This window comes from Carassius auratus, chromosome 47 (genome assembly GCF_003368295.1).
Source record: "Carassius auratus strain Wakin chromosome 47, ASM336829v1, whole genome shotgun sequence".
Lineage (NCBI taxonomy): Eukaryota > Metazoa > Chordata > Actinopteri > Cypriniformes > Cyprinidae > Carassius > Carassius auratus.
Genome location: NC_039289.1, coordinates 2298087 through 2355579, shown reverse-complemented (window position 1 = coordinate 2355579; position 57493 = coordinate 2298087). Strand labels below are relative to the sequence as shown.

Sequence of the window (57493 nt, the reverse complement as noted above, 5' to 3'; positions counted from 1 at the left end):
ATTACTGAAGACAGGCTGATAAATTTGACAACACTGGGATCTTCGTACGCCTCCTAGTGAATAGCTGAATATCTGAATTAAGTCGAAAGCCGTCCTTAATAGACTGAAGTGTTTACCCTTGGTTTCCCCAGGGCGCTCTTAATGTGTCTTGCTTCCGAGTTTAAATTGACTGAACAGCTATTTGAGGCCCTGTGGGAGCCGTGTTATTTCTTCATACTGTGATAACAGTTACATAACCTTTCTCAACAGGACTCCTGTTCAATCACACAGAAATATACATTTTTAGAAAAAAAAATCTACAAATGCAATATGCAATATGCATATATGAAAAGATGTAATAGATGTAAGCATACTTTTTGATTATTTCGCAGGCCAGAAAGAACAAATGATAACTCCAAAAAAATCTCATGGCGTTGTAATGAATGTTTCAAACTGTGCTCAGAAGTCCCAGATTTAATATGAAGTCATTTCATATTAATCTTTGCAAATGATCTAAACCAGACAAGTTGGTACTGAGATTCAGCATTTTAAATTAATTATTTATTTTTGTTTTTATTAAATGAAATATAAAAATTAGTGCTGAGATTTATCAGATTTTTTGATAATGATGTTCATGATGTTTATGTTTTTTTTTTTATTCCTGTGAAATAAAAGTTAAGTTGGTGCTGATGTGCATTTATTTGCCTTTCTGTCTTTATATATGAAAGTTTAATTTTTATCATTACATTATGGAAAATAATGAACTTTTATCACAATATGCTATTTTTTTAGAAGGACTTGTAAGCCATGCTATACATTTGAATGTTTATTTCATTATGTCTATATGAAAAATCTAAGAAACTGGCAACTTTTGTAAAACTCTCAACTGGCTTCTCATCTCAGTGTTATTTGAGATTAATACATCATTTGAAAGCTTAAAATATAAGCTTTCCATTGATGTATTGTTTGTTAGGATAGGACCCAGATACAACTATTTAATAATCTGGACTGTAAGAGTGCAAAAAATAAAAATATTGTGAAAACCGCCTTTAAAGTTGTCCAAATAAAGTTAGCAATGCATATTACCAATCAACAGTTTTTTTCTTTTTAATATATTTACAGTATGACATTTACAAAATATCTTCATGGAACATGATCTTTACTTAATATCCTAATGATTTATGCATAAATTAAAAATCTGTAATTTTGACCCATGCAAAGTATTTTTGCAGCAATTTGGTCAGCAATTGTCTCATTTTATGTGTCTTATTTCTCTTGGGAATTGTACAGGTCATACTTCATTGAAACAATTCCACTATCTTTTCTTTTGGAGATCATATGCATTTGAATTTCATTTAGATCAGTTGGTGGCAGACATTCTTGACTAAACTGCAAAAATCAAACCACATCCTACCAATTTTCCCTATTATGAAGCTGAATTGAAGTCCTCAGACTCATGGCAATATTGATTGGTCTCCTGTGAAAAGCAGCTGATGCTTTGTCCTTTTGAACATGCAAACAAATTATTTTCATAGAAAGGAAATGGAAAATTATTAACCTTAATGATGGCCATTTTGTGAGAGCAGGTGACAAAATGTTGCTTTTTCTCAAATTACGCTTGTACATTTCTGTGTCCCCTCCATCATTAATATTGCGAATTTCTGACGCCATTAGCAAATGCATCAATACAAAGTGTCCCACCTCCCCCCTCGTCTTTTAATCTTCCTTCTCCTGCACTTCCTGTGCTTATTAGCCACTGACAAGCATAGCAGGTGAAACTCATGTTAATGGGCTTTACATATATATACCAATCTTTCAACACTCTTTCTCTTTAGCAAGGACCCCTGCTTTGTCCAGTTGAAGAAAAAAAAAATCGCAATTTCAAATGTATTTTTAGAAACCTTCTGAATGCCTGTTCTTGTGTAGAAGTTCCAGCAGCAAAGTTTTTTTTAGCACAATCTGTGAAAAGAACCCTTCTCTTGCTCAATTTCAATTTCTCTCGCTCAAAAAAAAAAAAAATTCTAAAGTGCCAAAATTTATGTCAAAATTAACATCAAAATTAGTACAATATATTTGTTGGAAAAGTCTCTAACTCATATTATTTTTGTGTTGCTGTGGCTCTAGTTCCCTCCCTCCATGTAAAATAAATCAATGTGCGTCAATATCTGTTTCTGCTAAATTTTTAAATGCAACTTTACAAATGATATTAATGATGTTAAAGGGTTACTCCACCCCAAAATGAATATTCCAAAACCATAAAAGCTCAGTTCATCTTGGGAACACAATTTAAGATATTTCGGATGAAAACCGGGAGGCTTGTGACTGTCCCATTGACTGCCAAGTAAAATACACTGTCAAGGTCCAGAAAAGTATGAAAAGCATCAGTCTTTCAACCCTAACATTATGAAGCGACGAGAATACTTTTTGTAAGTGAAAAACAAACTAAAATAATGATTTTATTCAACAGTTAGTCTCCTCTATGTCTCTCTGTATTACAGTAGAGTTATTTTGGAGAACATCTGTTGAACGCAAACTACGTACGCTATTCTCCAAGACGTGACACAAGGATATGTTTTCTACATGTATTTACACTTTGACTTGAACGAATACAGTGTATCCATCCAGTACGGCTGACACAGAAGAGCGTACGCTGCTTGCGTCCGGCATGTATTCTCCAAAATGGCGCAATGTGAATCAAAAATATACAGCGCAGTCTGATTCACAACAAATCTCGGTTCTTTAAAAGGGGTCAAATGACGTTACTAAAAAATAACATTATTTTGTGTATTTTGGTGATGAAATGTGATTATGAGGTTTAAGGTTCTAAAAACACATTATTCTTCACATGCTGTACATTATTGTTTCTCTTCTATGCCCTGCCTTTTGAAATGCATTGATTTTTACAAAGCTCATAGTTATGAAAAGTGAAGTGAGCTCTGATTGGCCAGCTATGTTGTGATTGGCCAAACCTCAAGTGTATGATGGAAATGTTACGCCCCTTACCATACTATGAAGCTGTCTCTCGACGTGACCAGTGGGGAAATAATTACTTATTATAATAACATATACTGTCTTTTTACGCGTTGCGTTGCATTGCGCCACGTAAACATAAAACCATGTCTGCATTTGTGATCGGAGAAACAACAAACAACAAGTCTACACTACACTGCTCAAAACTCACATTTGAATCATCAGTGGCAAATTTTTTAAATATGAAAACATACTTACAGACTGTGAGTCAAAACAGCTGGCATTGTAGTCTTCTCTCCCAGAATCTGCGCAGATCATAATATTTGGTTTGATCTGTTCTGGAACAGTGTTAATACAAGCTAACCGCTGATTTCCCTTTTGGAAGGCTGGAAAATGGTCCTAAAATGGTTTTTTCGATTGCGTCACTGTGAAAACTCGTTTTTCCACCCTTTATTTTTAAGAGTGTGCAGGTTTGGAACAGTGTTGGGGGTAACGAGTTACAAAGTAACGGATTACAGTAACTATATTACTTTTTTGGGTAACGAAGTAAAGTAACGCATTACCATAATAATAATGGTAACTACACTACTTTACTAGACTATAGGAACGCGCTTTTCTGCGTTACACATGCCTTGTTTGCCTGTGTGTGAAGTTCTGGGCCGGGTTTCCCGATTATACTTAACATAATAATATATAATGTACTTTTAATACAGTAGAGAGAGAGAGAGAGACTTTATTTCCAGGTTTAATACATACAGCTGGTTTTCAAGCACTTCAGCAAGTCATTGACATATTTGCATGCATAAAAACTTAAACTTAATTAATTCAACTATTTCTTAAAATAGCCTTATGAAATGTTTTCCCCCCTCCAGAACTGCACTGAGAGTCATGCTGCGCTCACTTCATGAGCATTTGACCGTTTGATTTGAGTAAAACTAGGGTCACATCACATACGGAACTGTAAAGGTATTCACGTTAACACGTCAAAATAAGAGTCTGATTTAATTTAAAGACAAGTATTTGATTAATACAATTAAATTTAACCATTAAAAAGGAGTTGAGAAAAAATAAACAGAAAAAAATGGAATCCAGAAAAATTTAAACGGAAAAACAGAATATGGAAAAAAATTCAACCGAATTTGGGAATAAATAAACGGATTTCATATGGCCCTAAAAAAGTAAAGTAAAGTAATAAGTAGTGAAGTTACTTTTCAAATGCAGTAATTAGTAAAGTGACCTTGTCACTTAAGCCTGATACACTCATTAACGCCATTCAGAGTTGTTCTTCCCCCACCCACAATGCAATATAGGAGCAAGATTTGTCTCGCTATTCTCCCAAATGTCCCTCCTACTCAGTATGCTGATTAAACCATCTTTATATCATACCTATCACGTATTCAGATAGATAATACTCAATCACATCGTATTGAAGTTCTCCCATGATACTCTATTTGTTATGCTGCAATGCATTGTGGGTGATCAATGTTCTCAGTCTCATCTTTACTGGTGGAATAATTGAAATGAGAGTCATTCTGTGTTAGAAACAACACTTGGCTAAAGAGATCCTATCCAAGAAAGAGTTGAGAAACAAAGAAAGAAACAAAAGTTCCAGAACAGTGAAAGATAGAGGTGTACAAAAACTACCCATAAGCCCTCAGGTTTTCTTATAACTGGAAACAGACTGACAGCAGACGACATCATTACTAAAGAACCTTACAAAAGAAGCTCATATTCTGTTCAGTCGCAGTTCAATTCCCCCTGAAAGGTGAGTGGAAATTCAAGAGGAAATCAGTCTTACTGCACACTTTTAGTTCTCCTTGAAGGTTTATTTTTCAGAAAAAGACCAATTGAATACCCACAAGCCCTCCGTTTCTCTTTTAACTCTGACAGAGAGCATCATTATCAGAAAAAAACCTGGAAGAAGCAAAAACTATTTTATATAACAAAAACTTCTTTCATTTTCAGTGCCAAAGTCAAAGGAATGTTGTGGGTTTGTTAGACCAGTAACTTGTGTAGTTTACGTGACACTAAAAACGGACAATTTTTATGCATTTAACAGTTTGCTTATTAACATGCACTTTACTAGCATGTTGGCTGTTTATTAGTATTTATGAATTACGTATTAATGCCTTATTCTGCATGACCATATTTTAGATACCTTGAGTTGTTCAATAGCATTCTGGGGGCCTGAAAACTTTTGAAAATGCAAATTTCAAAGTGCATGTTTTTGAAAATGGTACCATTTTCATCTTCATGTAACCTACGAAAACTTCAGAAAGCTGGTCTCCTAGCCTGACTAGCTAAAGTCAAAAACCCTCTAAAACCAGCCTTATGACTAACCAGCTAAAACCAGCCAACCAGCTTAGGCTGGTTTTAACTGTTTTTCTTGAACACCTCAATTGTGCTTGACAAAAAATTAGATCGCGAAGCAACACAGCAAAATTAGCAATTATACAGTGGTTATTTACAAAAATATAGAGCAGTGTAAAATAACAAATATAATATTTGATATTATATACAATTTTGAATTTTGATTCATCCCTCAATTAAATGCTGTAGGGTTTAACTTATACTGCACCCAGAATCCTCAGATAACCTTTCCTTACATGAACTTTACAGAAGCATTTTTATATTCTCATGATGGTTCGAAGATCTGAAAAGTCAAGATATTTGCAGCCTTGTGACTTTGTGATGCATATGTGAGACTTAAGATATATATCAGAATTTTGGGGACAAATCCCTTTGGCTGTTTCAAGTATAACGGTCAATTTTGATGTGTGAAAACTGTTTCAGTTGATGGAACCCTTTGAAGATTAAATGTAAAAATCCGTCCATCAGGTAAGAAATGAATCATGCAGGGAAAAGGCAAAATATACACTGAAGTGACAGTGCAGTGAGCCGAATACAAATATCTTTTTGTTGTAGTCCTACAGGAACCTTGACTTTGAATTTCTGTTATTTCTTTTGTCACAGTAACTGTGTGACTGGCACAATAACAAGAGCTTTCCACACTCAAATCCATTCGGAAAGTGCTGCAAACCCTTGATCAAGACGAATATAATGGTTTATGATCATTTAAGAACACTTAAGCTTTCCTTCTGTTTGCTGATTGCATTTGGGCACGGTATTGTTGGGTCTGTCTGTGAATGAGGTTAATAGTATTATAATAATTATGAACATTAGTATGTTCAGGCATGAGTACGTTTCATATCCAGCGACTGATTTCCTCTCATGTAAAGTAGGTCGCATAAGAATTAGGATGCTGTGGATAATAAGGCTGTTTTTCTTAAACTTGAAGTGTTCACTTTGTGTGAGAACTCTAATAGCGCCATCTTTTGGCTGAAAAGGCATAACATAAATAATAAAATAATAAATAACTTGTGGTAAGCAGTATGCTATTTATAACAAATTTTCTCTTATTTTATTTAAGCGTAATTTATTCAGTTATAATTAAGAAATTATTAAATATAGTTTTATATTTAGCCTATGTGCAAATAATAATAAAAACAACTACAATGAGATAATTCACCTTTTGAACCGTTACATCATTATGCTGATTAAAAATAATAATACAAATAAAACAATAAGGAGTTTAAAACTGATTGATTAGATTTTTATTATGTTTATATTCCACTTTACAAATTCTTACAATATTCCTGATGTAAAAATCCCTTCTTTTTCAGAGCAGTTTTTGGCCTTAATTGGTCTTAATGATCTTTATACAAACATAATCACAGAATACATGTCATTTTTATAATAAATTACTTTAAAAAAGAAAAGTAAAAACAAAAATGTATTAACTGATCCACAAAATTTGCACCAAGTTTCAAACAAAACTGAAAATGTAAGAACATCCAGTCTTTGGAACAAAACAGATTCTGTAAAGTTAAAATAACACACACACACACACACACACACACACACACAAAAAACAAGTAAATGAGCAGTATACAATCACAAAATGCATAAACGGGCTACTAAGACGATGTTCCTTTAATATGCTAAACACTAAAGCAGGACTTGAAACATCAAAAGCAAAATTGGCGTATAGAACAACATACAATACATTCAAAACATCAATGAAAACTTTGAAACAAGCAAAAACACATTCAAAATAAAGTGACGATGCATTCAAAACAAGCAGAAAAATATAAACATGAGATCAATCCTGTGATCTTAACATAACACTAACATTTTGTGCAATTACTGATTTGACTCAGTTTAATGGCAACGTAACTGAAATCAGGCATTACATTTTCAAAACTTTCATCATGATTGTTTTGAACTACAAACCTGATTAATAAAATAACATTGTCACTGGGGTGCTGATGAAAGAACAGCAACTTTCTTTGAGTTTTTATAGATACAAGCGACACATCACACATTGGAGGCGTGGTTTAATGTCGGGATAAACAAATCCAGGTTACCACAGTTACCCATGCATTTCTAAGAGGAAAATCAAAGAATATCTACCAATTTTTTTACGCGACTGCAAAGGCGACCATTTGTAAATTGAGTTGTGGGATGTAAACTCAGAAATGTGAGACATAAACTCAGAATTGTGAGAAGTAAATTAGAATTGTAACACATAAACTTAGAATTGCGAGAAATAAACAAACTTAAACGAAAGCTCGTTATTCTGCAATATAAAAAATAGATAATCTCAGAATTGCAAGTTACAAACTCAGAATTGTGAGAAGTAAACTTGCGAGACATTAATTCAGAATTGTGACAAACTCAGAATTGCGAGACTTAAACTTGCAAGACGTAAACGTAATTGCAACATATATACTTAGAATTGCGAGTTACAAACTCAGAATTGTGAGAAGTTAACTTGCAAGACGTTAATATAGTATTGCGAGACGTAAATTCAGAATTGCGAGACTTAAACTTGAAAGACGTAAACTCAGAATTGCGACATATAAACTTAGAATTGCGAGTTACAAACTTACAATTGTGAGACTTAAACTTGCGAGACGTTTATTCAGAATTGAGACATAAACTTAGAATTGAGAGGTTTAAACTCAGAATTGTGAGATGTAAATTCAGAATTAGAACATATATACTTAGAATTGCGAGTTACAACCTCAGAATTGTTAGAAGTAAACTTGCGAGACATTAATTCAGAATTGCGAGACTTAAATTTGCAAGACGTAAACTCAGAATTGCGACATAAACTTAGAATTGAGAGGTTTAAACTCAGAATTGTGAAACTTAAACTTGTGAGACATTAATTAGGAATTGCGACATAAACTTATGATAGTGAGACTTAAACTTGTAAGTCGTAAACTCAGAATTGTGATATATAAACTTACAATTGCGAGTCACAAACTCAGAATTGTGAGACTTAAACTTGCGAGACATTAATTCATAATTGTGACATAAACTTAGAATTGAGAGGTTTAAACTCAGAATTGTGAGACGTAAATTCAGAATTAGAACATATATACTTAGAATTGCAAGTTACAAACTCAGAATTGTTAGAAGTAAAATTGCGAGACGTTAATTCAGAATTGCGACATAAACTCAGAATTGCAAAACATTGAGAGGTTTAAACTCAGAATTGTGAGACATAAATTCAGAATTAGAACATATATACTTAGAGTAGTAAAACTGTATTTATATGTAACAAGCCAAAACAAATACTTTTATAGTAAATTGTTGTTGACGTCATATAAAATTTATAAAACTTTTTAATTAAAAATTTGAACACACTTTGTGCTATTATGTGTTTTACATGATTGCATTAATTTAATGTCTTATGTGTAAACGGATGCATTTTTCTCCTTTTGTTTTGACAAAATATCTTAATTTTCTTCATAAAAACAAATGATTGACAATGGTAACCAGTATTTCCCTCGCCTTAGGAGTTTACTGTATCTATAAATGCCAGTTGTGCAACTTGAGTCCCATCTGTTCCCTTGTTGTTTTCAAAGCCGTTATGCTGTATTAACAATCAATTAACAATATAGAATTCAGCACAATAAATATAGAAACACAATACAAAACAAGGCCTCAGAAAGCTTGTCTCTGAATTTTTCTCTGAGAGATAATGTGAGAGTACAGCGCTAGAATTCTGTCAGATCATCCAGGCTTTCACCTGCTAAGAAAACCCCATGAAAATTGGCTGAAATTCCACATTTTGGGGAATTTCGTCATTAATTATGGAATATTCAAGCTGTGTCCTTTAGTTCCTGGATATTAATCATAGCTGTGTGTGTGTTTTAACAGTCCGTGTCACGGAGTCATCATCGCGGCATTGACGCGGCATTGAGATAGAGGGTGTGCGGTCACAGTACGACGCAGTGCAGCCTCTGGGAACCCGAAGGTCTGTCTGCCCGCCATTTAGCTTTCCTTTTCTTCTTCAGGCCCCGTTCAGGGATCTGCTGGCTGTAAACGGAGATGATGCTAACACATAGCTAGCTTTGTAGCATACGGAGTGGCAAAGAGGAGGGAATCTGTAAAATTCGACTCACCGTATCACTCTGACGAGCTCGTGAAACGCTTTGTCTACATTCATGGGTGGATCCTTTGCACTTGTTTCAATATAAGTGATCTGTCAGGAAGATATGAATATGCAACAATTAGTAGAAAATTATTTACTATTATTATTGTGATTAAGACTGATACTAGCAATGTATTAATATAAAATAAAAACTAAAGTCAACATGAAATCAGAATAGACTATTTATAAATACACACCGCTGGTCTTATTGTCAACCATTTATTGGTTTGCATTATTGTAAAGAATATTTGCTGAATTGAAAATATTAAATAAAAGTTTAGATTATAACATGGATCAATCGATAAAAATGTGATATCTTTTTTATTACAAAAAATTATAATAATTATTGTGAACATTGTGAACATATAAAAATATAATATAAATTAATAATGTAAAAAAAAAATCAAACAACAAATTAATTGATGAATAACAATAAATGATTATATATATATATATATATATATATATATATATATATATATATATATATATATATATATATATATATATATATATATATATATATATATATATATAATGTAGAAAAATGAATGAAAAAAATAGTATGGAATTGACAAAACTGACATTTAAAAACATATATAATATATTCACTTATGGTGAACTATTTTTTAGTTGCATTATTATATACATATTAAAAATATATTTTTTAAAAATCAAACTAAAGATTACAAAACAAATGGGCCAATCAATAAGAATAATTTTGATTATAATAACAATAAACATTCAAATAATAAAATGAATAATGTAAAGACATGATAAAAAAAATATATAAGGATAATTCAACTGTTCAATAATAATGTACTGATCAATAATAAAAATAATAATAATAATTTGACTGTTCAATAATAACAGACAGATAAATAATAATAATTAGTATTATAACAACAATAATAAACATTCAAATAATCATATAAAAATATAATTAAAATTTATAAAGATAATTGGACCATTTAATAATAATGGACAGAAAAAAATATAATAATAAACATTAAAATTATAATGTAATAATATAAAAAATAATGTAAAAAATCCGTAAATATAATATAAAAATAAGCATTTTTTTAAATGAATGAAAAATTCAAGATTAAATAAAAATGGACTTCATAAACACTGCTGGTCTTATTGCGTATTAGTATTTTGCGTTATTGTAAAATATTTGAAAATATTTAAACGAACAAATTGTAAATAAAATATTAATAAATACTACTACTAATAATATTAAATTATTATATAAAAATTATAATTTAGAAAAATGAATAAAAAAGTCAACATGATATTATAAAGTATTTGTTTGACAGATGAAATGTGTTGTGAATAGCGTTTGACTCACGCTGTGTTTGGAGGCCATCTCGTGTCCCTGCTCACTAGTGATCTTACGTAAATGCACCAGGTCGACTTTATTAGCCACAAGAACCATGGGAAATGACTCCCTGCAACACACACAATAAAATCACTCCATAAATCCCACTGAATATCAGTCTGCATCTCAGATGAGTTTGCGTGTTCGTACCTGTCCTTCACTCTCAGAATCAGCTGGTGGAAACGATCCACATGTTCAAAACTGGCTTTATCAGTGACTGAAAACACGATGAGAAAGCCGTCTCCTGTCCTCATATACTGCTCTCTCATCGCACTGAACTCCTCCTGCCCCGCCGTGTCCAGAACTACACACACACACACACACACACACACACACACCCACACACAGACAGACAGACATCGCCACTACAGTCTATACACACAATACTGGTTTGCATTATTGTAAAAAGTGTTTCTAATATTTATCAAAAAGCTTTATGGAAGAAATAAGCACAAACAAACACAAATATACACAGAAAGCCCTGAAAGTGTTTTTATCTACTTAATTTAGTCAGTTTTTATTAAAAAAAATATTATATTTACTTATTTTATTGACTATTTTATTTTTAATAAAATATGTTATGCTGATAATTTGTTGTGTATTTCACATTAATATAATTATATATATATTCTTTTTTTTAATATTCAGTATATTAAACAATAAAGGTAAAAATATTTGACAATCCATAAATATGTATTAAACTAGATTTTTACATTTTATTTCTTAATGTATGGTTTATCTTTATACTTTACAGTGTATTATATTAAAGTATTTATAATATGAAAATTTTAATATTCAACAAATTTGTATATGTATAAAATTAAACTTTTCAAAAATAAATCTTAATATATGATCTCTCTTTGTATTGCGCATTGTATCATATTATTATTATTATGCATTATTCATGAATAAATATTATTTGTTTATATATAACATCAAAAAATGTACAATTAAAATATTTGACATGTATAAATGTATTCAATTAAAAAGAAATTATATATTTTTTAATGTATGATTCCTTTTTGTATTGCATATGGCAGCAGTAGCATATTAAAATATATTTAATATTTTAATATATAATATTAAAAGTTAAAAGTTAAATATTTGACAAATTTATAAATATTTTTTAAACTAAGCTTTTTACATGTTACTTCTTAATTTAGGATTTATCTTTGTACTGTAAATTGAACTTTTTATTAATACTATAATCAGTGTTGTTATTGTTAACAAAAAGAAAAGATTACAATATTTTTCATAGACTTAAAATACAAAAATGTTTAAAAAATATAAATAAAATTCGAAAAATTAGAAATGTTGCCTTAATAACTTACTGAAATAAATTACTAAACTAAAAAAACTAAAATTAAAATGAAAACTGTGAATATATAAAAAATTAAAAGCATTCAATTAAAAAAACTAATAAATACTGTAATAGTATATAAATAATATTAAAATAACACTTAATATTACGTGCTTGTGGTATATACTACAATATTACATATATTTTTCTCTTTTTATTTATTTTTCTTAGCAACTTTTTAACATTTGGTCTTTAAAATATTAGGTTAATTTATTGTGATGTAGACTAGGGCTGCACAATTAATCGAATTTCTAATCGCGATTACAATTATGGATGCCATAATTACGTAATCGTTCAAAGCGGCAATTAATCGTAAAAGTCCACTTGAACAGAGTATGCTTGATAGATATTCTTGTGCTTTTCTTTCTTTTTACGTGTTATCTTTATGGTTTTCCCATTAGTTTAATCTTAGTTTTAGTATAGCATTCTAATACCGTTCATATTTTAACTTTTTTTTATAATTTAAAGAAGTAACCAATCTGATTTATACTTGACATTTGAGGCTATATGTTTTTCAGTTTGAGTGTTTTCAGCTTCTTTATTTTCATATAAAAATACGGCATGCAGTTGAATCAAACAATGGTATAAACATCATTCAATATAAATTGTAATACTCTTAATTAATTATCGCAATTACAGTTTTTCAGGTGAATAACCGACAATTCTGATTTTTGTAGACCACACTGTAACTACCGTATTTTCCGGAATATAAGTCGCACTTTTTTCATAGTTTGGCTGGTCCTGCGACTTATAGTCAGGTGCGACTTATTTAACAAAATTAATTTGACATGAACCAATAGAAAACATTACCGTCTCCAGCTGCGAGAGGGCGCTCTATGCTGCTCAGTTCTCCTCTAGTCTACACTGAAGACATAGAGCGCCCTCTTGTGGCTGTAGACGGTAATGTTATCTCTTGGTTCTAAATGAATGCGACTTATAGTCCAGTGCGACTTATATATGTTTTTTTCCTCATCATGACGTATTTTTGGACTGATGCGACTTATACTCAGGTGCGACTTATAGTCCGAAAAATACGGTATTAACTCTAACGCCACCTCCTTTCGTGCTCACAGAAACGTCTAATATCAAAAATGACTTCTTCATGATTCAGTGTGGCGTTTTTAATAACTAAATTCTGATTTGATTGGTTTCTGCTCACCGTCCAGAATGGCCCACTGGCCGTCGATCTCGGTGTGTTTGAGGTACGAGTCCTCGATGGTGGGGTCGTAGTCCGGGACGAAGATCTTCTGGAAGAACTGTATGGTGAGCGCGCTCTTCCCCACGCCTCCGTCTCCCACCACCACCAGCTTATATGTGGGCAGGTTATCCCCGGGTACCACGCTGGTCGCCATGGAGACAGCTACACCTGCAACACAGAGAAGATGCTGCTGCTGCTGATGCTGAGGTAGGAACGTGTACAAACGCATGCTGTGATCAATCTGGGTTAATTATTCACTATTACAAGGTAGATTATGGAGGGTTTTTGTGCTATGAGAACACACAATGTAATTTTTTTTATTATTATTATTAATACTTATAATTATTAATATATAAATGATAGTCATCATAACCATTATTATGGTTGTTGTTGTTGTTAAAATATTAATTATAATAATAACAATATATTTACTGATTATTGAAATGATGCATGGATTTTTCAATGGTGATAATACTAAAAAGATAAATATTCAAATAATAAAAAAAATGCACTATATATATATATATATATATATATATATATATATATATATATATATATTATACAAAATAGTAATTATTATTATTATTATTAAAAATAGGAGTACTAATAGTAGTAGTAGTTATTATATTAATAATTAAATAATTAACAAAGCCGTGTTATATTAATAAGGACTGTTGTGATTATTATTGTTATTATTAAAATATTTAAAATAAAAATAACTATTTATTGGCATTTTTGTAAAATCTAAATTAATGATAACAAATGGACTGATAAATAATGATATAAATAATACTAAAACAATAAAGAGTATGCAAAATAAAAATAAGAATAATGTATTAGTAATGCAAAAATATAAACGTGTATTATAAAATAATATTAAATATATTATTATTATTATTACTAATACAACAATTAATTGATTGTTGTAATCACTATTGTTATTATTAAAATATGATCAATAACAACTATTGGTTTGCATTAAAAAAATAACACATGGATCATTCAAAGATGATGAGGATTATAATAATAATAATTAATATTATTAATACAACTATAATGCAAAATACAAAAATAAATTAAATGTAACATTAAGGTAGAAAATATTTCAAAATAATATCAACTAATATAATTATATTAAATAAACAGTAATAGATATATAATAATTGTAATAAATATAAACAATTTATAATAACATAGGGTTCGGAAAAACAGTATTAACCAATAATGTTTTACTTTTCCCAATCTAATCCCAGTAACTAAAACCATATTACATTCTGGTTCAAACAGAATAATATCATAGTAAAATATTGAGTCAGTGAGTTAAACACGAAAACAGGAAAAGAATGATTCATAAATTAATCATTATGTTTTTCCCCCCACTGAATCGTTGAAAACTAAAAAAACTGACACACAAGAAAATTCTTCAAAGCATCTGTTTGTGTTTTATAACAGAAATAAGGTGAGTTTAGAACGACACGAGGGAGAATAATCAATGACAGAACTAGTGTGCTGAAGTGAGCTGCTCCTTTAAGAGAAGAAAACAACAGACTTTTAATGTCTGAAAATGTCACTAATGGACTCTACATTGGCAGAAAGAAGCAGTGTGCAAACTGAGGCTTTTCCAACTAGAACATCACACACAGGAAACACGGTCTAGACGAGACACTTGGATTGGCTCGCTGTGATTCTGCAGTGTGATCTCAGATCCAAACTGCCAACAACCAGAAACACTCATACACCCTGAGCTAAAACTGGACGAGTCAAATTACGTCAAAGACTTCCAAAATACAGGACCCCACCTCCAAACATCAAACACAAGCTCTGGTTTAAGGTGTTGGATCTTCAGGCCTGATGTCAGTATCTCCTTCCGGTCAGCCACAATATGTGATTTCATACATCACTTTATGAATTTGTAAATAATAGTTCATTTTACAAGGAAATACTATTATATACATGTTTAAATCAGTGTGTCACTTACGATTCATTTTGAAATCTACAAGCAATTTTTTGGAACAAAAATAGTTCCTAGGCCTTTTTTCTGCATCATTAAATACAACAAATCGGCTATTTATGTTATGAAAAATAGTGTTTGAACAATGCTGTTTTCAATATAAATATTACAATCGTATGTCTGTAAATACACTATCCAAATAAAAAACATTTTTTTATATTTCATTAAATACTCTCTTAAAAGATAAACATTCGTTTGGATTAACTTAATTGTTTATATATAATTTGTTCAATATTTGTAGTGCATTTTAAAATATTTGAGTCAAAAATTGTCACAATAGTTGCTCAAGTCAAAATTATTTTAGTTAATACTAAAATTACCTGAAAACAATATGTGAGAACTGATTCATTTGATAATCTTCAAAACTTCAGTATTTTTACTGAATGTAAAAATATTGGACTCAATAATTACACAAAGATTTCACATAATTTATCACTTTAATGTAATAAAAAAATTACATTTTCACAACAACTGCTCACTAAAATGTACAGAAAACAAAACGTGAGTATCTTAATGTCATTATTTCAATATTTCATAATATTTTGTAATGAACAAGGTGTAAATTGGGTGCAGTTATGGCTAAATGTGATTAGCCTAATAATAATAATAATAATAATAATAATAATAATAATAAAATTGGTTAATTAATCGGCCTTCCTTTAGTAAAAACAACTGTCACACAACTGTTCATTTTATTTTCGACAATAATTTGCCTGTATATATCTGCTCATGATATGTACATTTCAGTACACCCTGATCATTCTGTCGGTTTGCAGAATGCATTACCCATTAATCTTTATCTTAGTACGTGCATATCTATGTTCTCCATTATATGCAGCTGCATTGCAATGAAAGCATCTTCCTGGCAAAAAGGAAACAGTGCCTTTTGCATTTCGAGATTTGCGTGATTTGCGTGTGCAACTGCCTAATGTTGCAATTCACCAGTAAGCTCACTTAATGTGTTCATGCCAGGTTCATGCATAATGCATAAACGCACAATTCAACGGGTAGAACATGCATATCTATATAAATCATCCAGTTATCATAATAAACGCTCGTTTAATATACAGAAGCCTCGATTTTATCCCTTTGTGCTGATGATAGATGTAATCAGCATGCATTTTACTGTCATACGAGATTTAATGATATGCATTAAAAATTACCTTATCACAGGACGACAGCATATGCCAGTAGACGGTTCCGTTTCCACAAATGTTGCTGCCGACATTACCGAGTAAATACACACGCGGAAACGTTTGTCTATTTGTTATACAACTGGATTCAGTGCTATTTTATCGGGCCGCGTGAAGAGCCGTTTTCAGTTCCTCACACCTCGAGAGCGTTCACTGTTAGTTTACACTGACTACAGCATTGGCAGGGGGAAACCGGACAGCTCTTTGACAAATATCACATTTAATTTAAAGACTTCACGATATATATTTATGAGGTTGATTATTTTGATACATATTATTCTGTAAAAATGTAAGAATATATATTCATATATAAATATTAAGAATAAATATGAAAAACTGATAGTTGGACACCCCTCTTCCTATCGGTTTTGGTACGCTCCACTGTCAGAGCTCAGTTTGGAAGCCCTGGCGTGAGCCAATTCCTTATTTCAAAGAGTGCATAAGTATTAATGTTAAAATTGCTCCAACATTCGTTTCACTCATTTTATTAGACAAATGAATTAAAAAATTAGGAAGAATTTCGAATAAGTGTTTAAACAACTGTATAAACAGGGTATTCAAAAGAGGGAACAGAACATATTTTAAATAGGCTACACACTGAATTGTATTGGACAAAAATAATAAACTGTATAATATAAATATTTATAAATATAAATCAAAATGTATTACAAATAAAATGCATATTACCTAGGGAAAAAAACACTACTCATGTCAATCAATCTGTGTTCAGGCTTGTTGATAAATAAATATTTATAAATATAAATCAATATTTATTACAAATAAAATGCACATTACCTAAAAAAAATTATAATAATAAAATAAAATAAAAACGCTACACCTGTCAATCAATCAGTAATCAGGTTTGTTGATAAATAAATGTTTATAAACATAAGTCAATATTTATTACAAATAAAATGCACATCACCTTAAAATAATAATAATAAAAATAAAAATAAACGCTACACCTGTCAACCAATCTGTGTTCAGGCTTGTTGATAAATAAATATTTAAAAATATAAATCAATATTTATTACAAATAAAATGCATATTACTTTAACAAAAAAAGTAATAAAAGAAATAAATAAAAAACGCTACACTTGTCAATCAATCTGTGTTCAGGTTTGTTGATAAATAAATATTTATAAATATAAATTAATATTTATTATAAATAAAATGCACATTACCTAAAAAAATAAAAAAATAAAAAATAAAACTACACCTGTCAATCAATCTGTACTCAGGCTTGTTAATAGGAGTTTACCAAAAAATATAAATAAATAAACAAAAAAAACAACCTACTACTTTTTAGAACCGTCATGATATTATATTTTGGGGTTAAAAAAAATCGAATTTCAAACCTGACGTGGGTTTTAAATCCATCAAAATGCATCCATTGAAAAAAAAGATGCTGTAATTCGACTGAAAATTAATATGCATGTTTCACAACCCACGCTCCTTCAGCTAAAGATAAGAGACATTTTGGTTTCCGGCTAATTGGTACACAAACAAATGATGTAATTTACTACAGGAGAATATGCTGGAAACAGATCTTGTAGCGCTGATGTGTTCTAGAATCGCTCTCTGACTTCATAATGGTTGCCTAGTAACAGAGACGTTCTCTCGAAGCCCCTCGAGTGTTCTATTCGTCACCTAGAGCTGCTTCCATCAGATCTAGAGCTTTGTAGATCCGTTTGTCTAGAGCTACTGTCGTCTATAAAGTGTTAATGTGATCTAATTGTATTTGAGGTGCAGATTCAGGTCGCACCTTGGAAATTAGACTTCAATAAACTTCAGATCAGCTCCAGTAGATGGCGCTACAAACACACACACGAGCTCTTGTAAGCTCCTGTAAGGGCTTGTTTGTGAAATATGTTGGATATGATGTCTATAATATTCCATCACACATTTTAATCTGACAAAATAAAATTATAAATTTACACAATATCTATCTATCTATCTATCTATCTATCTATCTATCTATCTATCTATCTATCTATCTATAAAAACTGTACTTATCTGTGCATTCCAGGTCCCGCCCCCCGCGTTTCGACCACGCCCCCACGGCAGACCTATGAGAATGTGGGCGGGGCGTGAGCGGTTGCGCCATGTTAACGCTGCACGTTGCAGCCGCAGCAGCCAGCCAGTAGCAGCAATACCGAGACATATGCGGGATTATAGAGCTAAACCCGGCCAGCAGCCACAGAGAAGATTGCCATTGCGTCTTGAGGCTTTTATTTAATGCACCCCAACCAAGAAGAAGCCAGGATTGCGATCCCGTTTTGGAATTATTATTTTGTACTGTCCCAGAGGCCCATTGCATTGAATGTAATGTGAACATATAAGTTACAGCAATGTGGTTATTTTCCTGCAGATGAGCTGCCGTTTTGTCCTCTTCCCCCCTCCTATTCTCCTTTCATCATAAGTCAAGATCATCTTCAATTCACTGGACTCTCCTAGACCTGTATATGAAGGTAAGCATGCTTTATGGTTGTATTTCTGTATCGTTGTCACCATTCATGCATGCATGCCCTGTCTTCCTTTTTTTATCCCATTGCATAGCAACCAAACCAGCCAATGCAAGCTTCCAGATCCCTGACATGATGCACAGACCGAGGCATAAAGCGTGCATTCACCTTGCACGCTGATTTTAGGGACCGGTTGCTTCGGATGCCATGCAAATACATATACTGTATGTAACGTCCATGGTTTAATATCTGCCGCATGTCAAGATAATCCATCCATATGAAGCCCAAAATGCATGCAATGTCTGTGATTTGTGCAACCGGAGAACATGGATTGCATGCATAGTGTGTTTCGTTCTGTTCTGATACCTGGCAACCCTCTCAATGGCCTCTTTTCGAGATCCTTCAGCTGTCATGTGAGAGGCATTAGACCTTTTGTGTTTATTTAAGGTTTATGTCACTTCTGTAGATCTCAGCAGCTCCCCATTGTGCCTTATTTTCTCTGCCACATCATTACATAACCTCAGCTCTCATCCTTCGCATGCAAATAATCTGCTTGCATACAATTGGATCCAGAGAGGACCTTATATTAGAGCAATGCATCACCATAAGGTTTGTTCTGATTGTTTTCTGGGCACTACGCATCTCCCCTGGTTGAGTCGGTGACATCATCTCCTGTTCTGTCCCCCTGTTGTGTGAGCGTGTGTGCAAGTGCGCATTTTTCAACAGACTGTAATGCCAGATCTGGATGTGTGGTTTCATGGACAAAGCCCTTTTTCATGAGAAAACTGATGTGTCGTGCCACTGTGGTTTTTATTGCAGTAGGGTTGGATGTTTTTATGAAGCTGGCTTGGTTCAGGTGAAATGGGTAACTTGGATGGATGATGTGTCACATGAATGAAAGAATGAATGAATGAATGAATGAGTGACAGCCTTTTGGGCTTTTAGAGTCTTTGTCTTCTCATCTTTTAACTTGGGTTTATGACTGGTTTTTCTTCCGGACTGAGATTTTAGGTATGCATGCAATCGTAAAATTTATTTTTATAGTTTTATAGATAAGCGTGCAATTTTACTTGTAAAATGGTAATATATATATATATATATATATATATATATATATATATATATATATATATATATATATATATATATATATATATATATATATATATATATTCTTGTAAAATTTTAAGAATGTATGCAATTTTGATCGTCAGGTCCAAAATTATCTTCCAAGTTCTCTTTCGGGCTGCCAACTGACGTTCAATGTGAGACTTGCAATAGACATTTACAAGCTAAATTTTCACTTTGCATAAAATGTAAAAGAAAAATGACTTGTAGGATTTTAAGAATGCAATCTCATTGGCTGGCACTCACCTATCATCGTCCCTGGTTTGATTTCAGTGAATCAGTTCGAGCAAACACAGACAATGTCATTAATATTCATGAACCCAGCAGCTCATCAATCCTTAGTGCGTATTAGTAGTAGAATTTTAGTAGAGTATTATTGATAAGTTTTTCTTCATTTATTTATTTATTTTTATTATTTTGTTTACAGAAAACACTGAATGACCAACAATATCTTGCACCATCTGTCCTAAGTTCAGTTAAAATGACAAATATGCATTCATACATAGTTACCTAGCGTGACCATACGTCCTGTTTTTCCCGGACATGTCCTCTTTTTGGACTTTTAAAAATACATCCGGGCCAGGAATTCTAAATTGCCCAAAATGTCTGGCATTCGACTTTTGCTTTCTACAGTCACCATTCATTTTTTGCGTTCTTGTAGTCCCGCCCACTCCCGCAAACACTCTTTCTTGTTTATATTCAATGATTCTTACTTGTTGATATTCAATAATATTGAATATCATTTTTGCACATCGGGGGACCGCCATCAATATGCAGAGGATATAATCTCTTTTGAAAGAGCGCTCGCTGTTCACTTTCAATTTCAGGATCATACACACTCTTTGGAAAGTAAGATCAGATATTTGTTAATGAGCTCAGGATCTGTTGAGCAGCAAATCTTCCAGCATGGTCTGTCAGTCATTTCTCCTCTGAAGCCGCCTTTCCACTGCACACGACATTCGGACACGATTGTCGCATTTCTCCCTCTAGCGGCAGTCGCGCAGAACTTTCAGACTGGTCGTGCAGCAACCGTTACCTTGGCATATTCACCATGGTAAAATGTATAATTTTAATGAACATAGTTAATTTATGAATGCATCGTCACAAATCAGGTGACCCCCAAAATAAAAACAGTAGGTTTTATGGGGCTAATCAACGTAAATAATGGTTTAATATTTATTAAATAATTTTTCTGCCATAAGTATTATAAACCACCATTTTACAGAAATGGTGTTTAAAGGATAATGTTAATGTTAACAAAATATTGGTAATTCTGACCTCGCACCGATAGTTTTATTAGAATACATCACATCCGGTCGGGCGTTCGCATACGGTCAAGTCGCAGAAGTTCAAATATTTGAACGTATCCGAGGCTCAGGTCGGATCCGAAATTTCCGCATACGCATGTGATCGGAACTCCACGCAGCTCCCGCATTACTTTCCATTGGAAATGAATGACTTCCGGTCTGTCGCTTGTCGTTCGTCGGCGACAGTGGAAAGGCGGCTTGACTCCTGGAGTTCGTGTTGGATGCAGGGTTGTCAAGTCCGCTTTTTTCTTTTTTTTTTCTCTTTTTTTTTTCTCGATGGAATTTAGCTACTTTTAAAGTGTTGCCATGGCTTGATTTTCCCCTGTGGGTTAAAGGTTTGAAATGTTCCATGAATTACATTTGTCTAAAATACTTGTATTGAAGCATTTTGCATTCTACCTAAAACTTGTGCTAGATGTTAAGTTTTGTGAAGGACAGCCATTGGTAGGAAGGTTTTTAGCTGTGTTTATGATAAATATGTTTAGCAGTGACTGTAAAATACGTATATTAGGTATTGAAATGACATTTTTCACATTTGAGATTGCTCTTCTGGGCACTTTCGGCATTACTTTAACCACAACAGCATAGTTCTTTTTTAAATGATTTTATATATTATTATAAAATTGTAATTAAACTTATGCATTTAGCAGATGCTTTTATCCAAAGCGACTTACAGTGCATTCAGGCTATCAATTTTTACCTATCATGTGTTCCCTGGGAATCGAACCCACAACCTTGCGCTTGCTAGCTCAATGCTCTACCACTTGAGCTGCAGGAACACTATTATTATTCACATTATTACTCAAATAAGTCTGTTGATGTTCATCAGAGCACTAGTTGAGAATCTCTGTAGCTCACGATGCTTATAGGTTATAATGGTTTCACCTTAGAAAGAAAGATGGAAATATTGGTTTAGGGGGCTGACCAGAAGAGTGTTTTTGTGGGGGTGGAGGACAAACTTATTCTGTAACCCCACTGTCTCAGATCTTCTGAGGTGTTGGTGGTCTGAACCCCACTCAGTGGAAAATTGTAAGTGTTTCAGTGATTGTGGTGTTCGATGACATCCGGGGGAACTTCTACAGAAGAGAAATGTTCCACTACACACACTCTCTCTCTCTCTCTTTCTCTCACACACACACACACATCACAGTTTAGCAAGTTATATGAAGAGATTATCCTGTCTGCATTGACACACAGGACAAATAAGGCTGTGCTGATGTAAGTATAAGATATGAATGTTATTTTTAGCACTGATTTGTGTTTTTGAGATCTTACAATTGAAAATCCTTGAGGTTTCTTTCTACTTCATATCTTTTCATTCTTCATCGTCACGCTAGTGTTGAAGAGATCCTAAATGCTAAATGAGAACGTTAATGCTTCTGTTTCGAAAGACTTGCTTTGTTAAGGTACACTGGTGTAAATTTAGTCGAACGGATGTCAAAAGTTTAAGTAAGCTCAAACGCATTTGATTGTGTCGTAGATTAATGGGTGTAATTACTCTGGTGCGGGAGTTTGAATAAGCATCTGTGGCCGGCCAGAAAGGTTGCATGTTTGTTTCTACGGGTCACGAACTCTGACCCCATGTTATTTACACAGCTGCATTTTAGTGTTATGGGAGCTTGTTTAGTATAGCATGAACATGTGTAAAGAAACGTGTGTGTGTGTGTGTGTGTGTGTGTCCATTTTTAGAAACCATTAAAAAAACAATATGCCTGCAACTGTGAATGATAAATTATGCAAATGCCATTTCAAAGTGGAAGAGAAAGCTACATTGATGTCTTATTCGCTTGTAAAAACTATCGTTCACCCCCCAAAATGACAATCATTTACTCACCCTCATCTTGTTCCAACACTGTATGACTGTGAAACACGGAAGAAGATATTCTGAAAAACGTCTTAATGTTTTGTTTTCGTTCCTTACAATGGAAGTCAATGGGGTATTGGACCCCATTGGTTTCCATTGTAAATACTTTTTGACTCTTTTTGAAGTAGCCCATCTCGTTTTGTGTTCCAGGTTTAAACAAGGGTGAGTACCCTTAAGTACTAACTCTCTCTCCCCTGACGTATACGTGAATGTGATTAACGGATGTGTTAACCCAGTGTTCCTGGAAGGAGATTGTATGGGACATCACATAAGCTCGTAACCTGCCCCCCGTGAGCTGACCTGTGGACAGATATGGTCGTTTTCTCCCAGGTTGTTGTTACAAAAACAAGAATGCAGTGAGATTAAATGGGGTCTATCGAATAACAAGGAACAAAGCCTCTAGATTGGGTGGTGTCGAGTCGGAGGTAGAGTTTTCAGATCTTGGAGACTCACTGTCAGGTCTTTGATTCTGCGCCAACCAATCTAGAGTCTTTGGCTGTAGATGTCCTGCTCTAAAGAGTCCAGAGTGGGCTGTCTAGAACTAAACCAATTTGGAATGGATGCTATAAAGTCTTATAATGGGCCGCCTGATACACTACTGTGAGTTTAGTATAAACTCTAGTGAAATGCATAAAGCTGAAGTGTCTAGATTGTCCTATTCAGAGTCACATTTTTACAAAGTTTTTTAGTTTTAGGCTTTGTTTTTGTCAGTATTTTGGCACGTCATATTCATTAATTTTAGTACATTTTTAGCGATGCACCAAAATGTGTTTTAATGTCAGCTGGAAACCAAAACGGGAAGTCAAATTTGGGTTACTGGGTAACTGAACTCTTAATGCTCTTAATTTTGCTGACACAGTTTTGAAGCACATAATTTGACCGAAAACTGGAAACTGAAAATAATAATAATACGAATTAAAAAAAAAACACCTTATAAACTCAATGAGGAAGTTCAAAATTAAACCATCCATTTTCGGCCATAAATGCTGACACAGTTTTGAAGCACTTAATTTGACCGAAAACTGGAAACTGAAAAAAAATAAAATAATAATAATACGAATAAAAAAATAAAACACCTTATAAACTCAATGAGGAAGTTCAAAATTAAACCAAATATTCAAACATTTGATAGTAATTTAGACATGTCTCAACATTTAATAGTAATATAGCTTATTTTATGTTCCGTGCACTGTTACAGAAAGTGTACATTCATAGCATATTCTGACTAGCCTGTAATATAGCTTAAGTTCACTTGTGTGTTCGCAACATTATATGCAGAAGAAAATTATAATATTACATCTGTTGTAAATTTATCTGATTTTATATGTATAAGATGAGTTTGGGGTTAATTAACCCGCTAGCAAAGAGCTTCAGTTTACCACTGTTCATTATTAGCGTCAACATTGTTAGCATAGAAAATATTTTGTGGTATTTTCTTTTTTTTTTATATATATACCTCAACATTATTAATTTAAAGTGCATTTTTGTTGTGCCTCTGTTATCAGCGATGATAGATTCAGTCAGAAACTCAATTTGGGAGCTTTGGGAGATATTAGCTATAAAATGCTACGTCTCCTTTTGCTAGGAGCACACAAATGAGATTCCTAGTGTTCTGCTTTGTAGAAATTCTTGATGTGTCGGATTAGAATTGCTCAATCTTTTCTAATATAAAACGGTTTTTAACAAGGTGTCTTTTGAGGGACCAGTCAGTGGACTGATTGTCTTGAGAAATCTGCGAGCTGGCCGGAAAACACTTCGTTTGCTTTGAGAAGAGTGTTTAGTATCACTAAAACCTTGAATGACCGAGTTCAATATTACAGGATGAATGTCAGCAGTTTTAGAAGCTGAAATAGTTTAGTAAATGTATTAACCAATTTCCTTTCACGAGTTGTATGAATCTGAATTATCTTGACACCAACCCTGAACTCTGGTTCGTTTATGGGATTCTTCAATTGAAAGACTATTTTCAAAATGCCATGTTTCGATTCTTACTTGTTTCTTCTAGTAGCTGAAAGCTAAAATCTACAAAACAGTTTCCCTGCTTGCTTTATAGTTGTATACAGGAACTTTAAGGCGTAGTACAGGCGAATGTTTGTGAATGATGTTTGCCAAAGGATCGCAAGGGCTAGTGTGTGTATGTGTTTCACACTGCTTAATAATGTTTACCGTGGTGCAGTGCTGGCCAGGTGACCCTGTTGGTGACCTTTAGCCTCTGTGTGTTTTGCAGAAGGAGTGGGGACCGTAATGACCGCACGCTTCCGGTTGCCTGCTGGCAGATCTTACGATGTGGGAGCGTTGGAGGAGGCCAGAGAGAGACAGCACGCGCAGGTGGTGTGTAACGTTTTACTGCTGGACAACACAGTACAGACCTTCAGAGTCAATGTGAGTATACACGCGTTCATTCATGTGGGTTGAACCTCTATAAAAGAATTGCAGATGAGTTCCATGTAGATGCGTTTGTTTCTACGTCACTTGATTAGCAATGGATCCTTTGCAGTGAATGGGTGCCGTCAAAATGAGAGTCCAAACAACTGATGAAAACATCACAATAAACCACAAGTAATCCACACAGCTCCAGTCCATCAGTTAATGTCTTGAGAAGTTTAAACCTGCCTTTTTGGGATAAACTGCTTTTTATTAATTTTTAACTTTACACCATTGTTTCCTGATAAAATATAGTGCCCTATGAAATCAGTTTTATTTTCTCCCCAAATCCTCATTACATTTTTTTTCAAACTTTTTTTTTGCTGGATTCCGTTTTTATCTATCTAGACTTTTTAATGGTTAATTAATTTTTTATTATTCAAAAAGCATACCTAATTAGCCTAATTTAAATCATAAATCATTAACAGCAATTTATTAAGTTTAAAAAAAAACTTTTTTTTTAAGGCCCTATGAATTATTATTTTTTTTTTTCCAATTCAGTGTTTTTTAACAAACTCTGTTTTTCATTAGTATTCTGGATTCCATTTTAATGGTTTTATTCAATTTGATTAATCAAAAGCATCTTTAAATAAATTTTATTTATATAAAAACCTTACTTTATTTTATATATCTTACTGTATTATTCTTTAAAAAAATCTGAAATACTGTGCGTTAAAATCTTTCTGGGAAATAATTTTTCTGGGAAGTATTCTTAGAAAATAATACATTTTATTAATAGTATGAGTACTGAACGCATTGTTATGGATAGAGGACTCATAATTTAGTCAGAAGAAACTGTCTGAATCTATAAAATGTCTCAGTGGTGGATTAGTTTTTCACAAACATAGATGTTTTTGCTTCATAAGATGTTCATTGATGGACTGGAGTGGTGTGGATTACTTGTGGATAATAGTGATGTTTTTATTCTGATGGCACCCATTCACTGCAGAGGATCCATTGTAATGCTAATGTGATGCTAAATTTCTCCAAATCTGTTCCCTTGAAGAATCAAACTCATCTTTATTGGATGGTCTGACGGTGGGGAAATTTTCAACTTTTCCTTTAAGAAAGCTAATCAACCCTCAGGTCTTGTTGATTTCCTAAAGAAGGTCCAATTTTATTGCAGATTTCTGTTTAGTATTACACTCCCATATTGTTTGTGTAACATATATCTGAAATCATAAGGATTGAGTGTTTTGCAAGTGATCAGAGCTTAGATTTTCGTCTGATGGATAAAAAAAAACAGTGAAGGTCATGGGATGAATTTATTTGGACTTGGGCCAATTAGAAACCATCTGCCCATCTAACAACCACTCAGAGCCCTTCCAGAAAGATGCTAAAACCAATCAGAATGCTTTAATGGCTGCATAGCAAGCAGGATGCTCTGGGATCTTGGCAGCAGGTCAACACCACTCACATTCACTTCAGAAAATGCAAAAATCTGCTTAAATTCAACAGTCCTCCAATACTAACTTGATAAGATTGCAATTGTTTTTATTTTGCACTTTGGGCAGAAAACCAAGCTCTGAATTCAGTCGGAAATTCTAAATAGTTTGATTTAATGAGTTAAGTTAATAAAGATATCTCAACAGTCTTCTGTTTTAAGGATCTCTTTGGATGCTGAGAAGAGCCTCTTTCTCAGGAGTCCTACGGAATCTTCTTTTAAGGGTTCAGAAGGACTTTAAGGAATGCTTTAAAATTCTTGAAAACCTTTAGAAATAGATCTAAACAGATTTAAATGTTCTTCATAAAGCTTTTGAAGAACTTATTTGAGATTCATATTTTGACATTTTTGAGTACTCCACAAGAGTTCCACATAAAGTCTCCTTGAGGCACATTGTTTCTCCCTCAGAAGGGTAGTTTAAAATGCAGTATGCAATCAAAAATGAAAAAAAACTAAAATCATTTACATTCTATTCCAAGATTGAATGGTTTTCTTTTGCTGAATGTCTCCGCTGCTCGTTCTCATATCACCATAATGTTGACCAATGTGTGTCAAACTCAATGCCCAAAATCTAAAGCCATGCAAAAGCTTTGCCTGAGGAACAGACTGAAATTTAAGTTGTTTTTCCTGTTGAGATATGAGCAGCTTGAACATTTCTCAAAGTATCTTCCTCTGTGTTCCACCGAAGATAACATAAAACAACATAAAAGTGTGTAAATGCGAACTGTTCTTTCAGAAACAGTGAGGATATGTTTTAGAGTTGGATGGATAATGATCTTTTAGAGGTTGCGAGTTCAATCCCAGGTAGAGGTGACCCACAAACCAGTTACAAAGTAACTGATGTCTCACTTTTACTGTATTAGCGTTTCACTCCCGAGCTCCAGCACTGCTGTTGGTGTGGAATAAATCGGTTCGGATAATAAATGTCTGCTAAATGGCAGGTCGGTAAGAATCACCACAGGAGACCAACCGTCTGTGAGGTACAGTAGAGGCTCGCTGGAGTTATGCGATGAGGCGTCTGGGGTTGGTTTTCCGTGTGTAGCTCACAGTGGCTGTTTCAGGCAGATGCTTCACATTCCTGGGTTGGACAGAAGCGTGTCCTGAGGCCATGGCTGTCGTGATCATACAGTACATGCTACACAGATCAGCTTGGCTGGAGGGTGAAGCTAGCTTGGAAACTTTTGTCTATTAAAATGGCATCAAATTAGTATCTAAAGTTTTGTTAAAACAGTATTTGCACACAATAACATGCTGTTTTTGTGGAAATGCTATATTTTTGACAGAATTCTTAAAAATAAACATGTTATTACTATGTTACTTTACGAAGTGTGATGTAAAGATGTAAAGCATTGAAGTCATTTCATTTTATTATTAAACGATATTATTTTATTTTCTTTGCTTTTCTTTTTTCTTTTCTTATTTTTGATTTGGTTTTTCGTATTTTTGGGGTTTGGTTTGTTTTTTTGCTTTGGGTTTTGTTTGGATTATTTTGGTTTGATTTGCTTTGGTTTGTTCTGTTTTGCTTTAGGTTTAGTTTTGGGTTTTGATTAGTTCGTATTTTGTTTTGTGTTTTCCTTTTGCTTTTATGTTTTAAAGGCCCCTTCACACCAAGCACGATGACTATAAAGATAACAAAAAAAGTTATAGTTCTAAAAACCGTTCTCAATATTAAAGAATAGCAGAGTCCACACTACAACTATAACAATAAAGGCACAGAGAAACGATATCATTGGAATCATTTTCAGAATAATTTCTTCCAGCTGATGAACGATACAAACATTGACAGCCAATCAGAATCCATCCTGCTATAACAAGCTCGAGAATTTAAAGCGGCAAATGCACATGAATAAACACACAATATCATTCGCTAGTGTGGACGCTAATATCGTTATCTTTTTCATTATTGTTGTTAATGTGAACGGGGCTTAATTTAATTTTTTTTTTTGCTTTTAAGTATGTTTTCTTTTGTTTTTATGTAGAACTGGTTTTTAACCCTTTCTGTCTCTTGTAGAAGCAAGACCAGGGGCAGATCTTGTTGGACATAGTCTATAAACACTTGGAGCTAACGGAGCGAGACTACTTTGGCCTTCAACTAGCAGACGACTCTTCTTACAGCCAGGTAGTCGTCACCTGTTACTCTGCTGTCGCCGTCTGCAAAAGATCACTTGTAAACCCTCAAGCAGCTCAACATGTCAACCTGAAAACCATTATCTTTTTGGATAAGAGCAATAAGAAGTTGCAAAAATATTATCCCATGAGCCTTGTTCATTATTTATAGCAAATCTGCAGCAGTTTAGCAGTTATTTTGGTTTCTGCGCAAGCTGTGTCTGTAACAAAAAGGAAAGTTCATTCTCAGGTCACATATTGAAACGCTGATGTCTGTTTCTGCCTGAATAAAAATAAGTTGAACGTTTAATTCCTTGCATTTTATGTTGTTCAGATTTTGAATTTACAATCAGTTTTGGTGTCTTTCACATTGCTGAGCTGATATTTTTAGCAGTTTGTGTGTTCATCGTGAAAATGATGAGTAAAAAGTGTCTAAATTTCGGTTATGGCCGTGTATGTTTCAGAGGTGGCTGGACCCAAACAAACCTATTAGAAAACAGCTCAAAAGTAAGTGATTTTTTTTTTTTTTTTTTTACATTTTAATGTTTTTTTCCATCTGAAGTTTCAGAAATATAATATTTTGAATATAATTATTTTTATTTTTTTAGGGCTGTCTCCACATAATCTAAGGTTTAGAGTGAAGTTTTTCGTGAGCGACCCTAGTAAACTACAGGAAGAGTACACAAGGTACAGTTTAGGTTTGTCTTGTAATTTGTGTAATTCATCTTCTAGTTGACTGAACAGTGCTTTTGTCCCCAAATTCAGATTCATGGATTGCAAATTAATTTAAATAGCTATTATGCATTGTGTGAAAATTGTATTATCATAATGTAACTGTGATCTAATTATGATCATTTTAAAAACAAACATAATTACAAATGCTGAGTTTCAAAATCTGATTAAATGATCCAGATTACATATAATCAGTTACTACCCAGTACTGCACATGACACGTACGATTCATATAATGGTATAAATTAATTTATATCTGTGTAAATAGTAAAAAGAACAAAACTGGATGCTTATTATCTTTTTTTGTGACATTAATTTGTTGCAGGTATTTGTACTTTTTGCAGCTGAAGCAGGATATTCTGAGTGGCAGGTAATCTTATACAGTCATACATTATTCATTTAAAAGTGTTTAGTTTTCCTCCAAAAGCCATTTTTATATAACACTTTAATTTCTATTTCTCTTCTAGACTCCCTTGCCCACAAAATACTGCAGTTCTTCTGGCTTCTTATGCTGTTCAGGGTAAGGTATTCCAGGTTATTTATGCACAGTTAGTGGTCCTATGGGTTTTTCAGTGCTCACTTATTTTGGTGATTTAAATATTTTGGAAAAAACAGAAATTTACGGTATAATAAATGTTCTCTATTTTCGTGGATTATTCATTTATTCTTTTAGAAAGAAAAACTAAATGAGTGCTTCAAATTATTATATTGAGATGAAGTCGATAAATCGATTCTTCTCAACATAATAATTTGTAACATTTAACAATTTTTTCAAAAGAAAAAAATAAAAGAATGCAAGAACATTTAATTTTTTGAGAAAATAGTTTGATGCTTCAAATTATAATGTTAATAAAAAATTCATTGTGACTTTATAATTGTTTTGTGTGTGTGTTTTTGTTTTTTAACACAAAATATAAAGTTGCATGTCAATTATCTTAATATTGTAAAATAATTATTCAAATAAAATCGCAGGTAAAAAAAAAAAAAAGATTTCTAGAACATTGTATTAAGTTATGCTTAAAATTACATGAATATAATGCTTCAAATTATGATGTTAATATAAATGTACATGCAACATTATTTTTAATATTTAATATATTTGGGAAATATATTTTTATATATAATTAATACTCTATAAATCATTGTTAATTTTATTATGTTCATTCATTCATGTCACAACTTGAAATTTAAATAAATTAAATGATCAACTTTAAATGATCAGTATCACCAAAATGTAAATTTTCTTAAAAAAAAAGTTTGAGTAACTTTGAACATATTTTGAACTTTGAACATATTGTGTTGAGTTTCCAGTAGACAGGCTTGATCTAAATCAAGAGGAAACTGGAAGCCTGGCTCTTTGAAAGGGTGAAGGACACATTGTTCCCCGTGTCTCACGCTGATGTACATGCACACATGGTTTCTTGGCTTGTTTTGTGTTTCAGCTGAGCTGGGGGACTACAGTCACTCCGAACATTTGCCTGGTTACCTCTCCGAGTACAGCTTCATTCCCAACCCGCCGCAGGACTTTGAGAAAGAGGTCGCCAAACTTCACCAAGAGCACAAGTAAGAGACGCCAGACATGTCCATGAAATCCTCCAGTGTGTTAAAGGTTCTTATATTTAACTGAGTGTCAGTGGAGACGGAGGAACAAAGGGTCACAGCTGAGCGCGCACACACACACACACACAGATTTGTGGAACAAGGCGGTTCATTGTTTGTGGATCTATGAGATTGAGTCTCTCTCTCTCTCTTATACAGTGGACTCACACCAGCTCAGTCTGAGTTTAACTACTTGAATGCTGCGTGGACGCTGGAGCTGTATGGCGTGGAATTGCACTATGCGCGGGTGAGTGACCGGCCCATCTTACCCCACCACCTGCCCCTCCCCTTTTTCATATGTACTGTGAACCATTACTAGAGGCTTGAATTATGTCTGTTGTCACCTAAACCTAGGGATGCACCTTTGTTTTCTGTCATGTTTTGCTCTATTTGTGATTTTTGTTTTATTTATTTATTTTTATTGTTTTTTTTGTGTTTTTTTGTTTGTTTGTAGTGTTTTGTTTTATTTTAAATGTTTAGTTTTTTTGCTTATTTTTGTTCTGTTTGTTTTTTTAGTGGGTTTGTGTGTGTGTGTGTGTGTGTGTGTGTGTGTGTGTGTTTAGTGTTTTATTTGTTTTTGGTTTTGCTAGTTTTTTTCATGTGTTTTTTAAATGTTTTATTCATTCGTTGTTTTGTGTTTGTTTTTAGTTTTTTTTAGTCAGATTTTTTTGGTATGTTTAATTTTTTTTTTTTATTTTTTTTTTTTGATATACTAAATCAGGGTCATTCTATATATTTTAGTGATGCACCAAAATTAATTTACCAAAAAAAAACAAAAAGTTTTACTAAAAATAGTTTATTTAATAATTAAGTCATTAGTCAAATGTATTTGTTAATCAAAATTTAGACAAAAACAGTAATTTATAAAAAAATTATTTGCACATAAGGTAGTTTCAATATAATTTTTTTAGTAATGTAATTGATTCTACTTCTAGTTGTTGAATGGAAAAATTCTTTCTTAAATGCGAAAATTTGAAGTAGAAAGCAGTAGCAGTATTTTCTTGCATCACTATTATGTTGTTCTAGGTATCATTTGTTGTATATTGTTTTGTCATTCTTGGTCTGTTGTTTGTTTTAACTGTTCAGTCTATCTAACATTATTGGCAGATAAAAATGGTTACCAGTATAAGCATCCCTCCAAAAGTTTAAGCACCGTTCAAAATTTTGATGTTACAGTGCAAACTGCATCCTTATGGTTTCCAACTCTTGATGATTTCAGGACCACTGTAACACAGAGATTTACATTGGAGTTTTGTCTGCCGGCATCTCCATCTATAAGGACAGGGTACGAGTCAACCACTTTCCATGGTGAGTGTCGTTTTGAGCTCTGAATTCCTCTTTAGATCCGATTGAAATGGGGAATTTTTGTTGACATTAACCCAACTTAAAGGTAGTGGATGAAAATATACATTTGTTTGATCTTTCATCTCCTCTTACCTCTCTTTTTTTATGTGTTTCAGGTTGAAAATTGTAAAAATATCTTTTAAATCCAAACAGTTTTTTATACAGCTAAGAAAAGAACTGGTATGTACGAAATTACGTATCTGTTGTTTGTCATTTAATATGTCTTTAGTTGATGGTTATATCTAATCATTTTCTTGTTGTGTTTCATAGACTGAGAACAGAGAGTCTTTATTGGGTTTCAACATGATGAACTACAGAGCTTGTAAGAACTTATGGAAGGCCTGCGTGGAGCATCACACGTTCTTCAGACTGGAGCGACCCGTTCCTCCAGAGAGAAACCTCTTTCTCCAGTACTTCACCCTCGGATCCAAGTTTCGCTACTGGTGAGAACTCTTGTGTTTGTTGGGATGTAGTGGATATAGGTGCAGGCCATGGCATTTTGAAACTCCAGTTTAGAGGTTCCACCTGAAGATTTTATGCTAGAAAACCAATGGAAAATTATTTTCTTAATGTTAATGCTGGTTTTTTTGCAATTTGCAAGCTTGGGAACATGCAAATACTAATTCAGCGAGTTGGTTAAAAACTAAAAAGTTCATCACAAGAATAAGTTGACAAAACAATTGAATTCAAGATTTGGTGATAAAATTGCACAATAAGCATAATACAAGCAATTTGTATACATTTTTGCCTGAAAACACCAAATTAGGCAAAGGATTTTTGGAGTAAGTAAAGTTAGTAAAGTATGTATAGTAATTTAGTTAGCAAAGTAATTTAAGTAAAGCTATGTTAAGTGGGGCTGGGCGATTTATCTAACGATATGATCATGTGCATCTAATCAGTAAAGCTGCTTCCATGATCACTGCTAAAATCGCCATCACCTGCTTATAATTGGAGTGGCATTTAATAGACAGAGCCGTAGATCGCTGACAAGCTATGCAATATCGCGCTCATTATCGCAGATGAATCGCCTTCGATAATGAACTGTTATGTAATTCAAGTAAAGTGTGTAAAGTATGTCAAGTAAAATAAGTTATGTAAAGTGAGTAAAGTATGTCAAGTAAAGAATGTAAGCAAAGTAAGTGCTAAAGAACTTTTAAATTTAGCAAAAATAACTTTTAAGTATAGTAATTCAAAGTAAGTAAAGTTAGTGAAGCAAATTAAGTATGTAAAGTAAGTGTTAAGTAAAGTATGTTCAGTATGTTACCCTTTTTGCCTGAATAAAACGGTTTGAAACTGCAAATGCATACATATCAGAATATCATAGTGTATTGAATTGAAAAGCTGAAAAATATCATCTCTCGTAAAGCTATTTCTCCTGATTCTTGCACAAATTGAGTTTTAAGAGCCGGCAGTGACACTGTGTTCTGGCTTCTTTGCAGCGGGCGGACAGAGGCGCAGTCTGTACAGTACGGAAAGGAAAGAGGCAACAAGAACAGAGTTTTTGCAAGGTAACTCTTTTTTTAATAACCAATAAGCAGGGGAACTCTGTGAATTAAAAATGTGGTAGTAATACTTTCTATGTGTTCGTGTTTTGTTTGTTTGTGTAGTTATATTTTAGTATTCTTTTGTATCTTATAGTTTTTAATATTTTTTTATCATTTCCGTTTTCTTTTTATATTAAAGTAGTTTTAGCAGTTTATATATATATATATATATATATATATATATATATATATAATATATATATATATATATATATATATATATATAGGAATGAGGTTTTATCTCAGGTAACAAAAATATATTTTTATGGTTTTGGTTCTAGTTAACCATAATAACCCTGGTTCACCACACTATAAACAATGATGTGGAGATTTATTGTGGTTATATTTACTGGATTTGACAGTATGTGCTGATCTGTGTGTGTGTGTTTGGGTGTGTTGCATTATGGGAGGGCTCCCGCCCATCTCAATCCCCGTGGTGTTAAGTGTCTGTGTGTGTGTGTGTGTGTGTGTGTGTGTGTGTCAGTGTGTGGTCAGATGTTCTCAGAACGACACCCAAACACAGGAAGTGTAAGCAGGGCTGTGTAGCACACGGCTGTGAAGGGCGTGCACATGTTTGTGAAAACACACTCAGACATTTGTTTCGAAGATGCTGAAGCTGAAACTTAAACTACAGTTTATGGTTCATCATACTTCTGCGAGGTATTTCTTTTCGACTACGCCAACCTTTTCTCTGTGAAGTGTAAGATAATAGAGTAAAGTTTCACACAATGCTTTTGAAGATAATTTCAAAGTAGATATTTGTGGTTTTTAGGTGCAGCGTAAACTAGTAAAACTAAACTAGTGTTGGTGTGTCGCTTGTCACTTTTTTTTCTGATATTTTCATTGAAGAAAAATACTATTTACATGTTGGTTCATGTATATTCTAAGAAAAATCGTAGAATGAGTTTTTTCATAGTATTTAAAAACTGTACAAAATCCAGTAAAATGTATTTCTTCAATTTATAAGGAATGTTTGATATACTTTGTAAGAAAACATTCAGGGTTTTTAGACGTGTCGTGTACAAATATAGCAGGAAAGTGTGTTTGACAGTATAAAACAAAATACATTGTATGAAATGTAACGTGTTGGTTTGTGTTAATAAAATAATAAAAAAATTCAAAGATTGAGTTAAAATTAGTGCATTATTTGTAAATATTGGTATCAAATTCAGTAAGATTTCTTCTTTACTTTTGAAGAATGTTTCTGGGCAATTTATTCAAAGATTTCAGGAGCACCGAACATCGTAAAAGCAAAGAGCATTTGTTTGTAAACTAGTGTTTGTGTATTGCAACTACAATAATCTAGTTATTTAAAGCGCAATTTCTCCATAAACTAGTGTTGGGATGCTTTTTTTTTTTTTACAAAAAAGTCTTTAAAAATCTGATATTTATGGTTTTTAGGAGTAGTATGTTTAGGAACATCGTAACGGTGTTTGTAAACTATATTGGTGTAATGCTACTGATGTTTGCTATTTTTTGGGGGGGGGGTGCATTGTAATGTGTAAAATGTTTCATGCTGGTTTATGTAAATGCTAAGAAATATTGCGGAATGAGTTGAAATGCAAATGTTTTTCATACTATTCATGAAGTTTACGAAATACAGTAAGGTGTCTTTCTTTACCTTTGAGGAATGTTTCACGGCACTCTGTTAGATGTTCAAGTTTTTTAAACTTAGTAGCAAAAAAGTGTATTAGTTTGTTGGTTTGACATTATAAAACAAAAACAAAAAACATGGTGTAAAATGTGGCAAAATATGAATCGAGTTAAAATTGGTAAAATGAATTGAAATTGGTTAAAATTTATATTTATTTTCTGTAAAAATTCAGTACAATTTCTTTCTTCAATTTTGTGGAATTTTTCTTGGCAATTTATTCAAATTGTTTAAAAGTTGCTTATGTACGAGCAACGTAAATGAAATATAAACTAGTGTTTGTGTAGTGTAACTACAATAATCTAAAATGGTTACTTAAAGAGTGCCTTAAGGTAGCAGAAAAGAGCAATTTCTTTCTATACTAAGGTTTGTATATGAAAAAATCATTTTGATATTTTATTTATAGTTTTTAGATGTAGCATGTGAACAAACATCGTAACAGAAAAAACTGGTTTTTTTTTTGTAAACTTGTGTTTGATGTAATGCTAGCTTTTTTGAGGGGGTGTGTATTGTTATTGTAAGATGTGCTCTGTTGGTTTATTTTATAAAATATCGCAACATTTACAGAAATCAAATTTGATTTAGAATTGTTACAGGGTACTTTAAAACATTTAAGGTTTTTAAGTAGTTATAAATATTGTAACAACAAATGCATTGTTTGTGTTTAAACTAGTGTTTTCTTATTGCAAACTGACTATCGGAATATGTAAAATATACCTTGTTCGTTTACATATTGTAAATAATATTTATACTGAAATTGTTGATGTTTTTTGCAATATTCCTAAACTGCACGATAACTAAGACTTTTGAAAAGAGTGTCACGTGTACAACCCAAAGATAATCAGAAATAACAGTTGTTTGTAAACTAGTGTATACGTAGTGGTCACTTTCTCCGATGTTTTCGTTGAAAACAACTAAAGTTCATAAAGATTACCAGTTTTAATACTAATTGTTCCGTAATGCCAAATGTGTCATGTTGGTTTACATAAATGCCACAGTGGTACCGAATCAGATTTTTAAAAATGGGTGGATCTGGTCTGAATCTAATGTGTTTCCAGGTCGCCGAGCAAGCCTCTGGTCAGGAGACTGATGAGCGGCTTAGACTGGGAGACCGTCAGCAGGAATTCCCTCTCAGACGACCGACTGGAGACTCAGAGTCTGCCGAACCGTTCTCCACCAGACTCGCCCGATCAGTGAGTTAACACCCAAACTTACCCACGTATGCACGTTCATGCAGTCATTGGGTTAGCGCTCCATTTATGGTTTTAATTTCTTTTTTTCCTCATCAGTAACTCGGTGTTTACCACAGACGGGGCGCGGGTCAGGCCGTACTCCATTGGTCACCTAGTTGATCATGTGATCGATGACTCGCCATGCCAGACGTTCACCAATCACAAGTCTGCGTCCTCCACGCAGGCCAACAGCATCAGCCTGGACTCAACACCGTGAGTTTTGAACTTTTTGTCAATATACGTGAAACTGTGCTCATTATCACAAATTCTGAGCTCTTAAATATCTCTGGAAAGAAGCAGTCACAATTCAGTATAGATATACGACGATAACACAATTGCTAGATTTGTGATATGTTTGAATGCTTAACACTCCTACAGTAAAATTTGTAATACTGCTAATAACTATTTAAATCAATTAGTCAAGTAATAGTCAATTCATTAATTTCTTTCTTTTTTAAATGATTAATTGAAAAAAGAATCCAATATTTCTTGTACGATGTGTAAAATCGAAAGCTTACATTTACACAATATTTTTTAAAATATATTTATTTTTATAGATTTTATTGTGCAGTATTTTGCTGTCCTAATATTTTAATTAGAAAAAACAAGTTTGTGTAAAATTTAATTCAATTTGTTTATAGTTTGTTTACCTTTAAGTGTTTGTTTTACCTAAACAATGTGTAAAATTGAATGTTGAAAATCTAAAAATTTAAATATACCCCACATTTTGTGCAAAAAACGTTTCAAATATATTTGTTACAATGTAAGTGTAAAAACAATCAATATTTACATAAATTTTCAGTGGTTTAGTATTTGCAGCACTAAATTCTGGTTCATTATTCATGAAAATGCATAAATGATTACATACAAAGTCAAAATGATGTCAGTGTAAAAACAATTTTATTTTCAGATTTCGGTTTACAATCAGATTTTCAATTTACATTAATTTCCTGATGTTTTGACTATAAATCGTTTTCAATTTAATTGCTATTTGCATTTTAAAATGTTGTTAATAGTTCACAAAACATTTGCAGTTTGAGTAAACTATTGCATTGAACTTATGTACATTTATAGTCCATGCATAAAAATATTTACATTAGACATACATCTGTTTGTTTTCACAAACTTTCATCCTCTCCAATCTCTCATACAGCTCAACCTCACACTGGGTTTCTTGGCCTTAGTGGTAACCATTTTCAGCCTATTGTGAAGATAAACCACATGAATGTTTCCCCCAGTGCTGCTAGGAAGCAAAATGATGTGATGCTAAAACTTGTTTGTTTGACTTCCATATTGTATTTTTGTTTGCTTATGTGTTTCTTGCAAAAATTATTTGTTTAATATATCACTTAAACTATTACAACTTCTGTCCTGTTGTGTACAGTTGGATAAATTAAATATTTGCATTCAAAGACCACATTATTCTAGATTTTGATCTGCCCAATGATGCATTTTCAGCACACAAAGGCTGGACTTATTTTAGCACTACACAGTAGATGCACACTCTCAATGGCAAGTTGAGGTTTAATATCATGTGACCACACACCTCTGACGAAATTACACGTTCAACACTTTTTTCACACACTTTTCAGTTTGAGAAACTGCGGGCATGTGAACTAGGGGAAATTGCTTTCAGCTTTGCGGTTGGCACAGTGTGGTGCATTACGGTGGCACAACTGATTGAATTCACAGTGAACCCAGCACCATTTTCCATTGGAATAAGCTGTGACCACGCATTTCCTTTCTCAGATCATACCATCTCATTTCACAATGTCAGAATTTCCAAATCTAGGGCTGTCCAGTTCACTTTCGATTCATCATGTGCGTCGTTTGCACTTTGATGTGGAGTTCTCATGTTCTACATAAAGATTTGAGTGTTAAAGAAAGAGTCTTGCTTCTTATCTCTTTTTTTTTTGGCTGTGCTTGCAAGGTGAAATGTGGTAGACTAATCACAGTTTAGGTCAAAATTCAGTAGATGTAAGCAAGAATAGCCTAATCAAAATTCAGCATGTAACCAATTGGAAGAAAGTAAGGTACAATCACAATTCAGTATGCAAACATGCTAGCTTGTTAGATTTTTAAAAGTTTAACACTGTTTCAGTGAAGGAGTTTTAGAAGTTTGCTAAAAGCTGTCTGTTTAGATGTTGCATCCCAAATGATGCACTATATACTATGCACTCATACACTATGTACTTATGCACTATGTACTCCATTTGGTGTAGGAATTATAAGGTTATTTTGTCATTTATAATCCACGTCTGATAGCCTCCCCCCCCCCACGTTACATAAATGATATTTGCAGTAAAATTTCCAAAAAACCACTAGGCTAGTGTTTTATTTTGTCCAGCTGATTACTAACAATATCTTTAATGTTTTCAACTACTTGTAAATCATGAGAAAATTCCCATTTTAAACAGTGACACGGGGCAGTGCAGTCACCCGTCAATGATGTTAGTTACCCTTTGTTACCGCCTTTACTGACGTAGAAACCACATGACAACAGTGTCGTGGACAAATGCAGAAGTAGCTTCGTGACAAACTCGCTTGTTTTACTCGACAGGTGAGTTGTTTTGATTCGTATCTTTACAGAAAACGTATGCTATTATAACGATCAACAAGATTAGTATTATGGGGCATATACGCCAAACTCAGGGCATCGCGTCTCTAGACCCGCGCGAGGACACGTCTGATCGCGTCTTTGCATTTACTTTGTATGTAATCTAGTCGCGCGAATCGTTGAACCCGCGTTAAATCCATGATTTATCTTTCCGTCTGATTGATGGCCATCAGCAGTTGGATAGAAGACAACAAATCCCATTATTCCACACTCCTTCTTAGCATCATCAAACCACATGATTTTTATTGTTTTGATAGTGCGCCCTCTCGTGGCAGGTCCTACAACCTGTACCTTTAAGTGCATCATCTGGGTTTTTAAAGTGCACTTTTTCTTTTTGGAATTTTCAGTGTGAACGCTCTACTCACACTATTTATAGTATGAAACGTCATAGAATAGTGCATGCGTACGCGATTTGGAATGCACTTTTTGTTTAAATGATTAATTGTTTAAAATGGCTAATTTTATTGCCAGCATTTTCTTGTACAATGTGCAAAATTGGAAAACAAATTGTTTATGCAAACTATCACTTTAAAATTACTTTGTAATTTTAGAGTTTATGAATAGAAATTTTCCATTTTGATCACCTAGTAAGTGTATTCCTCTGGTTTAGTTAATAATCTGTTAAAACACGTTTGCGCAAACTGTCATATACAAATTAATGCATAGGTTTATAATTTAGTGTAAGAATCAGTAATGACATTTATTGACAGTTTGCTTTTTTTTTATTTGTATGCAATACCTAGTTAGTGGAGTCTTGTAGGTTAGTTAATAATTCGTAAAACATGTTTGTGCAAACGTTTTAAAATAAAATAAATGCGTAAGAAGGGTTAAATTTACCAATAGTTATTGTCAGTTTTCATTATTTCCTAATTGATCAATTAGTTATTGGAGTCCTGTAGTTTTGCTAACGTTTAAGTCCTAAAAACAGTTATTATAATCAATGTAATGTGTTTATAGTTAAAATGTATAGTTTTTGTGTAATATTGTTACACAATGTAAAGTAATAATTTATTGGTGATTTTTCTATTATTGTTTTTATTTATTTGATCACCAATAGTTATTGCAGTCCTGTAGTTTAGTCAATCCTTTATAAAAACATGTTTGTGCAAAATATCGTATTCAATTTAATGCGTAAATTTGTGTAAGTTTACAGTTAAACATTTTTTATTTATTGGCAGTTTTAGTTATTATTTATTTATATGTCCCTGTTGTTTAGTTAATAATTTGTAAAAACCTTTCTTTAGCAAACTTTCACAATTACGCAGTTTGTTTTGCTTGTTTTATAAGGCTCATTGTTTGCCAGAAAAGCTGAAAAAAGATATAAATGCTACAGTATACGACTATATTAGTCCTGCTAACTATTTTTAGCAGTAGTTTTCATTAATTTATGAATTATTGGTATAACATTTAATAAAACTTAAATTATCCACAAAAACAAAGTTTGAGTGTTCGTTAAGTTTGTATATTAAGTGATTCAGGCAAACTGGATGCTAACCTTCATTTGGTTAATGCAAACAATTTGACTCTATTCAGAGTTTTTGACTCCACACATTCAACTGTCACAACCCTCAGTTAATCAACACAAAAGACAAATCGGATATCTCTCCCTTCAGCCTGACAGTCCAAACAATCCTGGTCTTGGTTCTAATGGTAAATTGTTTAGCCTCGTTTGTTTTTATTATGTAAATGTCCTGGAAGCCGGGACTCTGAGCGCTGTCTGTAGACTGCAGAGCAGAGGGGCTTTCATGCTTGAAATCGGAGCATTCATAATGAGAGACTGTGTGTGTGTGTGTGTGTGTGTGTGTGTGTGTGTGTGTGTGTGTGTGTGTGTGTGTGTGTGTGTGTGTGTGTGTGTGTGTGTGTGTGTGTGTGTGTGTGTGTGTGTGTGTGTGTGTGTGTGTGTGTGTGTGTGTGTGTGTGTGTGTGTGTGTGTGTGTGTTAGTGCAAACATGGCTTTTCTCTGAGCTACAGTGCTGGGTCTTAATACTCTCCGCCTGCTATGCAAATATGCAGAGCTTTGATAAATTGTTGGAAATCTTCTCTAAACATCAGGCAGATATACAGCACTGCTTGTGCCTCCTGCAGCTAACTTACAGAACATAAATCATCGTTGTTGCCTAGGCTAAGGTGTTTAATGAAAAGTCTGGAAATGGGGGAATCGGGGAGAATCAGGTCATCTTACACATGATCCTTGGATGGTTTACAGTTCAGTTTATCCTTGCTTACAGGCAAGATTCCCACGGCTATGGAAAAATTTTATCATTTTAAATTACATATTTATAATTCCAAAATATTAACAAAAAAATCAGGCTTGGAAAAACTGAATCAAAGTTGTCTAGTCGCTTGCTTCTAAAATATTAAATCTGATAGAAATTGCTGTTTGTAAGGGCAAAATCCTAGTCTAGTTATGATGTGTAACTGGATAAATTATGAAAAATCCATAAGTGAAAAGATGTTTAAAAGGTCAGAGTTTGTCATGTCTATAATTTTGCTGTAATAAAAATGTAAAAAAAAGTATAAAAAAATGAAAGAAATTAAATAAAAAAAGAAATTAAATAAAAAAGAAATTAAATAAAAAAGAAATTAAATGAATTTAATAAATTAATACATTTAAAAAATCAGAGGAACTATTTGTCATCTGGTTCGAATATTTATCAGCCAGTATTGTTTATTTAATTTTGGTCAATACAAAAAAATATTTACAGTACAGTAAAAAAAATAAAAATAAAATACAAGTGTAAATATTATACAGTATACATTTTGTGAAAAAATAGGCTTAAAATATAAATGTTACAGTCTAGAGTTGCTTTCTATTGATGGTTTAAAAAAATTAGTTTTCGTTTAATTTTTTATAATTTTATTGCTTAGTTTTTGTGGCACTAGGATTTTTTATTATTATATTATTATTCATTTGTAAAAACTTGTTTGGACAAACTATTGCATTCTATTTAAAGCATAAGTTTATAGTTTAAGAATATTATGATTAATCAATTTATTACCAATTTATCTTCAGTATTTTTATAGTTTTATCACACAGTTATTTAATTTAATGGATAGTGCCAGATTTATCTCTTTAAATGCATTTTCTTATAGAAGAAAACTCTCTTATCAATTTTACCTATTCAACTTTCATAGTTATCAATAATTCATACTGTACATTAATAATAAGGTGTTATATTTGTTTCCCTAATAATGCAATAGATGGCGCTAAACACTTACACAAATACTCCTCCATATAAATCATCCAAACACTCATTCATTGCATGAATGTTTTCTCAGGTCTCCTGATGTGACGACAGACGAGCAGCCGCCTGCTCTGCCCCCAAAACAGTGCAGAAGAGACCCTCTGACCCTCAACGGCAGATCCCAGTCTCAGCATGAGCTGGACGAGCACCTCAGCGAACTATACAACGTACCTTCGGCGTCAGGAAAGAGCATGGTGAGGAAAACAAACATGCACACATGCTACATTGCGACATGTGTTTATCTCTCGTTCATTGCTTGATTCATATTTGCTTTTTTCTCCAGAATGGAGCCGTGCCTCATGACAATCTTGTTCTGATTAAAATGAGGCCAGACGAAAATGGACGATTTGGATTTAATGTTAAGGTGTGTTTACGGTTATTCTACTATAATTACACTATTTAAAAGCTAAAATTGAATATCATAAATCATCAAAAAACTATTCTCAATGTTGTTTTTATATGCAGAATGGATTACATGTATACCACATCAGATAAAAATTTGTCTGCTTTTTAACACTAGCTTTTAACGATATTTAAAAATTATTTGAAATTTTTCATTCAAAAATATGTAATTATAAAAATCTAAATACTTTATATTATATATGCAATATATATATATATATATATATATATATATATATATATATATATATATATATATATATATATATATATAAGATATATTTAAAATAATAAAAAAATATATATTTTACATTTAAAATATTATATATATATTTATATATATATATATATATATATATATATACATTTATTGTAATAATATTAAATATAATACTTTCGGTTTTTGATTTCTATTATTAAATTCTAATTAAGATATAATTATGATAATAATAAAAACGCAATAGTAATTTTTATTTAATTTTAAATAGTACATAGATATTTATATATGAATGTTTAAAAATTTAATATATTAAATATGTATCACTAGTTCATATATATATGTGTGCGTGCGTGTGTGTGTTTTTACTACTAAAATTTCTTTATAAATGTATGCATTTAAGATGCATGTGTTAAAATGTTAATTAATCTCTTCTTCCTCCACAGGGTGGCGCCGATCAGAGGATGCCCATCATAGTGTCCCGTGTGGCTCCAGGAACTCCGGTAAGTTCATGCTTCACTCACAGATCAGGTGATGTTGTGTTTTTATGTCAGGTGACCTGCGTCTCATTAAAGTCACGAGGCGCTTCAATGAACGGCAGCTCAGCCCGATGATGACTAATTCCTGATTTCATTCCTTTACACAAGGATATTGAAGTCTAAAAGATTTGAAATGCAGTTTATTTACACAGTCGCTGTGATATTTTTTATGGCCCTAACCTATCATCTGTGACCTTTGACCTCTGTCAGGCTGATATGTGTATGCCGCGCCTCAACGAGGGCGATCAGGTCGTGCTTATTAACGGTCGTGATATATCAGACCACACTCACGATGACGTGGTTATGCTAATTAAGGCCAGCTGTGAGGACCAATCAGGAGAGCTCATCCTGCTCGTCAGACCCAATGGTATGATCCGCCTGAACGGGGCTCCAAGTTTTTACTTTAGTAGTTAAACTTATATGTGTAATCTATAATACACTCACTTTCTTTCCTTCAGCCATCTATGACGTGGACGAGGAGCAGGACAAGTTGGATCTGGAGCCAGATTTCCAGTATATTCCGGAGACATCCGGTCTGGAGCAGAGCCACTCGGAGGACGATAGTTTGAGATCCTCCATCCAGCTTCTGAGAGATGGCCTTTCCAGCGGCACCGTGCAAACGCAGTTTGATGTAAGTTAACATAACACACACACTCACACACTCTCACTCTCTCACACACACACACACACAGACTCTCTCACACACACACACACTCACACTCTCACACTCTCACTCACACTCAAACACACACACAGACTCTCTCACACACTCTCACTCACACTCACACACACACACACACACACACACACAAACACACACACAAACACACACACAGACTCTCTCACACACTCTCTCACTCACACACACAAACACACACACAAACACACACACAGACTCTCTCACACACTCTCTCACTCACACACACACACACACATACAGACTCTCTCACACACACACTCTCACTCACACACACACACACACACACACACACACACACACACACACACACACACACACATACTCTCTCACACACTCTCACTCACACTCTCACACTAACACTCACACACAGACACACACACACAGACTCTCTCATACACTCTCACACACTCACACACACACACTCACACTCACACTCTCACACACACACACACACACAAACAGACTCACACACTCGCACTCACACTCTCACACACACAAACACACACACAGACTCTCTCTCACACACACACACACACACACACAAACACACACACACACATATTTATTCATTTATTTCCCACTGTAAATCTATTTTAATGAACTAATAATATTCTATTGTAAATATTTCTATATGAAATTATACATGTATTTTTTAATTATTTTGTTTTTATATATTAGGTTTTTATACATGAATATTTATAAATTAAGTTGTCCACACTTTTAATAAATTTCAACATGCCATAAATGTATTTAATAATTTACTACTATGTATATTCTTCCTTGCTAAAAATATTCTAATTAAAAATGTTTCTTTGAATATATTTATTATAATCATATTTATTTTATATATTATATTTTATATTAATATATTTTCAATATTAGTATATACATTTTAACCAATAATGGTTTAAGATATTTGAAAATTGTACAGATATTACGCATATTTTAAATTATTCTGTTTTCATGTATTATATTTTTAATATTCATTTTCATAAACTACAGTTAGCCAAAAGCAACATTACTCTAGAATTTATTTGTAATTATATAAAATATTTATTTGATGTTATGTATTTATTACAATGTTTGTATTTATTTTGTCACTGTAGATCAATTTTAATAATTTAATAAGTAATATTTTAAGAAATATTATAAAATTAAACAGAAATTATGAACAGTTTTTCAAAAGAAATATCTTTTTATATGTTTTCATTTATAAAGTATAGATAGTTAAATCAACAATTGGTGATTTTGTTTAATTAATTTAATTACAAAATATAATAAATTAACAATAAATTACAAATAAATGACATTGCTGGTCTTATGTGTCAGATTCATTGATAAATGTACATGTTGCATAAATCCATTTAGATTTTAGTGTCTGATTGTTTTTGCTATCTTCATCTGGAAATCTCACACCGCACTGTGTTGTCTGCTGCATTACCTTTTAGTCACATCATTTCCTGTTGCTTTTTTCAGGCTGTCTCAATTATTTCCTGTTTGCTGAGCTTGCATTTTTTTATGTCATGATGAACTAGTACTACCTGCAAGCTTAATTTAGCCTGTTTATTGCAAATTATAATATAGAAATTAAACAAGCTAACATTGCACAGTAACACACAAGTAAACAAGATTAAAGTCATGGTATTTTTGTTTAAACCTAAGAGGAAATAGTATTTTGTACCCTAAAACATTTACTTTCTTATAGCAACTGTACAGGAAACGTCCTGGGATGTCCATGTCATGTGCCAGATTGCCACAAAACGTCTCTAAAAACCGCTATCGGGACATTTCTCCATGTGAGTACACACAGCTTGTGTTTAATCTTATACTGAATGTTTTCTTGATTAGCTGGACATTCAGAACGGTTTATTTTGTGACACAGATGACAACACTCGAGTTGTGTTGAAGGGGACGGACGATTATATCAATGCAAATTTCATTAACGTGAGCATTCGTTACTTATTATTGTTATTTACAATTTAATTTGGCAAGTTTTTGATGTTAGAAAATGATCATCTGTATGTATTTGTGTGTTTTCAGATGAAGGTCCCAGGTAAATGTGAAGTAAAGCGGTACATCGCCTGTCAAGGGCCTCTTCCTGGTACCTGCTCTGACTTCTGGCAGATGGTGTGGGAACAGAGCGCCGCCCTAGTGGTCATGCTCACCACACAAGTCGAACGTGGCAGGGTATGAATTAAAATTTCATCAAATAAAAAATATTCACACTCATAAACATGATAAAAATTTATATTTATTATTATATTATTACTTCAATAATGTTTTAAGAAACTACAGATTGTAAAAAATATTATACTTTTTATACATTTTAATTTCAATCACAAATTTTCATATTTTAATAATTCACTAAATTACTATTTATATGCGTGTATACATTTATTCAGTCACTGTAGATCCATTTTAATTAATAAACTAATGAAAATTATAGATATAAGAAATAATAGAATTCAAAATTCCAAATCTTTTTTTTTAAATAAATTGCATTTATTATTGTTATAAACTATAAGTAGTCAAACGTCAACAGCTGATAATTTAATATATTTAATAAATTGCAAAATGTCCTGAATGAATTAAATAAGTTACAACTAAATTACTTTCCTGCTCTTTTGTGTCAGATTCATTGCTATGCTTTATTCTTAATAAAGAAAAAAAAATTAATTTTAAAATAATTTGTAAATATCTTCAATAATTGTATCTAATTGTATTGTTTGTTTCTATAATAAAAATGTAAACATTTATAAAAAGCTTTTCCTTTCTGCTGATGCAACCAAGGCCTTGAGGGCGGGGCCTAAGTATTAATTATTATTAAATACTAGAAAAATACTGAATATTAATTTTTAATTAAATATTATATTTGGCTTATTGTGTTCCAAAGTCAAACAATCCAATCAAATCCTGACAGATAAATTAATTCCCGCCTTAAATTACTTGTATTTTAAAAGTAAATGTCACTTTACGGAAGTGAAATAATATTTAAAAAATGCCATTTTGTGACTTTTTTTTTGTTTCACTTTTGTCCTCCACATGGTTGTGTTCTGATTCATAGCAGTGATTTTTGTCATATATGGTATACCTTGACATTTTTTGTTTTAGGTGAAATGTCATCAATACTGGCCAAACATTTCAGAAAGTGGCAACTACGGAGGCTTTCAGGTTACATGTGTGTCAGAGGAAGGGAACTCGGCGTACCTGCTCAGAGATTTGACACTTACACACCTGGAGGTGACGCATCTCTTTACATGTTCCATATTATTAGTGTAAATACATTTCTGTGCTAATATCTGCTTGGATGTTTGTACAGAGTAAAGAAGAGAGGCAGATTTGTCAGATGCAGTACTTGGCGTGGCCTGACCACGGCGTCCCGGACGACTCGTCAGACTTCCTGAACTTTGTCAGTCAAGTACGAAGCAAAAGAACCGAAGCCTCTGAACCTGTGGTGGTTCATTGCAGGTCAGGCCTGGAAAATGTCGCAACAGTATCATCTGTCGACATCCCAAAAACACCATAATGGTGAACAGAATGTTTATTGACTCCACCCCTTTTTCTTCCAGCGCTGGGATTGGTCGCACCGGGGTGCTTATCACGATGGAGACAGCGATGTGTTTGATAGAAAACGGTCAGTCGGTGTATCCCTTAGACATCGTCAGAACCATGAGAGACCAGCGTGCCATGATGATCCAGACTCCTGTGAGTACTCTAGTCCACATTGCTGCTCTTTCTAGCCAAGAACCGCCCTCTTAGACAGGAAGGGACTGTTTGATTGACAAGTAAAGTTACGTTTAGTATGCATGTACTGTAGATGCACATTTATCGCAGAAAGTTTTTCTAAAAACAATTTATAGCGATGAATTAATACAGACTGTCTAACGATTGCATCAAACCAATTAATTTAATTGGATCGAATGATTTGCTAATGTTATGTTTAATTCGAAATAAATACAGATGCACATTTATGCAAAGTGCTTTTTCCCCAAAAATATTTGTAGTTCTACCATGAGCTATAGTTAAAATTTTGTTATGTTAAGTTTCTCAAACTAACTATAAATATAAATTTTCTAAATTCTACGTTATAAACTTCGCAACTTTGGTTAATACAACAATTAATTATTTCTTGGTGGACTGGTACAAACAAAGAGTCTCAAAAATTTTGTTTATTCGTAGTGCAACTGAGTCATTTTATTTGTTTGCAGAGCCAGTACCGTTTTGTCTGCGAAGCGATTCTGAAAGTTTACGATGAGGAGCTTGTAAAGCCATTTGAGACTGAGCCGCCGTGCGAAAAGGAAGAATGAACACCGCCCTTCAGCATTTCTGAGGTTCTTCTGTGATTTACAACTACTGCCAGTGAGATCTGCACTCAGCTCGCTGTCACCCCCTGCTGGACGGCAGTGGACATGACTGCCTACAAGCTAGAATACAGACGAAAAAGCACTATTGCACTTTACAGCGACAAACAATGACTTAAGGGAATTTTTCATTTAAAGAAAAAAAAACTTATCAGGTTACTGATGAGTAGGTTCTGTTAATAATGTTAATTATTTGAGTTAGAGAAAGAAATTTGCTTTTGCTTTTGTGCCAAAAGCTGAAATGAGCCACAGTCCATGTCAGAATTAACTCTTGCAACTAATGACAGCACGTTTTATGTTTTATTTATTTGTTTTTGGGGATTTTTACCAGTGGAATTGAACAATAGGTGCAACAGGTGCTCTGCCTTTTTTTCTTCCCTTTTCCTGACAGCGACTGTAATTGTTTTAACGTTTACGTTACGTTATTAAAATCGTTAACTTTTTTTTTAATTGTCAAACAAAAACCAAGCTTTTAACGATACACATATCATTAGTTTTTACCCTGACGCTTCAAATATAGTCTTTACGAAAGTCTAAAGTACTTCCATGGTAACATTAAAGTTCTCTGTCAATTTAGCGAAATTAACAGGCCACCAGCTGCATTAAATATGAGCCATGGTGAAGATGTTTCTTGCTGCCAAATTTCACGGCTGTTTGCCTCTAAAACCGGTTGGTACGTCGCTTTGGCTAATCGCTATTTATTGCAAGGCTACATGTAGTACGTAAAACGGCTGGCGTTTTGTATCGTTAAATATGCATCAGGCAGCTGTTCCTCTCTCAGATCCATGTTTGCCGGATCTTTGAAGCATATTATTTAGAAAATAAAGCTGTGAAATTCACATTAGCTTTGTTGGCGGAAACTAGATACTCAATTGATAGCTATGGATGCAAATTAAATGTTTACTGTACGATTTAGTCTAGCGTTTTCTCTGGTTAGCATAAAGATCATCACATATTTGCAATTACCAATGATTTTCCATGTTTACGATCAAATTTTCAAACTTCTACTGCAAGAAATTGATTACCTTCAGATTTTAGTTGGTCATCCTGTACGAATAATTTTGTGTTTTTGGTTGAGAACGGTTTTAATTAATGCTTATCATTGGTTAGGATTATCCATATCTCCTCTTTCCTAACTTGTTACCAGTAAGCTATTACCTGCAATATACTCGAAAGGTGATCATAGTTCATTAAGTACTTGCTATGACTGTAGAGATGATGGCAAAACTCATTGACTGCTTTAACATTTTATTAACTGCAAGTGCAAATTTTTTAAAATCTATTAATTTAACAAATTTTTAGTTTTAAGTTCTCATTTTCTGCAATCTGAAGAGAAGGGATACGTATGAAAGAAGCAAAAAAAAATGTATTGCGACACTCCGGACCATCTTAATTGTTTGCGATTTTGATGATTTTAAAAACATTTCCCTCCTCACAATGTTTTGCGATGCCATTGCGCAAACGATTTGGCGTCAAGGACCAATCCCGCCCACCGTTTTGAATGTGAGACGATTTTGCTTCAGTGTACGTCGTTATAGCGCAGCATTTAGAAATTTACTACCGACGTTGCTTCGGAAGTGTGGTATTTTTGTATTTAATGAAAAATGGACAGAAAAAATGACAGCACTTTGCAACTGACTGTGGTAGTCAGCTGTGCTACTGTAGAATTTATACTGTAATTGTGTGATGGGCAAAATTCTGGTGTTTAATTATTTATGTTGAACATTTTGTCAAATATGGACACCTGGGGGGGGGGGGGCTCTTATCTACATAGAGTCATATGTGAAATACTTGTAAATACAATGTTATATATTAAAAGTGTTCTGAAAAGATAATGGTGGTTATTTTTGTTTTAGTAAATTTTTAAAACATCAGAAAAGTACAGAGGGAATTGTATGTCATGTTTGTATATCTCCCAGTTGTGTTTGTGTGTATGAGAGCGAGTATGTCTTTTGTACAGATTGTTTTGTTTCTTACTGGTGTACAATACATTTTGAAATTGTCCTTAAATAAGCTGACTATACTAATGGCACTTGTGACACGTCAAATCAAATATAATACAGCTCAAACTTCTATTTTCAGTGTTGTTTTTGATAAATATCGACCTACTGTTCCTACAGGAATGAAAGAACAAACACTTTTAATTTCTCATCTTATATTTTTTTATTCTTCGTCACATTTTTACATGAGATGTTGAACAGGGATAATTTAATCAGCGGTATTGAGGCTTAAAATTTATGCCGGCTTTACAGAGCTCATTGCTGTCACTTTTACTTCTTCACGACCTCGACATCAACGTCCTCTGTGCGAGAAACGACCTTTCCGTCAACCACTTCTTCGATTACTGTGCGAACACGCTTGGTCACCACAGGTTCGGCTGGAGAGGGTAAAATAGTACGTTAAAACCTACACAGATGCATCTATGGTACTTAAAAAAAGTACCGTTTTAAATTTGAGTATAAACCATTTGAATATGTATAATACAATTAGCAGGCAATTAAAACAATTAAAACTTACGCTTGGGGGGAGGAGGAGCAGCTACAACCTCTACAACTTTGATTGTCTGTTTCCTGTAAAAAATAAAAAAAATAAAAGATAAGAAAATCAATATCGTAGAACTCCTATGTTTTTTAAAAAGACAATTTGATGTTCATTTGTTTATTTGTAAAAAAAATTTAAATAAAACTTACTGAATCTCCTCTCCATCCAGAAGTCTCCTGTACTCTGCAATCTCCATCTCTAGCCTGGTTTTGATGTCCAGGAGCAGTTTGTATTCGTTCCCCTGTCTTTCGATGTCCATGCGCACCTGAGAAAGCTCCACCTCCAGACTGTTAATGAAAGCCTGCAATTGGCTGAGCTGAAGGTTGTAGCGTGACTCTGTCTCTCCCAGTGTGCCTTCAAGTGCCGCTTTCTGTCAAATCATAAAGCATAAAAGAAGGTTGTGGGGCTATGCATAATAAGTGGCTGCCTCTAGAAGCAGCTATTGCAAAATGTCATTTTTATGGCATTGGTTTCTGTTCCTGTAGCCTTTGCGCTTTGTTGGACACCTCTGACGGCTGCTAAATGATTTTGGAGAGCCAAGGATCTTTTTATACAGTTGTCCGAGGGGTGGGGTTATTTCAGTTTATGTAATGATTATCGGAAAAGCATCAAACAGGTGTGCCATGGGTGCGCCAGTTAAATGGCCCAGGACAGAGCCCTGAGGCACGCCTAACCTGATCTAGACGAATAGATACATATTAATTCTAGTTTAATTACCCATAATTTAGGTTTGATGGGTCAGGATTGACATCATAAAACAATACCACTTGATAACGTTCGCTAACAATAGCAGCCATTAAACATTACATCAAGCTAAAAAGGTCAGTAGTTCATACTATCAAATGTATTCCTTTATTTAATTCTTATAAATACTGCGGGTGACATGGCAAATCTCAAAGTATTAAAAAAAATTTTTTTACATTATTGATCAAAGCTAGTAGAAACTTGAGCATAAAATAATAATTAGGGGTGTGGCTATGCATTCTGGATCAAGTAGTGGTTGTGGAAATGTTTTTTAATTAAATTAAAACTGAATTTTAATGCGAAAGAAAGACTTTTACCATGCTGAGCTGTGACTGTAGTTCGATCTCCAAGCTCTGAAGTGTCCTCTTGAGCTCATTGATTTCACTGCGGGACATTGTAAGGTCTTCTTGTTTGGTGGAGACCTGCTTGTTCAGTTCGTCGAACTGTTGGGAAAAAGCTTTGAGGTCATTTTCCAGCTGATTGTGTATGTTTTAGACATTGCATATAAGAAAATGCACTTACTTTGCCCTTGTACCATGAGTCCATGTCTCTGCGGTTCTTCTCGATGACGCCTTCATACTGTTGTCGGATCTCCTCCATGATGCGGGCCATGTCTTGCTGAGGTGCAGCGTCAACCTCTACGTTTACGTTGCTGGAGGACATTTGAGAGCGAATAGCTGCGAGTTCCTACAGAAAAATAATTAAGATGTTAGCTTACACCTTTTCGTACATTGCATATTTTTTAAGAATGTGGGAATTGCTATTATAGGAGATGAACAAGCTTGAACTTTGACTCTTGAGGTACAGGCACATGAGCGAAATTTCAAGGAATAGTTACAAATCGCTCCTTGTAGACACTACAGCTAGCAGGAAATATCTTCTTTCTTTTTTTTTATAAAATCATAACTAGTAGGCATTTGAGCTGAGATAAACAATTAGGGGTGTGGTTATGTAGGTTTGATTAAAAAAATAATTTTTTAATCGAATTGAACTTTCACACAAAATTTCCTTTTGCACAGATCCCTGCTGGAGTGGGAAATGTGACTGCACCTTTAAGTTTTGAATGCCAGTGCTCCAGGTAGCATTTAATTACAGGACAAGAATTTCTAATAGTATCTTATGTTTACGATTGCACATGTTTGGAGAAGATTATTGGTCTGGTGGATTACTGGGTAAAGATCGTGCCTTGCTTGCGTGCCTCGGTTTGCCTTGCCTGGAGGACCTTTATAAAATATTTTTTGATCTCACCTCTGCATGGTTCTTCTTCAGGTAGACTAGCTCCTCATTCAGACCCTCGATCTGCATCTCGAGGTCCGAGCGAGACATAGTGAGGCTGTCCAGAACCTTCCTTAGACCGGCGATGTCAGCCTCCACTGACTGACGCAGGGCCAACTCATTCTCATACCTGAAAGCAGCCCCCAAGAATAACAATGTAAGGCTGGGAATCTAGACAAACCCAAGTGTTAAAATGTTGGGTGTGACATTAACAAGCTCACAAAATTAGGGGAAACCCTAGCTGGCAATGAAAGGTTGTTTTACTGGTCTAGACTGGTTTAAGATGTTTGTTTGTTTTCATTTTACTTAATCACTTGAACGAAGTTTGATATTAAAGGCAATACAAACTTCATGAAAAGAGGTTTTAAATGAGGGAATAAGAAAGTTAAGGTTTGTGTTTGTTGTACTAACTTGACTCTGAAGTCCTCAGCTGCCAGTTTGGCATTGTCGATCTGAAGGATGATTCTGGCATTGTCCTGGCTGGCGACAATGATCTGAAGACAAACAGATGGATGAATTGAGACTCCCTTACAGCTTATGAAAGTAAACAAAACATTGTGTGTGCCTATATATATATATATATATATATATATATATATATATATATATGCTAAAACATGCCTATACAGATTGTTACTTTTAATTTCTTAGTTTTATTTAGTTGTAGTTATCTTAGTGGTCCAGCTAGTTGCCAAGATAACATTTATGTTTTTTTTGTTTTTTTTTTCAGACTTTTTATTGTTTTGGTTTTGGTTTAACATAACCCTGTCATGATTTTCTAATATAGACAAATGCAGACTTTGGCTTTAGCTTTTAGTTTTAACGGTTTACTCTTTTACGTCAACAAAATAGAATAATTATACTACTATGGTATAACTACCATACTCTTCATTAAAAAAATTCCACGTTGTAAATCATACACATTCTATGGCTTTGTAATGTAAAATCGTTTACTTTTTTGCGCAGATCTTCAATTGTGACGTAATAGTGGCTGTAGTCTCTGGAGACAGGGGTCCTCTTGTCGTACCACTCCCGGATCTGGCGCTCCAGTTGCGCGTTGGCTTTCTCCAGGGAGCGCACCTTCTCCAGGTAGCTCGCCAGACGGTCGTTGAGGTTCTGCATGGTGGCCTTCTCGTTCAAAGCCACACCGAACCCATTGTCACCTCCACCTCCACCGCCGCCGCCTCCGCCGAGCGCGCTGGCCAGGTCGAAACTGCTCCTGGAACCCTGTGCGTAAGAGACGCGCACGCTGGAGCCCCCTGCACCTGCATAGACACTTGGCGCATGACCAACGGCGATGCGCTTGGAGTATCCCCCGCTGAGCGAGAGCGAGGTGAAGGGACGAGAACTGGAACTGGAGCTGGACATGCTCCTGCGTGAAAACGACTGGTTAACCTGAGACATGGTTTCTGTTCCTAGCCTTTGCGCTTTGTTGGACACCTCTGACAGCTGCTCAATGATTTTGGAGAGACAAGGATCTTTTTATACAGTTGTCCGAGGGGTGGGGTTATTTCAGTTTATGTAATGATTATCGGAAAAGCATCAAACAGGTGTGTCATGGGTGTGCCAGTTAAATGGCCCAGGACAGAGCCCTGAGGCACGCCTAACCTGAACTAGACGATTCAATAGATACACATTAATATTACATAAATACACATAAATGTATTACTTTACATAGTTCTTATAAGTACTGCGGGTGACATGCCTCATCTCAAAGTATTAAATTATAATTCTAGCATTTTATTGCATGCTGCCTTTAGAACAACACACCAAGACTAAATTAAATATTTGTAGTTAATTTCAAAGGATAAAAATTAGATTAGATCATTTTTTTTCACCAACTATTCTTCCATTTTCTTCATGTGCATGCTATTTTGTACAAGTATTAATATAATATATATTAATTATATATTATTAAATTATATATTATTAAAAAGAGCTTCTTTAAAGAGTTATTTATTTGAAAATGAACGAATGTGTAGGCCTACATAATTATTGTTATATACTATATTTATTAAAACAAACCTAAAATAAACACTTTTTAAAAATATAAATGAATTTGCGTTATGTCAAGTTTTAAAAAAAAATGTTTATGTATAAAGTACCCGTACAGTGACTTTGACAGTTTGATCATATGATTAGGTTATTGCTCTGTACGGTATGTGCAGAATGAGGGCTTAATGTCACTGTCAATCCACACCCTTAATGATTAGGGTTTGGGCATGAAAATGCTTTTCTCAGTCATTTAGCATCATTATCAACCTCGACACTTTAACCAGCCCAAAGGCATGTAATTACAATGTTTTCGAGTCAAGTGTGGGCTATCTGTGATTAAATGTCCCAGCCACATCGTACAAAGGTGATGAACAATTACACACGTCCCTATATGATGCGTGTGCATAATTATTGTATCTTTCACCTTGTCTTTTGCCATTTCACTTTCTTTTTTATAAACCTGTTGTATAGCCTCAATCCTTCGTTCGCATTTCGCAGCTCTCTTCTCATGCCCTAATGAGGGCGTGTCTGATGCTCCGTGTTATCTCTCGTCTCCGGTGTCAAGGTCTCTGTCTCTCGCGTGCGCTGCTGTTGCTGCAGGTTTCGCTCTTTCCCTCTTTCCCCTCTCACACACTTTCTCCCGCTCCGTCACCGCTTTCGTGCATCACCACTCCCTTCGGAGTCATGACTTGTTCAAACCTCTTTTGTTGGTGGTGGGTTTACTCATTTGAATCTTTAGTTTTGATTCTGAGGGTGGGTGAGATTTTAAAAGTGAAGAGGTTTAATGAGCTAAAGGTAAAATTGATTATAGTAAACACGTAATCTTACATTATAGGAAAGTGTCTATCGCTATATATATATATATACATAGCCTACATGCACACACAGAAGCAAGAGATGAATTGGGTCATTTTGATGAATTACATACAATAAAACAAAAAAATTTGCCTAAATAAATAAAAATGTGTACAATGCATAACTTATTGTTAACACTTATTTTGATGCTTATTATTCATATTTTTAAAAAAGTTTAATATTCAGAATTTGCTGATGTATTAGAGTATTTTTCAGATTTTTTTAAAAAAAGTAAAACTTATAGCCTAATAATAGTTGAGCCACTGACACATTTTACCATGAATCAGCTGACTCATTATAGTTTATCTTGCCACTTGCACAGTTCACTGTTAATCATCTGACATATTGTACACCACAGCTATTTTATATAAAATATTAATTAATTAATTAATTAAATGGTTACTAAATAATGATCTGACAATTAATAATTTGATAATACTTAAGAATTATGACTTTCTTTTGCATTTTATCAATATGTATAACACAATTATATCTAATAGACAATTTTGCATTGACAAAATTGGTTTAACCTGCCATATACAACATGTACTTGCATGCAAAA

The 57493-nt window shown here is 33.6% G+C and overlaps 3 protein-coding genes across 4 annotated transcripts; 1 reads left to right on the top strand and 2 right to left on the bottom strand.

The window, feature by feature from the left end:
- Positions 1–6725: 6725 nt before the first annotated feature.
- Positions 6726–16777, bottom strand: mrasb (muscle RAS oncogene homolog b). Its single transcript, XM_026235683.1, has 6 exons — positions 16571–16777; positions 13355–13561; positions 10986–11139; positions 10806–10905; positions 9426–9505; positions 6726–9339 (listed from the first exon to the last, which is right to left on the bottom strand). The coding sequence occupies exons 2-6, from the start codon at positions 13545–13547 to the stop codon at positions 9240–9242; spliced, it is 627 nt and encodes a 208-aa protein (XP_026091468.1). The 5' UTR covers positions 13548–13561; positions 16571–16777; the 3' UTR covers positions 6726–9239.
- Positions 16778–18675: 1898 nt separating this feature from the next.
- Positions 18676–51594, top strand: LOC113064767 (tyrosine-protein phosphatase non-receptor type 4-like). 2 transcript variants are annotated; one of them, XM_026235679.1, is made up of 27 exons: positions 18676–19071; positions 25592–25746; positions 29244–29351; positions 29803–29845; positions 29947–30025; positions 30396–30440; positions 30538–30590; positions 31513–31633; positions 31829–31916; positions 32889–32977; positions 33130–33193; positions 33284–33456; positions 34453–34521; positions 37267–37401; positions 37498–37653; positions 43337–43496; positions 43586–43666; positions 44368–44424; positions 44671–44827; positions 44919–45091; positions 46866–46956; positions 47043–47104; positions 47201–47347; positions 48272–48400; positions 48480–48628; positions 48730–48865; positions 49369–51594. In XM_026235679.1, exons 2-27 carry the CDS (start codon positions 25609–25611, stop codon positions 49465–49467), a joined length of 2802 nt encoding a protein of 933 aa, XP_026091464.1. In that variant the 5' UTR covers positions 18676–19071; positions 25592–25608; the 3' UTR covers positions 49468–51594. The 2 variants fall into 2 exon arrangements, with proteins under 2 accessions (XP_026091464.1, XP_026091466.1); XM_026235681.1 differs by lacking the exon at positions 18676–19071 and adding an exon at positions 22621–22718.
- Positions 51595–51665: 71 nt separating this feature from the next.
- LOC113064768 (keratin, type I cytoskeletal 19-like) lies at positions 51666–55548 on the bottom strand. Its single transcript, XM_026235682.1, has 8 exons — positions 55036–55548; positions 54493–54575; positions 54055–54211; positions 53329–53493; positions 53124–53249; positions 52212–52432; positions 52039–52091; positions 51666–51898 (listed from the first exon to the last, which is right to left on the bottom strand). Exons 1-8 carry the CDS (start codon positions 55483–55485, stop codon positions 51792–51794), a joined length of 1362 nt encoding a protein of 453 aa, XP_026091467.1. The 5' UTR covers positions 55486–55548; the 3' UTR covers positions 51666–51791.
- Positions 55549–57493: the final 1945 nt, after the last annotated feature.

What these genes read in the sequence shown, in the direction of transcription:
- mrasb (XM_026235683.1), bottom strand. Translation starts at nt 13,547, where the DNA reads ATGGCGACCAGCGTGGTACCCGGGGATAACCTGCCCACATATAAGCTG. An exon ending in ATTCTGAGAGTGAAGGACAG is followed by an intron (nt 10,906 to 10,985) that starts GTACGAACACGC and finishes TGTGTGTTGCAG; the next exon opens with GGAGTCATTTCCCATGGTTC. An exon ending in GAGCTCGTCAGAGTGATACG is followed by an intron (nt 9,340 to 9,425) that starts GTGAGTCGAATT and finishes CTCCGTTTACAG; the next exon opens with CCAGCAGATCCCTGAACGGG.
- LOC113064767 (XM_026235679.1), top strand. Translation starts at nt 25,609, where the DNA reads ATGACCGCACGCTTCCGGTTGCCTGCTGGCAGATCTTACGATGTGGGA. An exon ending in ATCAGCCTGGACTCAACACC is followed by an intron (nt 37,654 to 43,336) that starts GTGAGTTTTGAA and finishes ATGTTTTCTCAG; the next exon opens with GTCTCCTGATGTGACGACAG. An exon ending in GATTTGGATTTAATGTTAAG is followed by an intron (nt 43,667 to 44,367) that starts GTGTGTTTACGG and finishes CTTCCTCCACAG; the next exon opens with GGTGGCGCCGATCAGAGGAT.
- LOC113064768 (XM_026235682.1), bottom strand. Translation starts at nt 55,485, where the DNA reads ATGTCTCAGGTTAACCAGTCGTTTTCACGCAGGAGCATGTCCAGCTCC. An exon ending in TTGAAGATCTGCGCAAAAAA is followed by an intron (nt 54,576 to 55,035) that starts GTAAACGATTTT and finishes GTTTGTCTTCAG; the next exon opens with ATCATTGTCGCCAGCCAGGA. An exon ending in TGCTCCTCCTCCCCCCAAGC is followed by an intron (nt 51,899 to 52,038) that starts GTAAGTTTTAAT and finishes TACCCTCTCCAG; the next exon opens with CCGAACCTGTGGTGACCAAG.